This window comes from Grampus griseus (assembly GCF_964374135.1).
Source record: "Grampus griseus genome assembly, chromosome: 6".
Classification (NCBI taxonomy): Eukaryota; Metazoa; Chordata; class Mammalia; order Artiodactyla; family Delphinidae; genus Grampus; species Grampus griseus.
The window spans coordinates 26,439,421-26,511,509 of record NC_139000.1 but is presented as its reverse complement, the minus strand read 5'-3'; positions in this window follow the sequence as shown (position 1 = coordinate 26,511,509).

Genomic DNA, 72,089 nt, shown 5'->3' with positions numbered 1-72,089 from the left:
CTGGCAGCTTAGGCAATTATGGTGGAGAGGCACCCTCTTCGAAATATGTACAAGGGCCTTATTTTCAGGAAGCTGCCGGGGTCATCGCCTGAGGGGATATTTTTGGCCAGCCATCTCCCTGAGGTCACTGTTTGTAGATACATCCATTGAAATTGTAAGAGCAAGGCCATGACTTAGGAGGGGGGAGCTGAGGGGACTTTGGTATTTAAATGGGCTCTTTGTAATCTCTCTCTCTCTCTCTCTCTCTCTCTCTCTCTCTCTCTCTCTCTCTCTCTCTCTCTCTCTCTCTCTCTCTCTCTGTGGTTCACTGAGCAAACTAGGCTTGTCACACTGCCTTGAACATTCTCCTCACAGCCCCGTGGAGAAGAATGAGCGAGCTCTGAGAGATTTATCTCCAGGCTGGACTCTCCTCCAGCTGTGAGTGACACAGTCAAAGAAAGGCTGTCAGTGCAGCCCCTGAGGTGGGGCAAGGGAGATGTACCCTCTATCAGGCAGTGCTAGAGGGGAGAGATCCCTCTTGGTTGCCAAAACCTCTCCCCACAAAGAAAAAGAAGGTGGCCTGGAATAGAAGGGGACCTTGAGAGGGGCAGAGCAGAGAGAAAGCATCATCTAAATAATTTACTGTGGGTCTTCCCATTCCGGGAGGCAGGCTGCAGCCACATCTGTGAGCTTTCAGCTCAGCTCAACATGTCTCTGGTGAGAAGACTTCTCAGATTTCAGGAGCCCTGCAAGGCTTTGGAATGCTTGCCCGTGAGGAATTTGAACATCAAAAGGTTCAAAGGTGGTTGGAAAATCCAATCCTCAAATTGTCGGAAGCAAAACATGTCTTCTCTGTCCTATTTTTATGACTTTAATAGTGACGACCTGTGGTTCTAAGAATCCGGGGGAGTCTCAGCATTTACCTAGCAAGTCTTTTCTTCTAAGGATGTCAGTCCTCTGCAGCATTATATTAATTTTTACGAGCTGGGGAAGAAGGGCAAGTGGTTATTTTATTTGGAGACACAGAGCAGTTTTAAGTGATATTCATAATGGAACATTGTAAATCTGGGGAGTCAAGGTTCAAATATGGGTCTCTTTGCATTTGACATATTTTTATTTTGGGTCCAGATGAAGTATATTTTTAATAGACAGGACAACACTTCCTGCCTTCAATCAGAGATAATACCAGAGACAGCAAGTTACATTTCAACTTCAGATAAATATGCCCTCAGTAAAATTTCACCCATTCTGGTTTTAAATCATGTTATGTCCAAGGTCAATTAATTTTCCTTGCAACTTAAAGCCAATCAGGAGGATAAGCTAACATCAAGGATTTTTTCAAAATGAAAATTTATCCTTAATCAGTGTTTTTTTCTATGCTGTTTCTCAAAACATAGTACATGCATTATTCAAAAATTAGAAAGAAAAGAAAGAATGGATTAGCAGTGGGACATGCCAACGCACGAAGACATTTAAAATAAGTTATTCCTAAACGGATATGTACCAACCGAAGATGCTTTCCACAGCATCTGTGACCTTGAAATTGAATCTGAGATTCTGCTTCTGAGGAATATGTCTGAATGAGCAGGTCTTAAACGAATGTATTTCACTCAATAGTTATTTTCTGAGGACACTTTGGGAAGGCATATAAGAAAAATAAGATACAGATCCTGGCCTCAAGAAGATTATAGCCCAGGGGGGCTTTGAGCCTAAAGTGGATGACTGTGTATAGTTTTCTAAGCTCTGTCAGAGACTCAGTTTGATTATTTATAAAATTAAAATGAAAACGTCTTTCTTGTCTTCCTCACTGACTACTTTGAGAACTGGGAGAGAGAGGAAGGGGGGGCGTTGGTTAGGAAGAATTTTGAATAATGGTGAATCATCAAAAGTCTCTCTACAGTCACTCATAGTTGTATCCTACTTTTAAAACCTGACGAGTCTTCCTGTGAAGTAGCCAGTGTAGCACCCTTATGAGAAATGCCTTTATATTATTCTTTTTCTGTGGTTGCTTAGAAACGATAATAATCTTATTTTCCTTGCCCTCACTCTTTTCTCTTCTCCTCTGTCGAGGGTCTGATTCAGAACTGCTGTATCTCATGATGTGTCTGTGGTCCGCTCATGTGGCACATTGGGTGTGACCCATTCCCTGTGCAGACTTTGAGCTAGATATTATCATATTCATCATCTCATTTAGTTCTCACAGATACCCTATGAGGTTCACTGCTATTCTTTCATGTACAAGGAAACTGAGTCTCAGAGAAGTTAAGGCATGGTCCCGAGATTACAAGGCTAGTAAAAAGCAGAACTGGGTCTCAGATGATCCACTTTGGCTTTGATTTTCTTGGGGGTAAGTAGACATAAAAGCATGTTCCAGTCGTGGGTTCTCCCTGTGACTCTCTGAGCTTCTCACCTGTTTTTATCCCTTGACTATTTTAGCAATCCATGTCTGATGCCCAGACTCTGACCAAGCTCTGTTCACAAATCTGGGATACCTTGGGATGGTGCAAAGTCAGGTGACCTGAGTTTGAGTCACGACTCCATTGCTTACTAAGCTGGGCTCTAATTTCCTTATTTGCAAAATGGTGATAATAACACAGATCTCTTGTGAGAATTCAATAAGACTGTGTATGTTAGAATGCAGTCAGGGCACCTGGCCTATGGTAGTAGGTGCCCAGAAATCTGAATTTGAATTCTGATTCTAGTGTCTTTTGTCACCTGCCCAGAACCACTGTGTCCTGTGAACTGAAGGTACTCTAGGGGTGTTTTATGATATATTTGGCAGCACATAATCCCAGTTTAATCCCAGTTTCCCCAGGACTTCTTATGTAGACAAGCTCCCAGAAGATAACATAGGTTCAAACCAAAGACTTCACTGGAAAATACCTTAGAGTCCATCTAGTTCAGTGGGTTCAGTGGGTTTCTAAATTGTTTTTATTAGCGGATGCCAGTTTTTAAAACACATTTGAGGAAGAACCATGTTATGCAAAGCTGACATAAAAAAGCTTTTCTGCATGAAGAGATACTGGGGGGCCCAAAGCAGGACAGCTCAGACTTGCATCACAAACCTTCCCCTCCAAAACCCTGAGGTTTTTCAGAGCAGGGTTTGAAAACCACTGATACTTCTAACAATCTTATTTTGTAAATGAAGAAACGGAGGTCCAGGAAGAGTTACTAGAAAGAATCCATCCATTTTAACATATGAAAGCATCATCTGCAACAACTTGCCTTGGTCTTTCTTGTATTCAACTGTATAGCAAGAAAAAAATGGGTGTGTTCTATTTCTCTTTTAAGAGGGATTTAAAAATTTTTTTCTCTCTTCCTCTATCTTTCTTGGAGATTATATAACAGTGACTCTGTTCACCTTGGCTACAGAGGAGGAAAGAGTGGAATATCTGGAAAAACTTCCGTAATTCTTTTTCAAGACAAAAACTTACTCAATATGCATCACGAACCTGAAACTTTTTCATGCCCTTTGACTTAGTAACTTCTCCTCTGGAAGTGTATGTAAACTAATTTTAAATACAAAAAATGCGTGCACAAATCACCAATCACCATATTAATTGTAATACAATAAACACTGTAAACAACCTATTCAGTAAAAAAATAGGTAGAATGGCTGAGCTCAGTGGACTATCATATAGCAATTAAAATGGATTTTATACATGAAATACTGACAAAATATGTCCAAGATCTACATACTGAGACCTACAAAACATTTCTGAGATAAGACAAATAAAGGAGTGTTACACTATAGTATATATACACTTCTCAGTATCAGAAGATTAAATATTATTATTATGTAAATTCCTCCAAGTTATCAGTAGATTCAATGAAATCCCAATCAAAATCCTAGGAGACTTTTTTAAAAAGTAGATTAGTAAGATGATTTTAAATTTACATGGACATGCATAAAACAGAATAGCCAAAGCAATTCTGAACCTTGATTCCTACATTATATCACATACAAAATTAACTGCAAGTGGATCTAAAATCTGTACCTTAAAATGAAAACTATATAACTTCCAGAAGAAAACATAGGAGAAACATCTGTACAGTTTTGAAGCAAAGATGACATAGGATGCAAAATGTACTAACTATAAAAGACAAAAATGATAAATAGGACTTTATCAAGATGGAAAAGTTCTGCTCTTTGAAACTCATTATTAAGATTATGAAAAGGCAAGACACAGATTCAACGAAAACATTCACAATGCATATATGTGACAAAGAACTTATGATATATGAAAAGCTCTTACAAATCATAGGAAGATAAACAACCCAATTTTTTTCGTGTGTGTGTGTGTGGTACGCGGGCCTCTCACTGTTGTGGCCTCTCCCGTTGCGGAGCACAGGCTCCGGACGCGCAGGCTCAGCAGCCATGACTCACGGGCCCAGCCGCTCCGCGGCATGTGGGATCTTCCCGGACTGGGGCATGAACCCGTGTCCCCTGCATCGGCAGGCGGACTCTCAACAACTGCGCCACCAGGGAAGCCCCCAATTTTTTATTTAAAAAAAAGTAAAATATTTGATCACACACAAGATATGTAAATGTCCACAAAGCATGCAAAAATATGCTTAACATCACGAGTCATCAAGGAATGTAAATAAAACCACAATAGCATATCACTACACATCCCCCAGAAAGACTAAAATTAAAGGACTGACAATACCAAATGTTGGCTAGAATATGAAGCAGTTAAACTGTCATATGTTGCTGAAGGGAATGCAAAATAGTACTGTCACTTTATAAAACAATTTGAGAGTTTCGAAAAAGTTAAATATTCACTTATCTTACCACCCAGCAATTCCACTCCTAGTTATTTACCCAAGAAAAATGAAAACGTATGTCCACAAAATAATGTGTACAAGAAGGTTCATAACAGCTTTATTAATGATAGCTACAGACTGGATACAACCCAAATTATCAATAGGTGAATGAATAAATAAATGGTTGAATAATTATACAATGGAATACTACCTACCAATAAAAAGTAGCAAACCTGTGATACACACAATGATAAGGATAAATCTTAAAACCCATATGCTGAGTGAAAGAGGCCAAACACCAAAGTCAGCCATGTGCATACTGTATGATTCCATTCATGTGAAACTCTAGAAAAGGCAAAAATATATACTTATAAAGAAAGCATAGTAGTGGCTATTTGAGGCTGGGAACAGAAAAGATTGCCTATAAAGAAACAAAGGATAATTTTGAGGGTCAATGAAATGTTGACTATCTTGACTTGAATGATGGTTGTGTGAGTGTATAAATAGTGATGAGTCATTGAGTATAAGTTATACTTAGTATAAAGACTTAGTAAAATATTTTCTTATGATTTTAATGTGAAAGATTTTAATCACTTTAAGCAATAGAATCAAGATACAAAAGTTGTGGGCACAGTCTGATTACAGTTTTTAAAATATGCATAGAATAATGAAAATACAACAAAAATCTATTGAGTGTGGTGATTATATGACTTTTTTTATACCCAAATATTTTTCACTGAGCTTTCATTTGAAATTTTCACCATTTCACTGATGTCACACAAGGAAAAAAGTATCTGCTGAATACACATCAAAGACATGAATCTGCAAATATTCAGAACCATTTTTGGTGAAAATAATACCACAATAGTAGCTGCAAAATGAAAGGAAAGAGGAAATAGATTTTTATTCAGCAAAATTGGATTCTGAAAGGCAGTTTTTCAAAAAGTATTACTGAGGAAAAGGTGTTGGAGTCCTGTATATAAACCAGACGCTAATGAATTGTCATTATAAATGTGTGCTCTCCACTCAGTTTGGGAGCTTATGAATTCCAGTCTTGTCTTTGGAAACCCAAATAGCCTAGGGACATCCAAAAGTTAAGAAAAAGAGCTACCAGTTATAAAATAAGTCACAGGGATGTCATGTACAGCACAGGAAATATAGTCAATAATACTGTAATAACTTTGTATGGTGCATAATCTATGAAAATATCAAATCACTATGTTGTACACCCCAAACTATTATAATAGTGTAAGTCAATATACTTAAATTTTTAAAAAATGAAAAAGAAAAAACAATATCCCTCTGTATTGCACAGGCAGGATTAAATGAGGAAATTTGTTTTCCCATGAACTTTATATTTCATATTATATCTCATCTCAGGGCAATTTATTCAAATCCTCCCAATCCAAGGACTGTTACTTAATGTCTCCTAGGAAGAAGCACTTCAAAGCTTTACAGAAGAGCAATATGAAAACGTTATTATAAAGGGATATGTGTGTGTGTGTATATATATATATATATATATATATATTTCCAGTAAAGAATGTAATTTTAAGTAGCCCATTTTAAGTTTTAAAGTTTTTGGTATGTAAAAATCTCAGCTGCATAGCAAGTGTAATCTTTGGACTATGTGACTTCCTTCAATTCACTCTATTTATATAACTGCCTAGGGTTAACATCAAGCATATTTTTTGAAAACGTCTTCTAATTCCAGGTTTGCAATTCAACTGAAAAAAAAAAATCAAAGACAACTAAGACCATTTCATGACTTAGAAAGTTTTCTTTTCTTGAACTAAAAACTACTGCTGAAGATCTCTCCTCCCCTATCTTATCAGCTCAGCTAACTAGTGTGATTTGAATCACCCAAACCTCAGTTTTTAAAAAAACTGGGGGCTAGAGAGAGAGAGAAGAAAAACCTTTGGTAAAGGGGGTTCCTTTGATCCTTTTCTGCTACTTATGAAAACTCACACTATATGTTTAACACATTCCCAACAAAGCAGGATAATGAAGCTCATGGGACATCAAGACTTAATTCCATGTCTGTTTCTTTCTTTAAAAAAAAAAACACGTGTGCTATGGGCCGAGGGAAGGATAGAGTAAACCAGCTAGGAGTGAGCAGTAAGAAGCAGCTGTGATTGCCGAGTTGGGAGATATCATTAAAAAGCAAACTGGGGAGCACCCGTTTAGGATCTGAGGAGATTATTGATTCAGATCCGTTAAGGCATTCTTCAAAGGACTTCCTAAAAAGTTGTATTGTCTGAGGAGTTTGGGGCGAGTGTGTGTGTGTGTGTATGTGTGTGTGTTGCACAAGGTTGGGAGGACTGTGTCTATGTGAGGTACAGGGTGATGAGTTGTGTGCATGGATTGTGGTTGCTCTGAGAGTCGGCCTGAGTAAATATAGGTAATGGCATCACAGGTTTTCTGGCTACTGACTGAGGTTTCTGGCTCCCTGGTAATTCAGCCTCATGGCTATAACCAAGGTCCTCCATGAGTTGGCCTTTCCTCTCCTTCTTTACCAACTCCTTCCACTCCCGGGCCTGCAGTGATGAGCATTTGCTGTCAAATCAGACTGCCTGGGCTCAAATACATGCTCACTTACCAGCCAAGTGACACTGGGTACCTTAGTTAACCTCATCAAGCCTCAGTTTCCTCATCAATAAAACAGGAATAATAATATCTACATCAGAGAGTTGTGGATTAAATTAGATCAGTGCTCAGTATAGGTCAGCTGCGTTAACTCTCAGACATTTTAATTCAGTAAATATTTTTTGAAAGCTTTCTGCACACTAGGTATATACTGTTCTCCTTCCAAACTGAACAGGAGGCATATGTATTAGTTTAGTAGGGCTGCTGTAACAAAATACCATAGACTGGGTAGTTTAAACAACAGAAATTTATTTTCTCACAGTTCTAGAGGCTGGAAGTCCAAGATCAAGGTGCCAGCAGGTTGGCTGGTTGCTTTCTCCTGAGGCCTCTCTCCTTGACTTTCAGACGGCCGCCTTGTCACCATGCCTTCACATGGCCTTTTCCCTGTGCCAAGTTTCCCTGGCATCTCTTTCTCTTCTATAAGGACACAAGTCACATATAACTAGGCCCCTACCTATGGTCTAATTTTAACTTAATTACTTCTTTAAAGATCTTATTTCCAGATACAGTTACATTCTGAGGTACTGGGAGGTTAGGACTTTCACACAGGGATTTGAGGAGACAAAATTCAGCTTAGGTACTAAGTCAAACTCTGCTTTTTCAAACAAAGAGTAGTAGAACCTGGGATGCCTTCTTCTTCTAGTTTTCCACTTGGTGATCTCTCTCATATTCAGCCCAGTTTAAATATCTTTTCCTCTGCAGAACTGTTGAATGCATCGACACAGCTAGTCACAATTCCTTAGATATAATCTGTTATAACAAGTAGTATACTATATCCACCCCCTCTAATACATACACATATATACAAACACATACAATATGTGTATATATATATATGTGTGTGTGTCCATATATACATGTATATTTGGATTCATGTATACATATATACATGAGAAAGCAAGAGAGCGAGAAATGGGTTTTTAATGGTCCATGTCCCATGTCACAGTGGAAGCTCCATGGGGAAAAGAGCTATTTTGATCACCACTGCATCCCCAGAGCCTAGAATGGTGCCTTGACGTGATAAGTGCTGACTATCTTATTCTTATCAGATCAAAGGTCTGAAAATTCCCTCCTAATACCAGCTCCTAAGAGCAGGGAGTATGTCTGCTTTCTCTTCCTACTCTCCATAACTTTCTCAGTAAATTTGTTGAACAAAATAATGAAGGATTTCACAGGCTGACATTCAGTTTTTTGAAATTATTTGTGTGGACTCTAATCGGAGAAGTAAACCTGCTTGTTTTGATCCAGAGGAGGGACATACATATATCCTTTTGATTATAAAGACATAATTAAAGGGAAGAAAGGCTTCTAAGTAAAAACAGTGAACAGAGTTTGGGACCAATTGCTAACAGTGTATTCTCTCTTTGAGATTTTCTTTCTGCACACAACTTGGTTTGATGGTTTTGACTGACTTGACCATGCCTTGAGGCAAAGAAATATGATAACTATGTACCTAGGGGTGGATTAAGACAAAATAAAGGGCCATCACAGGGCTCTATCCAATTCTGGCTCTCCAAACTCCCTCTGGGTAAATCCTATAGCTTACACCTGTCCGAGGCAGCAGAAACCTAGACTGTCACATCTGTCAATGGCTGCCCTAATAATTAAAGCCATCTGTGCCCAGCGTCCCAACACTTCTCTGATTCAATACACAGCTCCACAATTTTGCCAATGAGAAATAACTCCATAATCATTACACTTAAATAATTTTTTTCAATGAAAGAAAGAGAAACTAAAAATGTAAATTCTCTTTGATCCCACTTGACCCCATCAACAAAAGGTCCCATTAAATACAGTAGCTGAGATGTTAGGGAAGTCTTCAAGATGGAGATGGTAAATCTTCAAATCAAGTGAGAGGTCAGTGCCTGTATTGGCCTGAATTGTTGTGTTCAGCACAGGGAATCCAACCTACCTGCTCTCTTTGTGCATCTAGTGATGAATGTGTTGACTGACTGGAATGCAGCCAAATGCTATTTCATGTTGAGTCTTCTCCTCGGGGTATTATGAGGCCTCGAAGGGCAGCGCGAGACAGAACAATGCACGGTTAAGAGCTCAGGCTCCCAAGTCAAACACAACCAAGTGGGAGTCCAAGTCTTGTCACTCGCTTGACCTTGGGCAAATTACTTGGCCTCGCTACATCTGTTTCTTCATCTGAAAGGAAGAAATGATAACAATAGTATCGACTTTGTTAGTTATGGGAAAGATTGCCTGAGAAAATGTATGTTAAGCACGTAGCAGACTACTTGGTACGTGGTCGGCCTGCAATAAATGTTAGTTACTGCAGTTTTTGTTATTGTGGTTGTTCTGACTCCTGGGTCACACAGTCCCCTGGCTTTCCGTAGACTTACAAAGGACAACTTGAAATGGGCTTGCAATCCTATTTCATATTTGATAGGAATGCTATGTTCTTCAGTTGGACTTGCTGACTGATAAAGTCTCTGGGATGAGGTGCTTGATACAAGTAGTTCAGAACTACCTCTGCCTTTGATTAATCAATTACGAAACCAACTTTGTAAGATACTTTGTATCTGCCAGATGCTGTGGTAGGCATTTTCTCTCTAGCTATTGTTTACGCTTCAAGAGAACCCTATGAGGTCTCCCCTCTTCCATAGGTTAGCCCACTGGCTTTCCAGTGGTCACATAAACGTAATACCGTCAAAGCTGCGACTGAATTGTGGTCATATGTTCTTTGTCTGACCAGAATCCCTTTGGTTAACCTTTCTTGACCTATCTTGTAATAATCCAGTTCAATCCCTTTGGTGTGAGTGGGGTTGAATCCATTTTTCTGGGCCTAAAGAGATGGTAATAAAGACCCAGGGTTGACCAATCCTACTAGCTTCAGAGATTATTATGGTATGAAAGATTTATTCCTTGGGGACCCACACTGAGGGAAAGAGAATCTCTTTTCTTCTTGAGGTTGCAAGAAAGTATATCCATGGAAACTTGGAGAACTTGAAAGTTATATATATGACCACTTGCCTAGAGTATACTGAAAAATAAAGACAACACAGGGAAGAGGAGAGAGAGGGAGAGAGCAAGAGAGGAGGATGAGCAAGAGGTGGGGGAAGGGAGAGAGAGAGAGATCGAGATCTAATAACATCTTTTGAACCCCTGGATGCAAATATGCCTGCAGCTAGTTCTGTAAGGCAGTAAATTCTCATCGTCTTAGGCTTGTTTGAGTTGGGATCCTGTTAATACGGTTCTAGCTAACAATTGATTCTGTGGAACTCCATGCTGCTGTATCGCACTGAGTAAGAATATTACGTCTGAACAAAGGATTTTTCCTTTCTGTGCAAATGGCTTTTCTACACACCAGCCTTATTTGGGACCAGTAATATTGTTCTCTTAAATAGGTTGTTTTAACTCCTATATTTAAATGCATATATGTCCATAAAATGTCTGTATATTTTTAAAGCTTTTTTAATTTATCACTTTCTTAGATTTCAAATTTATTTAGCAGTGAAGCAGCTTTATCATGTGTTAAAAAAAAATGGTAGCTTTATAGTTTGTTTTAAAAAAAAAAGTAGCATATAACATTGGCATTGAGATAGCTCTCATATGGTGGGAAAAGTATTAACTTTGGTATCCAAAGACATATATTGAGCTATCAGCTCTGTGACTCTGTAGTTGTGTGAACTTGGACAAATTGCCTAGTTTCTTGGAAACTCCATTTCCTTATCTATCAACAGAGATAATAATATCTATTTCATAGGGTTAATTTAAGAATTAAATGAGATAATGCTTGCAAAACTGGGCAAGAACATTTTTTCTGAACATGTTTAGCTTGGTATCTTGTGCCATAACCTGAGGTTTTATGAGTATCACTGAATAACGATGATCATTTTTCTCTTTGGAAAACTTTTTTTTTTTAATTATAGGGATGTATAAAGGAGAAAAAATAATCAACCATACTCCTTCCTCATTCCCCCCAAAATAAATCACTGTCAACATTTTCAGAATATTTGCACCATATCTTTCTTCAATATTTGTATCTTGTATACAAACATTGTATACAATATTTGTATCTTTCTTCATATTTATTTTTAAATTTACACAAGCAATAAATATACCAATTATAACTTAAATTACAGATTAAACCGTAGTCTCTTGATAACTCACATCTCCATACTGATGTCCTTCCATCAATACTAAGAGCATAGTGTATGATGAATTTGTCTGATGAAATAATTTCTCTTTGTATTTCTCATACATATCTATATATTGGGAGAAATATGAAATATTGGGTTCTGGGTTGTGTTTGTGAGTGTTCCTTGTTGATATGTGTAATCTACTTTATTCTTTGAACATTTTATAGGAATTCTTTGTGTTTATGGAATTGTATTCATCCTTTCCTCTGTGGTTAAATATTTAAACATTTTTTTCATATTATATACAATACTGCATCAGGTATTTTATGTATGTATGTATGTCTTAATCCAGGACAGATATGTAGAAAGAAATTGCTGGGGCCTAGGGTGAGTAATTTAATATATACATCATTTTGCCCTTCAGATTGATTGTACTAATTTCAAGGTCCTGAGCAGCTGTGTTTAATTTAACTCTCCATTCCCCCACATCCATCCCTTGCTTGTCTATACCTGATACTATCAAACTTTTAAATCTTTGTCAAACTGGTAGCAGAATAGTAGTTCATTGTTACTTTAATTTACATTTTCTGATTAATAATGAGCCAGAGCCACTTTTTCATAGGGCAGTTCTGATTTCGTCTTCTGTGATTGCCTGTTCACATCCTTTAAGTCATATTTTCATTGACTTCTGACTTTTTTAATAGATATCTAAGAATTATTTGAAAGCTTCAGGTACTTATCTCTGGTCTGTTCTGTATCTCAGTATTTTACAACTGTGACTATTTTCTCTCAGATTATCTCTTCTCTTCTTCCTTAGTTAGTGTTCAGATTTCTATATTTTCCCCCCTTTCTATTTTTGCTACATAACTAATTTTAAGAAAGTCTTTCCGACTCTAGGGTCTTATTATTGTCCTTTATTAACTTGGCACAAAATTAGTTTTATTTTCCCAGATCTGGGTCTTTAACTCAACTTGAATTTATTTCTGCCTATGAATAAGACAATTTTGGGGAATTCTCAATCTGTACCATTGATCTATATGCCTATTCTTGAAAAAATACCACACTGTTTTAAGTACTGTGGCTCTGTTGTATGCCTCGATTTCTAGAATGACAGAATGATAAAAATGCCTCATATCATATTTGTAATTTTTTTATGAGGCATAAAGAAAAGAGACTTCTAATTAATGAGCTCAGCTCTGTGCTAAGCAGGGGGGCTTTTCATATTTGATCTCATTTTATCCTCATGTCAGCCATGTGAAGGAAGTGGTACTGGCTGACTCTTACTGATGGGAAAACAAGCTCAGTGGAGATACCTCACTCTCGGGGTCACATAGCTTGTAAGCAGTGGAGCGAATATTTGAGTTCATGTCTGTTTGACTCTAAAGTTCAGTTCTTTCCCTGACATCTCCCACATTCCCAGGTCCAGACCATCCTTGAAGAAAACAGTAATATCTGCTGATTCCTTTCATTTTTTAAAGTTGTATTATTCTGCAGATAAGATCCTTAATATTGCAGGAAGCTGAAAGCTGAGGCTGTACTTTAATCAGCTATGTTTAAGTTATGTGGAGGACAAGAAAGATAAGGAGAAGCAGAGCCCTTGGTGAAGTTGATCAGCTATTTCTTATTTTAAGGAATAATGCAACCCCGATCCCACTCCCACCTCTTAGCCTCAAGTTGCCTTATTCCTGCTAATTAGTTCCAAATGTTCTTCAGTTTTCTTCTATCTTCTCCTCCTCTAGACAGAAACCTAATGCCAGCAATGGGCACCAAGCCTTCCCTTTGGCCTTTGCTCTTTATGGCGAGGTCACTGCCTTCAGCAATTTGTAAATCATGGACAATTTCAGCTGTCACACACTCTTGGATTTGACTGTGACCCCTCTCCGGAATCTGAAGTCTCTTGCACCAATCTGCCATTTTCCCACGTGGGCCCCCTTCCTGGTGTTGCAGTGGAGAGGAATTCAAAAAAGACTCTGGACTGGTGCTACAGAGGCTCCTGGCTACAGATTGCCCACTTGGGCTTTGAAATAGTTCATTTTTACCTGAGAAGCAGGTAGTTAAATGTATCTGGTTGTTCACTTTGCCATGGAATAGGAGAAGTCTAGACTTCCCCCCGTCTCTTTGAAAGAAGAATGAAGACCTGTCTCTGTTGATTTATGATCTTGGAAAGAGGAGAAGGGCACAAGATAAAAAGAGAGATGAGGAATGCTATGATAAAGTGGGTAACACCTGAGGAATCTCTCCCACCCTGGGGACAAGAGAGATCTTACAGACTACTGAAGACAGGCAGGGGGTGTGTGTGTGTGTGTGTGTGTGTGTGTGTGTGTGTGTGTGTGTGTGTGTGTGTGTGTGTGTGTGTGTGTGTGTGTGTGTGTGTGTGTGTGTGTGTGTGTGTGTGTGTGTGTGTTTTCCCCAACTCTTCTAATGTGAAGCTACATCTACTCTTACTTTTCCACGCTGAGGACTTCGATGTCCCACCAGATTTGCCTGAGCTGGTACCTAGGTCTTAAGGAGGGATTTCTGAACATGGAGAAGCTTTTTCTTCAAACTGAATGGCTCGTTTCCGTGTTCCTGTAGCATAAGTGAGGAAGGCTGATGAGTAAGAACATGTTCTTGTGTTGTTAGGTAACGAGTGAATAATTGAAATTATTACATATGAAGAACCAAACACTTCACAGGAAAAGAAGTTTATCATTCAGACTTGACCTAACTTTGGCCTGGCCAGTTCTTTTTGCTATTTGACTTATATCTTGAGTCGTCCTTTTGCAACTGAATTCTATGGAACATGCATGGAGGGAGAGCACGGGGCCACAGAGCTGATAACGGGAAGGAGGGAGGTGGGGAAGTGAGAAGAGCAGAATTACAAGAGAGACGACATGCCCTTACTTGTCTACCTGATTTTCGAGAACAACCAACCATTAAATGCAGTGGTCACACTGTCATATTGCTGAATTCAAGAGATTGTAATCACATCACTGAGCAGACTATTTTCTTCCTCTCAGAACACTTTTGAGTCTAACCTTAAGAAAGGTGAGGGACACGCCATATAGCAGTGTCTCTGAAACACTGATTGTGTAGCTGAGAGTTGCAAGAATGAGAGTTGGCTCAACTGCATTCTAATTGCAGCTCTGCCCCTTCCTATGTGATCTTGGGTGGGTCTTTCCTATTTTGGACAGTGCGTTTCTGATAATTAAAATGACGGGTTAAAATAGGTAAATTCTAACGTCCTTTTAAGATGAAAAGGAACATAGGGATCTTAACAAATACCTTGTAGCTGCAAAGTGTCGTATTTCCTTGTGCCAGGGAGTCATAGATGAGCGATTGTTGCTAAGCATGAGGTAATGCAAACACAAAAGCCATCCAGGGCTCATATTAGATTAGTCCTCCTAGTCATTGATCCTTGTTCAAATTCAAGAAGAGAGTGTGGGACCAGCATCAAATTCACTGTGGTCAGAGCCTCTGTTTATGGTCTCCATTAGCCAGTTGAAGAAAATCCCTTCCTTACCCCTGCCTTAATTGGTTTCTGGGCACTATAGTCCCCCAGTGCCATTGTTATCTTGTTCAGTATGAGCTCAGGTGCAGTTTTCTGTGTATGCTTGGAGCTAACTAGACAGCTCTAGTTACCAGGAGCAACTTTTGTAGGAAACATTCCCCAAATATGTTCAAAGAAAAGGACTGGAATTCTGAGAAACTTATCTTCCTTGAGGTGTGCTTGGGAATTACATCTTTAAAAAAAAAAAAAAAAAACTTTGTGGAAGTGAAAATTAATTATCTATAATCCCAGGGGTTTTCTTCCCAGTAGTAATCAAATAAGCTCACATCAAACTAACTCTTCTGCAGATAACAACTGTAAACTTCAAAATAAAATATAAAAAATAAAAATATAAAGGCTGAAGAGTGAGCAGGCACAGGCACATTTTGAAGGAAAGTCCTTATTTGGAAAAAGGGAATAGCACTTGGTGATTTTTCTCCCATGTGTTTGTGTGTGTGTGTGTGTCTATTTGTATGTGTGATTTTTTAGAATACATTTTTATTTTTATTTTTTGCATTTTATTTAATTTATTTTTTTAAACAGCACGTCCTTATTAGTTATCCATTTTATACATATTAGTGTATATATGTGAATCCCAGTCTCCCAATTCATCACACCACCACCTGTGTGTGTGATTTTTAGCCAGAAGGCAGGCCCTAGTTTGTACCATTCAGGTTTGCTAAAACACAGATACAAAATCTGGAACTGATCTTTCCTAGAGAAGCAGTAAACAGGGTTCAGGGCAACCATGGGTGCTAGAAAGTGAGGGATAGGGTGGGTATTGGAAAGGAGAGAACCAGAGAGGGAAGCCCTATATTATGTGCATAACTCTATCCAGATATCTGGTTGACCCTCGAACCATGCATACACAAAACAGGTTAGAAGCAGAATAGTTAAAGCTTAATAACTGAATTGAGATTTGAGTTACTATCCAAGAGACAGAGTTTGCATTTTGAGGCCGAGTTAATTGCCTACTTAAGGAAGTCAATAGTCTTTAAAGGAATATAAAAGAATCCAAAGTCTTTACAGTATAACATCAGATTATCCATGATATAATGCAAAATTCCTTAGCATGAGAAGAAACAGTAGAGAAAATAGAGATGACAGCAAAAATATAAAAAGTTCATCTCCACTGGCATTAAAAATAAGACTAAGTGAATAATTAATTAATTTTAACTCATCAAATTAGCAAACGTTTTAAAAATATTCTATGTTAGCAAGGGATAGAATATTTGGACCCTCATCTGAGGCTGTTTGAAGTATTAATAAATTTCTTAAAAATCAATCAGGCTTGATATATATGCCTAAAACAGTTTATATACCCTTTGACCCAATAATGTCACTTGAAAAAATGTATTCCAAAGAATTACCAGCTGTGCAAAGAATTTTATACAAGGATATTCCTAAAATATTTATAATAGAATGAAAAAAATAATCTAAATATCTAAGAATAAAGGGATGGTTATAACAAATATAATGGAATAATTTACAAGTATTAAATCATGGGTGTTTTCTTTGGTTTTTTTTTTTTTTTTTTTACATCTTTATTGGAGTATAATTGCTTTACAATGGTGTGTTAGTTTCTGCTTTATAACAAAGTGAATCAGTTATACATATACATATGTTCCCATATCTTTTCCCCCTTGTGTCTCCCTCCCTCCCACCCTCCCTATCCCACTCATCTAGGTGGTCGCAAAGCACCGAGCTGATCTCCCTGTGCTATACAGCTACTTCCAACTAACTATCTATTTTACGTTTGGTAGTGTATATATGTCCATGCCACTCTCTCACTTTGTCACAGCTTACCCTTCCCCCTCCCCATATCCTCAAGTCTGTTCTCTAGTAGGTCTGTGTCTTTATTCCTGTCTTATCCCTAGGTTCTTCATGACTTTTTTTTTTTAAATTCCATATATATTGTTAGCATATGGTATTTGTCTTTCTCTTTCTGACTTACTTCACTCTATATGACAGACTCTAGGTCCATCCACCTCACTACAAATAACTCAATTTCGTTTCTTTTTATGGCTAAGTAATATTCCATTGTATAAATGTGCCACATCTTCTTTATCCATTCATCCGATGATGGACATTTATGTTGTTTCCATCTCCTGGCTATTGTAAATAGAGCTGCAATGAACATTTTGGTGCATGATTCTTTTTGAATTATGGTTTTCTCAGGGTATATGCCCAGTAGTAGAATTGCTGGGTCATATGGTAGTTCTATTTGTAGTTTTTAAAGGAACCTCCATACTGTTCTCCATAGTGGCTGTACCAATTCACATTCCCACCAGCAGTGCAAGAGGGTTCCCTTTTCTCCACACCCTCTCCAGCATTTAATGTTTCTAGATTTTTTGATGATGGCCATTCTGACTGGTGTGAGATGATATCTCATTGTAGTTTTGATTAGCATTTCTCTAATGATTAATGATGTTGAGCATTCTTTCATGTGTTTGTTGGCAATCTGTATATCTTCTTTGCAGAAATGTCTATTTAGGTCTTCTGCCCATTTTTGGATTGGGTTGTTTTTTTTGTTGTTGTTATTGAGCTGCATGAGCTGCTTATAAATTTTGGAGATTAATCCTTTGTCAGTTGGTTCATTTGCAAATATTTTCTCCCATTCTGAGAGTTGTCTTTTGGTCTTGTTTATGGTTTCCTTTGCTGTGCAAAAGCTTTTAAGTTTCATTAGGTCTGATTTGTTTATTTTCGTTTTTATTTCCATTTCTCTAGGAGGTGGGTCAAAAAGGATCTTGCTGTGATTTATGTCATAGAGTGTTCTGCCTATGTTTTCCTCTAAGAGTTTGATAGTGTCCAGTCTTACATTTAGGTCTTTAATCCATTTTGAGCTTATTTTTGTGTATGGTGTTAGGGAGTGTTCTAATCTCATACTTTTACATGTACCTGCCCAGTTTTCCCAGCACCACTTATTGAAGAGGCTGTCCTTTCTCCACTGTACATTCCTGCCTCCTTTATCAAACACAAGGTGACCATATGTGCGTGGGTTTATCTCTGGGCTTTCTATCCTGTTCCATTGATCTATATTTCTGTTTTTGTTCCAGCACCATACTGTCTTGATTACTGTAGTTTGTAGTATAGTCTGAAGTTAGAGAGCCTGACTCCTCCAGCTCCGTTTTTCGTTCTCAAGATTGCTTTGGCTATTCGGGGTCTTTTGTGTTTCCATACAAATTGTGAAATTTTTTGTTCTAGTTCTGTGAAAAATGCCAGTGGTAGTTTGATAGGGATTGCATTGAATCTGTAGATTGCTTTGGGTAGTAGAGTCATTATCACAATGTTGATTCTTCCAATCCAAAAACATAGTATATCTCTCCATCTATTTGTATCATCTTTAATTTCTTTCATCAGTGTCTTATAGTTTTCTGCATACAGGTGTTTTGTCTCCTTAGGTAGGTATATTCCTAGATATTTTATTCTTTTTGTTGCAATGGTAAATAGGAGTGTTTTCTTGATTTCACTTTCAGATTTTTCATCATTAGTCTATGGGAATGCAAGAGATTTCTGTGCATTAATTTTGTATCCTGGTACTTTACCAAATTCATTGATTAGCTCTAGTAGTTTTCTGGTACCATCTTTAGGATTCTCTATGTATAGTATCATGTCATCTGCAAACAGTGACAGCTTTACTTCTTCTTTTCCGATTTGGATTCCTTTTATTTCCTTTTCTTCTCTGATTGCTGTGGCTAAAACTTCCAAAACTATGTTGAATAAGACTGGTGAGAGTGGGCATCTTGTGTTTTTCCTGATCTTAGTGGAAAAGCTTTCAGTTTTTCACCACTGAGGATGATGTAGGCTGTAGGTTTGTCATATATGGCCTTTATTCTGTTGAAGAAAGTTCCCTCTGTGCCTACTTTCTGCAGGGTTTTTATCATAAATGGGTGTTGAATTTTGGCGAAAGCTTTCTCTCCATCTATAGAGATGACCATATGGTTTTTCTCCTTCCATTTGTTAATATGGTGTATCACATTGATTGATTTGCATATATTGAAGAATCCTTGCATTCCTGGAATAAACCCCACTTGATCATGGTGTATGATCCTTTTAATGTGCTGTTGGATTCTGTTTGCTAGTATTTGGTTGAAGATTTTTACATCTATGTTCATCAGTGATATTGGCCTTTAGTTTTCTTTCTTTGTGACATCCTTGTCTGGTTTTGGTATCAGGGTAATGGGGGCCTTGTAGAATGAGTTTGGGTGTGTTCTTCCCTCTGCTATATTTTGGAAGAATTTGAGAAGGATAGGTGTTAGCTCTTCTCTAAATGTTTGATAGAATTCACCTGTGCAGCCTTCTGGTCCTGGGCTTTTGTTTGTTGGAAGATTTTAAATCACAGTTTCAATTTCAGTGCTTCTGATTGGTCTGTTCATATTTTCTATTTCTTCCTGATTCAGTCTTGGCACGTTGTGCATTTCTAACAATTTGTCCATTTCTTCCAGGTTGTCCATTTTATTGGCATAGAGTTGCTTGTAGTAATCTCTCATTATCTTTTGTATTTCTGCAGTGTCAGTTATTAATTCTCCTTTTTCATTTCTAATTTTATTGATTTGAGTCTTCTCCCTTTTTTTCTTGATGAGTCAGGCTAATGGTTTATCAATTTTGTTTATCTTCTCAAAGAGAATCAGCTTTTAGTTTTATTGTTCTTTGCTATTGTTTCCTTCATTTCTTTTTCATTTATTTCTGATCTGATCTTTATGATTTCTTTCCTTCTGCTAACTTTGGGATTTTTTTGTTCTTCTTTCTCTAATTGCTTTAGGTGCAAGATTAGGTTGTTTATTCGAGATGTTTCCTGTTTCTTAAAGTAGGATTGTATTGCTATAAACTTCCCTCTTAGAACTGCTTTTGCTGCATCCCATAGCTTTTGGGTCATCGTGTCTCCATTGTCATTTGTTTCTAGGTATTTTTTGATTTCGTCTTTCATTATGTCACTGATCACTTCGTTATTAAGTAGTGTATTCTTTAGCCTCCATGTGTTTGTATTTTTTACAGATCTTTTCCTGTAATTGATATCTAGTCTCATGGCATTGTGGTCAGAAAAGATACTTGATACAATTTCAATTTTCTTAAATTTACCAAGGCTTGATTTGTGACCCAAGATATGATCTATCCTGGAGAGTGTTCCATGAGCACTTGAGAAAAATATGTATTCTGTGGTTTTTGGATGGAATGTCCTATAAATATCAATTAAGTCCATCTTGTTTAATGTATCATTTAAAGCTTGTGTTTCCTTTTTTATTTTCATTTATGATGATCTGTCTATTGGTGAAAGTGAGGTGTTAAAGTCCCCTACTATGAATGTGTGACTGTTGATTTCCCCTTTTATGGCTGTTAGTATTTGCCTTATGTATTGAGGTGCTCCTATGTTGGGTGCATAAATATTTACAATTGTTATATCATCTTCTTGAATCCATCCCTTGATCATTATGTAGTGTCCTTCTTTGTCTCTTCTAATAGTCCTTATTTTAAAGTCTATTTTGTCTGATATGAGAATTGCTACTCCAGCTTTCTTTTGGTTTCCATTTGCATGGAATATCTTTTTCCATCCCCTTACTTTCAGTCTGTATGTGTCTCTAGGTCTGAAGTGGGTCTCTTGTAGACAGCATATATATGGGTCTTGTTTTTGTATCCATTCAGCCAGTCTATGTCTTTTGGTGGGCGCATTTAATCCATTTACATTTAAGGTAATTATCAATATGTATGTTCCTATTCCCATTTTCTTAATTGTCTTGGGTTTGTTATTGTAGGTCTTTTCCTTCTCTTGTGTTTCTTGCCTAGAGAAGATCCTTTAGCATTCACTGTAAAGCTGGTTTGGTGGTGCTGAACTCTCTCAGCTTTCGCTTGTTTGCAAAGGTTTTAATTTCTCCATCAAATCTGAATGAGATCCTTGCTGGGTAGGGTAATCTTGATTGTAGGTTTTTTTCCTTCATCGCTTTAAATATGTCCTGCCAGTCCCTTCTGGCTTGCAGAGTTTCTGCTGAAAGATCAGCTGTTAACCTTATAGGGATTCCCTTGTGTGTTATTTGTTGTTTTTCCCTTGCTGCTTTTAATATGTTTTCTTTGTATTTAATTTTTGACAGTTTGAATATGTGTCTTGGCATGTTTCTCCTTGGATTTATCCTGTATGGGACTCTCTGTGCTTCCTGGACTTGATTAACTATTTCCTTTCCCATAAAAGGGAAGTTTTCGACTATAATCTCTTCAAATATTTTCTCAGTCCCTTTCATTTTCTCTTCTTCTTCTGGGACCCCTATACTTTGAATGTTGGTGCGTTTAATGTTGTCCCAGAAATCTCTGACACTGTCCTCAGTTCTTTTCATTCTTTTTTCTGCTCTGCCTTAGTTATTTCCACTATTTTATCTTCCAGGTCACTTATCCGTTTTTCTGCCTCAGTTATTCTGCTATTGATCCCTTCTAGAGTATTTTTAATTTCATTTATTGTGTTGTTCATCGTTGCTTGTTTCATCTTTAGTTCTTCTAGGTCCTTGTTAAATGTTTCTTGCATTTTCTCTATTCTATTTCCAAGATTTTGGATCATCTTTACTATCATTATTCTGAATTCTTTTTGAGGTAGACTGCCTATTTCCTCTTCATTTGTTAGGTCTGGTGGGTTTTTATCTTGCTCCTTCCTCTGCTGTGTGTTTTTCCGTCTTCTCATTTTGCTTATCTTACTGTGTTTGGGGTTCTCCTTTTGCAGGCTGCAGGTTCGTAGTTCCCGTTGTTTTTTGGTGTCTGTCCCCAGTAGCTAAAGTTGGTTCAGTAGGTTTTGTAGGCTTCCTGGTGGAGGGGACTAGTGCCTGTGTTCTGCTGGATGAGGCTGTATCTTGTCTTTCTGGTGGGCAGGTCCACACCTGGTGGTGTGTTTTGGGGTGTCTGTGGACTTATTATGATTTTAGGCAGCCTCTCTGCTAATGGGTGTGGTTGTGTTCCTGTCTTGCTAGTTGTTTGGCATAGGGTGTCCAGCACTGTAGCTTGTTGGTCGTTGAGTGTAGCTGAGTGTTGGTGTTGAGATGGAGATATCTGGGAGGTTTTCGCCGTTTGATATTACATGGAGCTGGGAGTTCTCTTGTGGACCAGTGTCCTGAAGTTGGCTCTCCCACCTCAGAGGCTCAGCAGTGACTTCTGGCTGCAGCACCAAGAGCCTTTCATCCACACAGCTCAGAATAAAAGGGAGAAAAAGTTGAAAGAAAGAAAGAAGGAATGATGGAACGATGGAAGGAAGGGAGGGAGGAAGGGAGGGAGGGAGGGAGGAAAGAAAGAAAGAAAGAAAGAGAAAGAAAGGAGGGAAGAAAGAAAATAAAATAAGATAAAATAAAATAAAGTTATTAAAATAAAAAATAATTATTAAGAAAAAATTTTTTTAAAAAAGAAAAGACAAACAAAAGAAACAGAAGGATAGAACCTTAGGACACATGGTGAAAGCAAAGCTATACAGACAAAATCTCACACAGAAGCATACACATACACACTCACAAGAAGAGGAAAAGAGGAAAAAATAATAAATCTTGCTCTCAAAGTCCACCTCCTCAATTTGGGATGATTCGTTGTCTATTTAGGTATTCTACAGATGCAGGTACATCAAGTTGATTGTGGAAATTTAATACGCTGCTCCTGAGGCTGCTGGGAGGGCTTTGTTCGCACAGCTCTTGGGATTCAGCTTTGGATATGGCCCCGCCTCTGCGTGTAGGTCGCCGGAGGACGTCTGTTCTTCGCTCAGACAGGAGGGGGTTATAGGAACCACTGATTCAGGGGCTCTGACTCACTCAGGCCGGGGGGAGGGAGGGGCATGATGCGGGGCAATCCTGTGGTGGCAGATGCCGGTGGGACGTTGCACCAGCCTGAGGCGCGCCATGCGTTCTCCCGGTGAAGTTGTCCATGGATCCCGGGACCCTGGCCGTGGCAGGCTGCACAGGCTACCCGGAAGGGAGGTGTGGAGAGTGACCTGTGCTCGCACACAGGCTTCTTGGTGGCAGCAGCAGCAGCCTTAGCACCCATGCCCATCTCTGGTGTCCGCTCTGTTAGCCGCGGCTCGCAACCGTCTCTGGAGCTTCTTTAAGCAGGGCTCTTAATCCCCTCTCCTCGCGCACCAGGAAAGAAAGAGGGAAGAAAAAGTCTCCTGTCTCTTCGGCAGCTCCAGACATTTTCCCGGACTCCCTCCCGGCTAGCTGTGGTGCACTAGCCCCCTTCAGGCTGTGTTCACGCCGCTAACCCCAGTCCTCTCCCTGCGATCCGACCGAAGCCCGAGCCTCAGCTCCCAGCCCCGCCCGCCTCGGCGGGTGAGCAGACAAGCCTCTCGGGCTGGTGAGTGCTGGTCAGCCCCAATCCTCTGTGCGGGAATCTCCCCGCTTTGCCCTCCGCACCCCTGTTGCTGTGCTCTCCTCCGAAGCTTCCCCTCTCCGCCACCCGCAGTCTCTGCCCGCGAAGGGGCTTTCTAGTGTGTGGAAACCTTTCCTCCTTCACAGCTCCCTCCCACTGGTGCAGGTCCCGTCCCTATTCTTTTGTCTCTGTTTATTCTTTTTTCTTTTGCCCCACCCAGGTACGTGGGGAGTTTCTTGCCTTTTGGGAAGTCTGAGGTCTTCTGCCAGCATTCAGTAGGTGTTGTAGGAGTTGTTCCACGTGTAGATGTATTTCTGATGTATCTGTGGGGAGGAAGGTGATCTCCACATCTTACTCTTCCACCATCTTCCCCGTCTCCTCCTAAATCATGTTTTAAGTGACTATTAAAGACATAGGGAAATTATCAGGGTATAATATTGAGAGAAAATGGGAGAGTATAAAGGGCCCATACAGGTAATTTTAATTTTCTTTTTTATATTTTCTTATATTTCCCAAATTATCTACACAGAATATGAATGCCTTTTATATTATTAAAGAAATAAGATTTTTTAAAAAACCATGTATATCTGCTATAGGTATAACAAAGCGAATTTTCAAAGTTGCTCATCTGGCTGACCTGTTGGTACTTTGCTTTAGCTTCCTCTCCTGCTCCTCTCCCAACCCCACACTCTTTAATTTATGTTCACTTACTGTCACCCTTTTCCCTCACAGAGGATATCTGTTCCTGTTCAAGACCAGCCATTCTTTCTGGGCTTCAGCTCCTTCCTGGCTTGCATTCATGGGGACTTCAGTTCCTTAGTTATCTGTTTTGTTTGTTTGTTTTATGGCCATGCCACTCGGCATGCGGGATCTTAGTTCCCCAACCAAGGATCTAACCCTAACCCTAACCCTAACCCTAACCCACAACCCCTGCAGTAGAAGAAATGGAGTCTTAACCACTGAACCAGCAGGGAAGTCCCAGTTCCTTGGTTATCTGGATCTCTTCTGCTATCTTCAGCCTCTCCCTCTGTTCATTGCAAAATTGTCAATGGAATCAAGATGGTCTGAGTCACTGGTCTTGCGAAAACAGTTTTAAAAATACCCATTGTGTTTTTTTTATTTTGTAAAGTGGAAATAATTTTTTGAGAGGATTCCAAACATGATATTTTTTTCACTGTAAAAAGAAAAATTAAGACAATGCAGAAGTTAGAAAACAGAAAGCAAATATCTCTACTCAGACATCATCCCACACTCTTTATCTACTTTTAGAATGGGGATAGGTTGGTACAACCTATCTATATTAGCATGGATGGATGGATGGATTGCTGGATAAATGGACAGCTAGTTTGGGGTTGGATGGGCTCGCACATTACAGCTTGGAACCATGACAAAAATAATTCTAACGTTATTCTTTTGAATAAACAGAATAGTTAGGAAAAACTCTTAAAAGAACATATAATGGAGGAGGAAGGTGCCTTCCAGAAACTAAAATGAACTATAATAAATTTTAATATTGAGGTATTGCTTACCCACATTTTTCATATAATTTCTTATATTACCAACATCTTTCCATGATAATGTGAATCTACATCATTTTAATTGTGCATGGTTTCTTTTTTATTGATATTCTACTTAGTTTTAAAAATGTTCTATAAAATGAATATTAGCTTGTTTCAGGTATTTTAATAAATATGCTTTAATAAATGTCTTTCTGTACATATTTGTGAGAAGTTTTCTCATGATTTCCTTAGAAGTAGATTTGTTGGATCAGAGCCATGTTTCAAATTTTGATGTGAATTGCCGTTTTTCTCTTCAGGAGAAGTGGGCTAATTTATATATTTCAACTAGCATTTTGTGAGAGTCATCATTTTTCTGCCTCTTTATGAACTCTTGATATTATAAATTTTGTAAATTGTTGCCAATTTAATAGGGGAAAAATAGCTTTTTGTTTAAATTTGAATCCTTGATTCTTTATTGAAGTTTTGCATCTTTTCAGATGCTTATTATTAATCTTTCAAATTTATTTTGATTTTTCCAGTTCATATCTTTTGACTCTTTTTATCAATATTTTTTTATTGAAGTATAGTTGATTTATCATGTGTTAATTTCTGCTATACAGCAAAGTGATTCAGTTATAAATATATATACATTCTTTTTAAATATTCTTTTCTATTATGGATTATAACAGGATAATGAATATAATTCCCTGTGCTGTACAGTAGGACCTTGTTGTTTATCCATTCTCTATATAATAGCTTACATCTGCTCACCCCAACCTCCCACTCCATCCCTCCCCCAATCCCCTGTACCTTGACAACCACCAGTCTGTTCTCTATGTCCATGATTCTGTTTCTGTTTCATAGATAGGTTCAGTAGTGTCATATTTTAGATTCCACATATAAGTGATATCATATGGTATTGGTCTTTCTATTTCTGACTTACTTCACTTAGTATGATAATCTCTAGTTGCATTCATGTTGCTTGCAAATGGCATTATTTCATTTTTTCTTTTTAACATCTTTATTGGAGTATAATTGCTTTACAATGGTGTGTTAGTTTCTGCTTTATAACAGAGTGAATCAGTTATACATATACATATGTCCCTATATCTCTTCCCTCTTGCATCTCCCTCCCTCTCACCCTCCCAATCCCAGCCCTCTACGTGGTCACAAAGCACCAAGCTGATCTCCCTGTGCTATGTGGCTGCTTCCCACTAGCTATCTATTTTACGTTTGGTAGTGTATATATGTCCATGTCAATCTCTCACTTTGTCCCAGCTTACCCTTCCCACTCCCTGTATCCTCAAGTCCGTTCTCTAGTAGGTCTGCATCTTTATTCCTGTTTTGCCCCTAGGTTCTTCATGACCTTTTTTTTTTTTTTTAGATTCCATATATATGTGTTAGCATATGGTATTTGTTTTTCTCTTTCTGACTTACTTCACTCTGAATGACAGTCTCTAGGTCCATCCACCTTACTACAACTAACTAAGTTTTGTTCCTTTTTATAGCTGAGTAATATTCCATTGTATATATGTGCCACATCTTCTTTACCCATTCATCTGTTGATGGACATTTAGGTAGTTTTCATGTCTTAGCTATTGTGAATAGTGCTGCTGTGAACATAGGGGTACATGTATCTTTTTGGATTATAGTTTTGTCTGGATATCTGCCCAGGAGTGGGACTGCTGGATCATTTGGTAATTCTATTTTTAGTTTTCTGAGGAACCTCCATACTGTTTTCCACAGTGGCTGCACTAACTTATATTCCTAGCAACAGTGTAGGAGGGTACCCTTTTCTCCATGCATTCTCCAGCATTTGTTATTTGTAGACTTTTAATGATGGCCATTCTGACCAGTGTGAGGTGGTACCTCACTGTAATTTTGATTTGCATTTTTCTAATATTTAGCAATGGTGAGCATCTTTTCATGTGCCTATTGGCCATCTGTATTTCTTCATCATATCTTTTGACTCTTTATTTTACTTTTTAGCAAAATAATACATATGCATAGTTTAAAAGTTCCACTAGAACAGAAGGATTACTAGCAAAAATTAGCATTTGTCTGTCCCATATTTCTTACCCTCCCAATTCTGCTACCCAAAGGTAACCATGCTCAACTCTTGTAATGGTTTCTTCTGGTATTTAATTTCATGTTTCTAAATTATTTGCTTCTGTGTTCCTTTTTTATTTTTAAATTTCAGATATTAATTGTTGATTTCCTACTAGGTAAAAGGAAGATTTAGCTTTCTTTCAATGTTCTCCCCATCCCACCCTGTCCATACAGACATATTCAGTTCTCTCTGACCATCCTTTCAATGCAGATACATCATAATTTGGGGCTAAATTTATAATTCACTATTTACATCATTATTACATGAATGTAATTCATAGCTCAGTAAGTATAGTACATAGTTTAGGTTTTCTTTCTGGTTCAGCTTTTTGGTTTGCCTGGAGTTAATAATTATCTCGTTTGGGGGCTTGCACTTTATCTTCCATGTACACAAATCTCTATCACCAAAATTTCTGTGAGAGTGCTAAAACTCTTAATAAGTTAAACATTATAGGTGATCTATAATTTCCTTTTAAAAAATGTGTCCATCATTGTGTTCCAATCTCAGCTAGGTGATATTTGGGCCCATTGCAAAAATATGCTCCTAGGACCTGCTCTCCCCATTATTGAAATCCCCTTACAGCAGCCTTGTGTTTCAGCTTCTGTTCTCCTGGACCTCATTTCCTCCTTTTCCCTAATTTTGTTATAGGATGTAACTGCAGTATAATACTGAGAAAGGGTACATGGAACCATTTTATTTTTGAAAACTTATATGTCTAAAAGTATGTTTTTCTACCCTCACACTTGATTTGATAATTTGCTTGTATATGTAACTCTAGGTTGGACACTACTTTTTCCCTCAGAATTTTAAAGGCATTTTTCTCCACTGTTTGCAGCATCCATGGTGTTGTTGTTAACAAGCCCAACGCTGTTTTGATTCTTGATCTCTTGTGTTTTTGTCTTTCTTTCTGGACGTTTTCAGAATCTTTTCTCTATTCTTTTTTTTTTTTTTTTTTTTTTTTTGGCTGCTTGGGTCTTGGTTGCTGCGTGCGGACTTTTCTCTAGTTGTGATGAGCAGGGGCTACTCTTCATTGCAGTGCATGGGCTTCTCATTGTGGTGGCTTCTCTTATTGTAGAGCACGGGCTCCAGGCACTCAGGCTTCAGAAGTTGTGGCTTACAGGCTCTAGAGAACAGGCTCAGTAGTTGTGGCACACAGGCTTAGTTGCTCTGTGGCATGTGAGATCTTCCTGGACCAGGGGTCGAACCCATGTCCCCTGCATTGGCAGGCATATTCTTAGCCACTGTGCCACCAGGGAAGCCCTCTTTTCTCTATTCTTAAAGCACTAAAATTTCATGATGTACTTGCAGGTTCTTTTTTACTACTTGGGCTGATTGGTAGAAGACTTTAGGTAAATTTGTGTCTGTTTGTTTTAGGAAATTTTTATATTATTTCTTTGATAATTTCTCCATGTTTTCTGTCTTTCAGACATACACATGTACTCATTCTTTCTGGAACTCCTATTGGTTAGACCTCTTGAATTAATTCTCTAATTTCTCATATTTTAGCTCCCATTTTCTCTCATTGGCTGATTGTTCTGTTTTCTAGAAAAATTTCTAGACTCTAAGACCTTCCAGTTTCTACTGGATATTTTATGTTAGCAATCATATTGTCATGTTGTGGTAGGTTTTTTTATTCTCTGCATGCTCTCTTTTTATAATGTCTTGTTCTTTTTTCTTCATGAATTCCATGTCTTCTCTTATTGTTATGAAGGTATTATATTTTTAACCTTTCTTCTCCTTGTATTATAGCTTTACTTCTCTGTTAATTTTGGTTTCTGTCTTTCATACTGGAGTCTTTCCACATAAATCTTGTGACCCTTGTCAATCTATATTTTGGAATCAGACATTGGAATGCTAATTAAAAGCTATGAGTAGAGGCACAGGGTTGGTATGCTTATGGAGCAGAATGCCATTACCAAAGCATCAGAGTCACTCACCTTTCTGTTCTCTGTACTAAGATTTTTTAAAATGTTATTGACATCTCCCATTTGTGTTGTCTCTTCTGTTGTATTTTTTGTCTTCAGGTCCATACTTTGTCATTCCTTTATTGTCATTATACTGGATTTCTTGGAGGGAACCAAAATAAATGTATGTGTTCAAGCTGTGATGCTTAACTGGAAATCTATACCCACTTTTTTTCCATTGAGATGTTTGTCTGTGTCCTGTCATTTTAATAATTCTATATATAGTAACAATATTTATTTAAATATGTTTTATTTCATTTTTCATTTGCTCCTAATTATTTGACATTCTGTACAAAATATTTAATCCTTATATAGTCAAATTTCTCAAGTGTATCATCATGTCTAGAAAAAATTCCTCATACTAAAATTTTCTGCCATATGTTTTTCTATTTTTTTTAAAAACTGGGCTTTTAATTTTTAAAAAATTTTTATTTATTTATTTTTGGCTGTGTTGGGTCTTCATTGTTGCGCATGGGCTTTCTCTAGTTCTGGTGAGTGGAGGCTACTCTTCGTTTTGGTGTGTGGGCTTCTCATTGTGATGGCTTGTCTTTGTTGCAGAGCACGGGCTCTAGGTGCACGGGATTTAGTAGCTAAGGCATGCGGGCTCAGTAGTTGTGGATCACGGGCTTAGTTGCTCTGCGGCATGTGGGATCTTCCCAGACCAGGGCTCTAACCCGTGTCCCCAGCATTGGCAGGCAGATTCTTAACCACTGCGCCACCAGGGAAGTCCCTCTATTTATTTTATAATTTTCCTAATTAAATTTTTTACTTTGAATGTAATTTTGTTTATGTTGTGTATGGATATCAGTTTATTTTGTAATAACTGGAAATTAAAGCAACATCTGACAATTTGTTCTCACCATTCTTATAATATATCTATATTATATTTTATATTCTCATAAATCTTGGATCCATTTCTAGGTTCTCTATTTTATGTCTCTAATAGCCACACCCATTGCCGGATCTGTATTACAGTTTAAAGATACTCGTTTTGTAGTGCATGTTGATATCTTCAATGACAGATGTCCCCACTCCTTGTTCTTCTCTATTATGTATTCTTCTTATGGCTCCCAACTATATTTTTTGAAATGAAATTTGGGTCAGTTTACCACTTTGAAAAAACTTCATTGTAATTTTTAATAGTCTGTATAAAATTTTAGATTAATTTAAGAGAGAATTCACACTCTTACTTGTTTGAGTCTTATCTAGAAACATGAGTGTCTCAGGAATATTCAAGTCTTCTTTCAGTTTTCTTTATAGAGGTTCTGTACATATTTTCCGTAAGATGTAATTTTATTCCAGCTATCATTTCTATACATCAATACCATAGATTTTGAAATTTGCTTACCTTTTCAAATTCTGTCATTCTATTATCTTTGAACAATTTTAGTTAAATTTTCAATATTTTAATTTATTATTCAATAAATATTCCAACTCCTACTAAGTTCCAGAAAGTATTAGCCATTCAGGACATAGTGTTAAATAAGAAGGGACGTGGTGGAGGGAACTTCAAGATGGCAGAGGATTAAGACGTGGAGATCACCGTCCTCCCCACAAATACATGAGAAATAAATCTACATGTGGAACAACTCCTACAGAACACCTACTGAACACGGGCAGAAGACCTCAGACTTGCCAGAAGGCAAGAAACTCCACACATACCTGGGTAGGGAAAAGGAAAAAGAAAAAACACAGACAAAAGAATAGGGGCGGGACCTGCACCTCCGGGAGGGAGCTGTGATGGAGGAAAAGTTCCACACACTAGGAAGACCCTTCACTGGTGGAGACGGGGGGTGGGCTGGGAGGAAGCTTTGGAGCCACGGAGGAGAGTGCAGCAACAGGGGTACAGAGGGCAAAGCGGAGAGATTCCCGCACAGAGGATTGGTGCTGACCGGCACTCACCAGCCCGAGAGGCTTGTCTGCTCACCTGCTGGGGTGGGTGGGGGATGGGACCTGAGGCTCCAGCTTCAGAGGTCAGATCCCAAGGAGAGGCCTGGGGTTGGCTGCATGAACACAGCCTGAAGGGGGCTAGTGTGCCACAGCTAGCTGTGAGGGAGTCCAGGGAAAAATCTGGAACTGCCTAAGAAGCAAGAGACCATTGTTTCACGGTGCACGAGGAGAGGGGATTCAGAACACCACCTAAAGGGTCTCCAGAGACAGGTGTGAGCCACGGATATCAGTGCAGACACCAGAGACAGGCATGAAACACACAGGTTGCTGCTGCAGCCACCAAGAATCCTGTGTGCAAGCACAGGTCACTATACAAACCTCCCCTCCCAGGAGCCTGTGCAGCCCACCACGGCCAGGGTTCCGAGATCCAGGGACAAGTTTCTGGAAGATCACATGGCACACCTCAGGATGTTACAGCATCATGCTGGCCTATGTGGCCGCAGGCTCACCCCACATTCTGTACCCCTCCCTCCCCTCGGCCTGAGTGAGCCAGAGGCCCCTAATCAGCTGCTAATTTAACCCCATCCTGTCTGGGCAGGGAACGGATGCCCTAAGACAACCTACACTCAGAGGTGGGTCCAAATCCAAAGCTGAACCCCGGGAGCTGTGCAAACAAAGAAGAGAAAGGGAAATTTCTCCCAGCAGCCTCAGGAGCAGCGGATTAAATCTCCACAATCAACTTGATGTACCCTGCATCTGTGGAATACCTGAATAGACAATGAATCATCCCACAATTGAGGCGGTGGACTTTCGAAGCAATTGTAGACTTGGGATTTGCTTTCTGCATCTAATTTGTTTCTGCTTTTATGTTTATCTTAGTTTAGTATTTAGAGCTTATTATCATTGGTAGATTTGTTTATTGATTTGGTTACTCTCTTCCTTTTTTTAAATATATACATTTTTTTTTCCTTTTCTCTTTTTGTGAGAGTGTATGTGTATGCTTCTTTGTGTGATTTTGTCTGTATAGCTTTGTTTTACCATTTCTCCTAGGGTTCTGTCTGGGTTTTTCTGTTTTTTTTTTATTACTATAGTTTTTAGTGCTTGTTATCATTGGTGGATTTGTTATTTGATTTGGTTGCTCACTTCTTTCTTTCTTTCTTTTTCTTTTACTTCTTAATTTTTTTATTTTTAATAATATTTTCTTATTTTTTAGTTTAATAACTTTATTTTATTTTATTTATTTATTTTTCTTTCTCACTTTTCTTCTGAGCCGTGTGGCTGACAGGGTCTTGGTGCTCCGGCCGGGTGTCAGGCCTGAGCCTCTGAGGTGGGAGAGCTGAGTTCAGGACAATGGTCCACCAGAGACCTCCCAGCCCCATGTAATATCAAACGGTGAAAGGTCTCCCAGAGATCGCCATCTCAATGCTAAGACCCAGCTCCACTCAGTGACCAGCAAGCTACAGTGCTGGACACCCCATGCCAAACAACATGGCATAAAATCATAATAAGTTCACAGACACCCCAAAACACACCACCAGGCGCAGTCCTGCCCATCAGAAAGACGATATCTAGCCTCATCCACCAGAGCACAAGCACCAGTCCCCTCCACCAGGAAGCCTCCACAACCCACTGAACCAAAGTTAGCCACTGGGCGCAGACACCATAAACAATGGTAACTATGAAATTGCAGCCTGTGAAAAGGAGACCCCAAACACAGCAAGTTAAGCAAAATGAGAAGACAGAAAAACACACAGCAGATGAAGTAGCAAAATAAAAACCCACCACATGAAACAAATGAAGAGGAAATAGGCAGTCTCCCTGGAAAAGAATTCAGAGTAATGATAGTAAGGATGATCCAAAATCTTGGAAATAGAATGGAGAAAATACAAGACACGTTTAACAGGGACCTAGAAGAACTAAAGAGCAAACAAACAGTGATGAACAACACAATAAATGAAATTAAAAATACTCTAGAAGGAATCAATAACAGAATAACTGAGGCAGAAGAACGGATAAGTGAGCTGGAAGATAAAATGGTGGAAATAACTTCCAGGGAGCAGAATAAAGAAAAAGGAATGAAAAGAATTGAGGACAGTCTCAGAGACTTTTGGAACAACATTAAACACACCAACATTTGAATTATAGGGATCCTAGAGAAGAAGAGCAAAAGAAAGGGTCTGAGAAAATATTTGAAGAGATTATAGTCGTAAACTTCCCTAACATGGGAAAGGAAATAGTCAATCAAGTCCAGGAAGCACAGAGAGTACTATACAGGATAAACCCAAAGAGAAACATGCCAAGACACATATTAATCAAACTATCAAAATATAATACAAAGAAAAAATATTAAAAGCAGAAAGAGAAAAGCAACAAATAACATACAATGTAATCCCCATAAGGTTAACAGCTGATTTTTGAGCAGAAGCTCTGGAAGCCAGAAGGGAGTGGCAGGACATATTTAAAGTGATGAAAGGGAAAAACTTACAACCAAGATTACACTAGCCAGCAAGGATCTCATTCAGATTCAATGGAGAAATTAAACACTTTACAGATAAGCAAAAGCTAAGAGAATTCAGCACCACCATACCAGCTTTACAACAAATGCTAAAGGAACTTCTCTAGGCAGGAAACACAAGGGAAGGAAAAGACCTACAATAACAAACACAAAACAATTAAGAAAATGGGAATAAGAACATACATATTGATAATTGACCTTAAATGTAAATGGATTAAATGCTCCAACCAGAAGACATAGACTGGCTGAATGGATACAAAAACAAGACCCATATATATGCTGTCTACAAGGGACCCACTTCAGACCTAGGGACACATACAGACTGAAAGTGAGGGGATGGAAAAAGGTATTCCATGCAAATGGAAATCAAAAGAAAGCTAGAGTAGCAGTTCTCATATCAGACAAAATAGACTTTAAAATAGACTATTACAAGAGACAGAGAAGGACAAAACATAATGATCAAGGGATCAATTCAAGAAGAAGATATAACAATTTCAAATATTTATGCACCCAACATAAGAGCACCTCAATACATAAGGCAAACGCTAACAGCCATTAAAGGGGAAATTGACCATAACACTATAATAGTAGGGGACTATAAAACCCCACTGTGGCCAACGGACAGATCATCCAAAATGAAAATAAATAAGTGTGGGATTTCCGTATGTATGAAATTAAATTCGATTTTCTCCTTTAAAAGAAAAAAGGAAAATAAAAAAAGAAACAACGGTTTAAATGATACATTAAACAAGATGGACTTAACTGATATTTATAGGACATTCCATCCAAAAACAACAGAATACACTTTCTTCTAAAGTGCTCATGGAACATTCTCCAGCATAGATCATATCTTGGGTCACAAATCAAGCCTTGGTAAATTTAAGAAAATTGAAATTGTATCAGGTATCTTTTCTGACCACAATGCTATGAGACTAGATATCAATTAAAGGAAAAAAATCTGTAATAAATACTAACACATGGAGGCTATTCAATACACTACTAAATAACCAAGAGGTCACTGAAGAAATCAAAGAGGAAATCAAAAAATACCTGGCAACAAATGACAATGAAAACATGACAACCCAAAACCTATGGGATGCAGCAATAGCAGTTCTAAGAGGGAAGTTTATAGCAATACAATCCTACCTCCAGAAACAAGAAACATCTCAAATAAACAACCTAACCTTACACCTAAAGCAATTAGAGAAAGCACAAAAAAACCCCGAAGATAGCAGAAGGAAAGATGTCATAAAGATCAGATGAGAAATAAATGAAAAAGAAATGAAGGAAATGATAGCAAAGATCAATAAAACTAAAAGCTGGTTCTTTACGGAGATAAATAAAATTGCCAAACCATTAGCCAGACTCATCAAGAAGAAAAGGGAGAAGACTCAAATCAATAGAATTAGAAATGAAAAAGGAGACGTAGCAACTGACACTGCAGAAATACAAAGGATTATGAGAGATTACTACAAGCAACTCTATGCCAATAAAATGGACAACCTGGAAGAAATGGACAAATTCTTAGAAAAGCACAATCTTCCAGGACTGAACCAGGAAGAAATAGAAAATATAAATAGACCAATCACAAGCACTGAAATTGAAACTGTGATTAAAATCTTCCAACTAACAAAAGCCTAGGACCAGATTGCTTCACAGGCAATTTCTTTCAAACATTTAGAGAAGAGCTAACACCTATCCTTCTCAAACTCTTCCAAAATATAGCAGAGGGAGGAACACTCCCAAACTAATTCTACAACACCCCCATCACCCTGATACCAAAACCAGACAAAGATGTCACAAAGAAAGAAAACTACAGGCCAATATCACTGATGAATATAGGTGCAAAAATCCTCAACAAAATACTAGCAAACAGAATCCAGCAGCACATTAGAAGGATCATACACCATGATCAAGTGGGGTTATCCCAGGAATGCAAGGATTCTCCATATACACAAATCAATCAATGTGACACACTATATTGACAAACTGAAGGAGAAAAACCATATGATCTTCTCAATGGATGCATAAAAAACTTTTGACAAAATTCAACACCTATTTATGATAAAAACCCTCCAGAAAGTAGGCATAGAGAGAACTTACATCAACATAATAAAGGCCGTATATGACAGACCCACAGGCAGCATCTTTCTCAATGGTGAAAAACTGAAACCATTTACACTAAGATCAGCAACAAGACAAGGTTGCCCATTCTCACCATTGTTATTCAACATAATTTTGGAAGTTTTATCCACAGCCGTCAGAGAAGAAAAAGAAATAAAAGGAGTCCAAATCGGAAAAGAAGTAAAACTGTCACTGTTTGCAGATGACATGATACTATACATAAAGAATTCTAAAGATGCTACCAGAAAACAACTAGAGCTAATCAATGAATTTGGTAAAGTAGCAGGATACAAAATGAATGCACAGAAATCTCTTCCATTCCCATAGACTAATGATGAAAAATATGACAGAGAAATTCAGGAAACACTCCCATTTACTATTGCAACAAAAAAAAATAAAATCTCTAGGACTAAACCTACCTAAGGAGACAACAGACCTGTATGCAGAAAACTATAAGACACTGATGAAAGAAATTAAAGATGATACAAACTGATGGAGAGATATACCATGTTCTTGGATCGGAAGAATCAACATTGTGAAAATGAGTATACTATCCAAAGCAATCTACAGATTCAGATCTTTCCCTATCAAACTACCAATGGCATTTTTCACAGAAGTAGAACAAAACATTGTACAATTTTTATGGAAACACAAAAGACCCCAAATAGCCAAAGCAATCTTGCAAAAGAAAACAGAGCTGGAGGAATCAGGCTCTGTGACTTCAGACTATACTACAAAGGTACAGTAATCAAAACAGTATGGTACTGGCACAAAAACAGAAATATGGATCAATGGAACAGCTAGAAGTCCCAGAGATGAACCCATACACATATGGTCACCTTATCTTTGACAAAGGAGGCAAGAATATGCAATCGAGAAAAGACATCCTCTTCAATAAGTGAGAGAGTGGCATGGACAGATATACACTACCAAATGTAAAATAGATAGGTAGTGGGAAGCAGCCTCATAGCACAGGGAGATCACCTCAGTGTTTAGTGTCCACCTAGAGGGGTGGGATAGGGAGGGTGGGAGGGAGGTGCAGGAGGGAGAGCATATGGGGATATATGTATATATATAGTTGATTCACTTTGTTATACAGCAGAAAGTAACACAACATTGTAATGCAGTTATACTACAATAGAGATGTTAAAAAAAAAAAAAGAAGAGACATGGTTCTTGCCCTTGGATAGATAATTATATCATTTTGAAATGATGATTACATTTTCCTTTCCAATTATTTTTCTTACTTATTTTTATTATTCTATCGATTGACTTAGATCTCCAATCCAATATAGAAAAACAATAAGGATAAGCTTCATCTTTCTTTTATTTATAACATTTGAACAAATATGTCTAATATTTCTCATTAGGTGTGATGTTTGCTGCTAGAGTCTGATTTTTGAAAACTCTATTATGTTAAGGAATTTTTCTTCTGCATTCTGTTTATAAAAGGTTTATAATGACGAATGTTGAATTTCATTAAAGCCCATTTAATTGTTAATGTAATTAACATGTTAAACCATCCTTGAATTCCTGGAATAAACCCCACTTGGTAATTTCAGAGTGTTCTATTTTTATCCTGCTTGACAGAATCTAATAATGTTTTATTTAGGATTCTTGTATCTTTAGGAATAAAAAGATTGATCTATAGTTTTCTTTTACTGTGATCTTTTTTAGGTTTGATATTAAAATATGCTAACCTCAAAGTGAATGGGAAAGTTTCCCAGAGCTCTGTTTTTAAAGACATATTTATTTAATAAATATTTTCAAAAGCAGAGTAATTTTCTTGCCCTTGAAAATTTGAAAGAGTTCACAGACATAATTAGCCATATTTATTCTTTAATGATGTCCCTTTGATACCTATTCAATTTTATCTTTGGTTATTGATCTGCTCATTACTTGTTTTCTTAAGAACCAACTTGGGAACATACTTTTCCCTTGAAAATCATCCATCTATTTTATTAAATGTATTGGAATAAAGCAGCATTTATTATTCATTTGTGAGTTTTAAAATGTCTTCCAGACCTGTGATTTTCATCACCCTCTCAATCCTCGTTTATTTGTGTTTTCACTCCTTGAACCTTTGTTAAATTTCTCAGAGGGCTATTTATTGGGGTTATGCTTTTCAGTGGTATAAATACATTTTTCACTGTCTGTAATTCTTGGATCGTTGATATTTATTGTAGAGAAGAAGAAGACACCTGGGTTTAATTTTTTACCTTAAAAGTAAAAGCTAAGATGTAACTATTTGAACAGATAACAGAGTAAACAGGAATGGAATAGGGAGCTGTAAAGGTGTATCTGAGGGAGTTGATCAGAAATAACTAATTTGGGGGCCAAATGTAGACCCATTGTATCTGTGCAGAGAGGATAGGATTTACCAGAGCCCATGTCTGGTAAATTATGTGGATAGTTTCTATGTAAGATCATAGACACTCATAGCATGCAGGAATTGGCTAGAAAATTACTCCCATTTCCTCATTATCTAGATGCAGAAACTAAGCTACAAAGAGTTGGAGTGACTTACTCAAAGTTACACAGCATGCTAATTAGATGATTGATACAATAGAGTTATTTGCACTACACAACACTTTTTTTGTTTTAAAAGAAAATATATATTTCGGTTAATAGGAAGAAATGCAGGGACACTTCTGTAAATGTTTTATAAATATTGTTTTGATACGATGCCAGACTTCGTCTTCATTTCCTAGGTGAAGAACTAGAGACATAGAGGATTGAAGAAGAGCAAGTCATGACCCAAATCAAGTCTGAAACCTCTTTCTGTTGATTGCCTTACCTGTCAGTAACTCAATAAGCAACATTGCCTCTTTCAACAATCAATGAACAGAAATGCTATGAGGAAACAAATTGAGAGAAATCTTCATTCTTGTAAGTATTCACAGAAAAGGCTTTAATTGTTGCCATTCTTTTACTTATTAAAATAGGGAAAATTAAAAGAATGATAATACTCAGTGCTCGCAAGAATCCAGGGAAATTGAGGCCCATATATTATTGTAAAATAACAATCTTTGGAAGGACAAACTAGCCAACTAAGGAGAAATGCTATATGAATGAAGATACTTGTTGTGGCAGTGTCTAATGACAAAAGACTTGAAGCAACATAATTAGTCAGAGGGGAAGGTCTAAGTAAATTGTGGTACACATGAGAATATTGTATAGCTAATGAAAATAGCCTTGTCATCAGGAATACAAGCAGGAAACAATGCCCATACCTCTGTGTACTCACTTCTCTACACTTGGCTCAGTCAGCTCCACGCACACTGAAATTAAGGTAAAGGCCAGCTGGACTCCTTTTTTATTTTTATTTTTTTAATTGAGGTATCATTGATGTACAATATTGTATACGTTTCAAGTGTAAAACATAGTTGTTCATGATTTTTAAAGGGTTTATTTCATTTGTATTTATTATGAAATATTGGCTATATTCCCTGTGTTGTATAACCAGCTAGACTCTTATCCCGGGACTTTGGGAAGAATCTGCTTCCAGGCTCATTCATGTTGTTGGTAGAATTCAGTATTTTGCATTTGCAGGACTGAGATTTTCATCTTCTTTCTGGCTGTTTGCTGGGGGGTTCACTGTCATCTCTAGAGGCTTCTCTGAGGTCCTCCCATGTGGCCCCCTCCATCTGAGCATTAGAGAACCTCCCTTATGTTGTTCCTCACTTTCTCTGTTGCTACCAACTGGAGAAAACTCTGCTTTTATTGGGCTCATGTGATTAGGTTAGGCCCATATGCGTAATCTTTCTGTCTTAGGGTCAATGTCTGCAAAATCCCTTCTGCCACATAACATAACATAATCATGGAAATCAAACCAAGGAGCAAAGGGTACCATGGGGTCATATTAAAATTCTACCTGCCATGCCACAGATTGGGCTCGCTCTCTCACTTCCTTTAGGTCTTTTCTCAGTTGTTAACTTTTCAGCAAATTGTCTCCTGGAATCTATCTAAAATGTCAACTGCTCCTCTTATCCCCACCCAAACTTCTACCCCCTTTGCCTGTTTGTCTTTTTTTTAAAACTTCTTCTTTAGCACTTATCATCTAATGTACAATATGTCTTACTTATTTATATTGTTTGTTATCTGTCTTCTCCAGCACATGTAATCTCAAAGAGATCAGGAACTTTGCTGTTCTCTGCCATATGTAGTTCTCACTGGTAGAATGGTGCCTGGAACATAACAAATACTCAGTAAATATGCGTTTAATGAGTGAATAAATGATACAAAATTATATAGAGTATGATTACAATTATTTAAAAATATGAATGCATGTAAACACAATTAAAATAGTACTGTTAAGATGGTAAGATTTTAATAGCTTAAAATCTATTTCCCAAGCTTTGCACTATTTTTATATTGACATAACAAAGAAAAGACCCCATAGAAGGGGCTGTTCTCTGGATAGTGGGAATTAGCCAAGTATGACATACCTTGTGAGCAGGTACTTTTGAGGTAATGCTAAGGACTCAGCAGGTCACCATAGGCAGAAAAACATGTCAGAGGTGATGTGGAAGAGGAGAAAGAGCATGGGAGATGGAATTGCAAAGACCTGGATTTGAGTCTCTCTTCAAGTATTTACAAGTTGGGTGACTTGAAGAGTCACGTAACCCCTCTGAGCCTGTTTTCTCACTACATAAATGAGAACACGTAACTACTTTCATCATTGGGTTGCCATAAGGACCATGTAAGATGCTCAGTATTACTTTGATTCATGTCATCCAGCCTGTTCACCCTTGTGATGGCCAAGGGAAAGGCTTCTCATGCTTTACCAACTTCTCTTCTTCATCTAACTTGTGTGCAGTTGCAGAAAAGGACTTTCTTATTAGGGTAGGTTGATTTTCCCATGAAAGGAATATCACCGATTTGTTTTTAAAGCAGTATTGGTTTCCAGTAATTGTAACTAGCTTAAAATAACAGAAACAGAAATTCCTATGTGGGTAACAAAATTTCCCTTTGAGTTCCAAAGGATCTCCTGGCACTCTCAAATTATTGTACCTTGAAATTGTTTCAATAACTGCATTCTTTATGACAGGAGTTTGAATATCAAATATTGGTCACTACAAGAATATTAAATTTTTAATTAGAAATAGGGAAAAATGACTTTAAGTTCTGATACTATCAGTTTCTCATTATTTGACCTTGAACCATTCTCCTTACTTCTCTTTGCCTTCTGGTACATTTTGAGAATCCTTGCATGCATAAACAAATGACTCTTTGTGGAAAGATAATTCCTATAGCAATAAAAGTGATTACATTTTAAGCATCTAGGATATTCCAGGCGCAGTGCTGTATTCTTTACATGCATCATCTTAAAAGCTCAAAACAAGTCAACCAGCTGATATCATTGTCTCCATTTTATCCACAAGAAAGCTGAGGCTTAGAGAGATCAAGTAAATTCTTGAGAGTAGCACAAAAAAATGCTAGAATTGATCTCCTGCTATAATCTCTTAACATCATTTTGCATTTGGATTATTCTTTTCAATGCATTTACTCTCTGGCCCAATTTTGTGTCAAAGAGGATTTGGTTCAACATTCTATGCCTTTATCTAAGTCTTCAATTAAAAAAGAAATTAACACAAGTTTGTTTATTCCTTGCTACACCCCAGGTACCTAGCACACCTATTAGGTAGTAGGTGTTCAATAAATGACTTTTGAATGAATGAATGAATAATGTGGTGCAAAGACAAAGCTCTGTGCCATGTCTCCCTTGACATACAGTAGTATTGGCCCTTTCAGTTACAAATCTATTAGATTTTGTTGTTAAGATATCCTCATTTTTGTACTTTTATCTGTAATTACTAAAGGGAGACATTGTGAAATGTTTTGGTGTGGTCGGGTACACTATGTCTATAGTTTCCCCCAAATTATACTATATCTATAGTTTCCCCAAAATCTACCATTCCAATAATCTTATTTTACAAAAAGGAAAGCTTAGGATGTATCTCGTTTTTCATGAACATATTATTTTTCTCATCTTTCTTCTCTTAGAGTTCACAAATATTCAACTTTATCATTTGACCCAGAAAACTACTTGGGATAGACATTAAGCACAATATATATTTTTGCAGCATGTTCCTTTTGGTGAGGCAAGATAGTATTTTCTATCTTAATTCTTATAAGATTTCTGGCAGAATTTTGAGGCTACATTTGGGAAGTTCTCTTAACAATAAAAACAGCAATAACCGTATATTCCAAAAGTTGTGTGTATAAACGCTGCATAGACACCTGACCTACATTATCTAATTTAATTTCCCCCAAATCTATGAAGTAGGCATGAATATCTGAAATTTACAGATCAGGAATCCAAGACCCAAAGAGCTAACTATTTGCCCAAAGTCACCCATATGGTAAGTAGTAATCAGGATTCAAAGCCAGGTCTCAAACTCCAAAGATTGTGTTTTAAATGAGTATATATGTTGCCCTTTATAACTTTTCAAGGCCAGGAAACACATTAAAAACATACTAATTTTTTTCTTATGATCACTTCACCTGTGTTTGGCTTCAATTTTCTTGTTTTATTTGGATTAGGCTAGGTTATGCTGCAGTGACAAATAGCATCAATTATATTTTACTGTTGCATTTATGTATCAAAATGGGTTTACACCACTGCAATGACTGGAAGATCATGCTGGAAAGTCATGCACAGGCAATTAACTATTTTAAACTCAAAATGATACGTATCACTTCTAGTGACATATCATGGCCAAAGCAAATCACATAGCCAAGCCAAACTTCAAGCGGTAGGGAATCGCAACCCTCCATTGTATCAGGAAGGAGAGAACAAGCTATCAGTGAACACTGGTAGTGTCTCCACATATCCACGTATTTTCTGCCCTTTTCAGAGTTGAAAATATTCTCTCTTCTTTTAACATTTTTCTTGGGGTATAGTCGGTTTACAATGTTGTGTTAGTTTCAGGTGTAGAGCAAAGTGAATCTGCTATAAATATACGTATACCCACTCTTTTTTAGATTCTTTTCCCATATAGGCCATTACAGAGTATTGAGTAGAATTCCCTGTGCTATACAGTAAGTCATTATTAGTTATCTATTTTATATATAGTAGTGTGTATTTGTCAATCCCAATCTTCCAGTTTATCCCTCCCCCACCTTACCCCCTGGTAACCATAAGCTTGTTTTCTACATCTGTAACTCTATTTCTGTTTTGTAGATAAGTTCATTTGTAGTCTTGTTTTTTTTTTTTGACTCCACATATAAGTGATATCATATGATATTTGTCTTTCTCTGTCTGACTGACTTCACTCAGTATGACAATCTCTAGGTCCATCCATGTTGCTGCAAATGGCATTATTTCATCCTTTTTTATGGCTGAGTAATAGACATTTCTCCAAAGAAGACATACAGATGGTTAAAAAGCACATCAAAAGATGCTCAACATCACTAACTACCAGAGAAATGCAAATCAAAACTTCAATGAGATATCACCTCACACCAATCAGAATGGCCATTGTCAAAAAATCTACAAAAAGTAAATGCTGGAGAGGGCATGGAGAAAAGGGAACCCTCCAACACTGTTGGTGGGAATGTAAACTGGCAGAGCCACTAGGCAGAACAGTATGGAGGTTCCTTAAAAAACTAAAAATAGAGCTACCATATGATCCAGTAATCCCACTCTTGGGCATATATCCGGAGAAAACCATAATTTGAAAAGATACATTCACCCCCAATGTTCACTGCAACACAATTTACAATAGCCAGGACATGGAAGCAACCTAAATGTCCATCAACAGAGGAATGGATAAAGAAGATGTGGTACATACATAGAAAATATTCTCTTTTTTAAGAGAATCGGTAATGAAGTTCAGTTTTCATTAAAAATTACACATTATCTATTTTCTTATAATTATACCATTATATATTTTCACATAAAAATTATGCCATTAGTTCCAATACTTCCTTCTTGAATCTTACAAAACTAAGTAAGCCCTTTTGGTTGTCCCTCACACTTATTGTAAGAATCATGTAAATCTAATTATTATTTTCTGACCAGTTGGGCACCTTCATTATTTCCCCACTCTGTACATATCCTTTAAAACTCTGCACTCACTAGAGCTCCCTGTACAGTTATACTGACCTCACGAAACCATCCCCACTCTTCTTCAGCATTATGAAAACTTGATGTTGCAAAGTCATAATTTCAATTTTGTGTGCCTGATGTCCCCAGAGATCTTTTGGAGATTCAAGATGCTTTGAAAAGAAGGACTTAGAATGTTTATTCCTCCCCCACCTTTATTAACAAGCTATTAGAGATGTGCAAAATAAAGGAGTTTTTTTTGTCGTTTTTTTAAGAAAAAAGCATTCAGGAAAGAGAAACCCAACAAAGGGTGAAAGTGGTGAAGTGAAGTCATAAGATGACAGCTTTTTTCTAGAGAAAAGCCAGTTCAGACTGCAGGAGGAGGATGGAAGATAGAAACTTCTGGGAGAGGAGCCCTCCTGGCAGTCTGTTAACATTTGAAAAGTGAACACACAGTTGATCTGATGGAAGAAAAACTAAGGATAGGTACACTGAAGACCACTCACGTCAAAAGCAAACATAAAAACAAAATAATCATTAACTCTAGGAAAAGTAAATAGGTTGTGCAAAATGGAACTATACCTGTAGAATCTGTCTCTGCCTTATTCAATATTTAACCAATAACTTAAATACTGCTCTTAATTAGAGTTAGATATAGCTGTGGTAACTTACTTCCAAATATCTCCTATCCTGTATGCCTTATGCAATGAGACTTTGTCACTCTTCCCATCAAGTTGTGGAGTTGATTTCTCCTCCCTCAGAGTTTAGGCTTGCCCTGTCCCTTACATGGACCCATACACTGCGGTAGAAGCGAATGCGGAAGGCTTGTGAAGCTGGACTTTAAGAGATCTTGTAGTTTCTGTTTTCAAGCTTTAGGAATGCTTCCTCTTGGAATGCTGCCTTGAGACTGCCATGTTCTGAGGAAGCCCAAGTGGGGCATGTGGAAGGAGGACTAAGGAGCCCTGAATGAAAGCTCAGCTGAGTCCAGCTCCTGGCCAGTCCACCAGCTGAATGCAGTTACATAAGTGAAGCCACATAAGTTACATAAGAACACCCAACTGATGCAGAGCATCACAAGAAATAATAAATTGTTATTTCCTTAAGCCACTTATTTTGGGGTGATTTGTTATCCCCAAATAGACAACTGAAACAATATCTATACTGGATGGAAAGGAGAGGTGAGGTGATATAAGAGAGCTAAATCATCAACTAAAATGCCAGGAAATTAACAAATAATATCTTCAAAAGACAAAGAGCACTAGGAATGTATTATGAGAGATGCGGCGATAGATGCCAGAGGAAACAATTCAAGTGTTTTAAGTTGTTGCCTGGGGCCAGACCATGGCGTGGGCCAGGAGAATGCAGTTTTTCATTATAGACCTCTTAGTTGTATTTGATTTTTAAAATGTGAACATGAATTGCTTTGATAAAAGTAAAATTTATATCTTTTTTAATTATCCCTGGGATATGCAGTCATGTGAAGCTAGGGCATGCGGAGGCCTCAGGGCCTGGCAAATGAATGAGGAGACAGCTCTAATTTGGTAAGTTGCTTTCTGTGGACATCCTGCCCCTAAAGACTTGTCTTCCCTCTTAGGCCTCCCTTTTCAGTTTCAGTTCTTAGCAACCAGTTAAAAATGAGGATGTATTTTAATATACAGGCAAAGGCTTACAAGTAACTTAGAAGAAGAGAAGAAAAGCAAAAACAAACAAACAAAACAAAAGGCAGCAACGAACTGTCCCTTTGTCTTCAGCTAATTTCTATCCTGGCCCCCTTTCTTCTTAGAAGAAAAGGTAGAGGAAAAAAGCCCAGAAGCCCTTGAATTACTAACACCTAAAGTAAAAGAATAATATCTTTAAATCACTGGCTCTGAGAACCTCTCAATAGCCCCAACTCTGTGCAATCTGATTTCTGGAAAAATACTCGTAATTGTGTTATCTATGGGGTCCCTCCTTGTTTGTGACTATGCGTGTCATCTTTACGTAAATCTTAAAGAATTTGGTGTTCCTCCACTGATACACTATAGGCAGAAATAGCTTTGGAAAATCTGCTCATTTGTATTTCCTCCATCTTTCCCTTTAGAATTCTTAATGCCATTCTTTGGCCTATTAAACATGCCTGCTCAAGCCATCCTTTATTTCTTAGAGCAACATAGTCTGTGGCTTTGGCTACACAATTCTGACAGGTGGACAACTTGGTTGGTTCATGCTTTAAAAAAAAAAAAAAATCAAAGCAGCTGTTTGGCAAAGTATTTGAATGATTTTCTCATTTTTCAGCAAGCTGTTGGGGAATTACACCACTTCAACTCAATGGTCTCTCATTCTCCCAAACATCTCTACTCTTTAACTGGCTTTCCTTTTGCTGTCCTATCCTTGCCTCAGCCCCCAGCTTACCTTACCTTCAAAGGAAGTACCACAGGATTGTGTTTTCTGGTTGGGTGATGCCAGTAATGAAGGTGGAGCTATTCTTGGAGAATGGATCACAGAATATGTGTGTGGTCAGTTTGTATGCAAACAAATGTTAAGATGGGAGGGCTGAGCAGAGCCCCTGCCTCTGCCTTCTCCATCCTTGCCAGCGTTAGTTAGTGGGTCCAACCTTGGCCAGTCCAGCATCATCCCAGGTTGTGCCAGGCCCACCATCCCTAGGACTTGGAATTGAATCTTATGCTCACAGGCTGCTCTCTAACCTGCCAAGTATAAGAATAACAAGAACAAGAATAAATGCCCATTGCTGAGCATCTGCTATGGGTCCAAATTAGACTGGCTACTTACTGCTAATCCTTCCACCAGTCCCAAATGTTAGGTATGCTCATTCCCATTTTACAGAAAAGTTTACCTCCCGGCCCAGGGTCACATAACTAGCCACATGTGGAGGCAGGATTTTGATATGTATTTTTCTGACCACGAAACCTCAGTCTACTCTGGACATTACTGGCCTCCTGGGCCCTGCAACCACATACTATTGTGTTGACTTGAAATAAATAGGTCCAAAATAGCTTAGTTCTATCTTACATTGAGTCTCCCTTTCTGAAGAAGCAAGTCTCTCACCACCACTCTCTTTCTAATGAATTAAGCCCCCTGGAGAGTGACATTTGTCTGAATTTGGCCAGTGCATTTAACTCTGTCCCTTGAACCCCTGGCAGCTTTGGCAGAGGCTGATATAGAGAATGGCCAGTTCCTTCATCCCTGGTCTTGCCTGCCTCCCCTCCTTGCTGCCCAAGAGCTCTACCCTTAAAATACCAACACCTAAAAAAGCTAATGAACGTTATATTCATTACTTATGCATGTCATTGTGTCCTAAGCACTGTGCTATAGTTTGTGGGGGACAAAACAAATCCAGCACAGATCCTGGCCACCAGGAGCTACTATCTGTTAGAGGTGGTTGAGTAGTATAGATTTAAACCACTTGTAATAGGAATTGTAATGGTAAGCACCTATATAGCTCTTCCCAGGGGAAGGGCACTTTAAGAAAGTTATTGCACTTCGTCCTCACAATAGCCCGGTGAAGTAGATTCTGTTATCCTATTTTACAAATAATGAAACGGCAACAGATAGGTTAAGATTATGAACCCAGGCAGTCTGGCTCCAGATCTGAGCTCTTAAACACTACTCGGTTTAAAGATGCCACATGGGTTGCAGGAGAAACACAGGTCACGGGAACTGAGAGGAGAGAGAAATGTCACTTGACTGCATAAAGCCAGGAAGGCTTCCTGCAGGAGGTAGCACTTGAGCTAAACCATGAAGGATGGGTAATATCGGGCCATAAGGGATGAGTACGCAGGAAGGGAATTTCAGAGGGAGAGAACAGCAAGCAGCTGGTTGTTCGAAGGCTCTTGTTGCTGAGGCCTCAACTGCCTCCTGTCTGAGCTGTGACATGAGTCATCAGCCCAGCCCTGCATGCCTGCAGTGTGCAAGACTGGGTGATCCTTTTGTCCATCAGTCTAAATATGTCTTTGGAAAGATACCTTTATCCCCCTTTTGCACGACTCCTGGTTTCTCTCCTGGTTTATGTCTATCTCTGGGATGTACAGTCCTTCCTTTAAGAATGTCAGTGCAAAAGAACCTTGAGTGAGGATTTGACTCAGGCAGGAGAGCAGCTATTCACCACGTCAGATGAGTGGATTCACTGCCCAGCCTAGGGAAATACTTTTGGTGTTTCTCCACCCCAAGGGGGACAGATGGCAGCAGGCTATTTAACCTCTATGCATTTCCTGAATGTGACATGTCTGCTCATCTTGTTGTTGGCCGAACTGAGAGGGACACCACACTGAGAAGGTTGGGAAGAAACCTGAGCATGGAATTCTCATTCCCGACACCCTTCACCATGCCCCGTCTGCGCCAAGAAAATGGTCATGGTAATGATGAATTTGTACCCTGTGCCCCCCACTGAGGGTGCAGCTCGGAGAGAAACTTGGGGGCGAGCCTACTCCCCACCACGCTGAGCAATGCCTCTGACCACAGCCCAAACTGCTATGGAGGTTCCTAGGTTTTCTTAATCCTCTAACTTTAAATCCTTCCTTTTCAAATACAAACTCATTGACCATTCAGCATCATCCTGAGTGAACTTTTTATTCACATCATCTGACTTCTCCTCTCCAGCTGTGTCATCATGGGTAGCCTCTGCTAATTGTAGCCATTATGGTTTCTCGTTGTTTTTGGTTTTTGCTGAGTTACTTGCCTGCTCCTGACATTAGACATGTACCGATCGCCTCTATTTCCTAAGTCTGAACTCCAGCTTTACTGTTTATATTCATTGTGTTCCAAAATAATTAGTCACTTGCCTTGGCGGATGAGTTTTGAAGGTGACTTTTCTAAAGAGATACTTCCAGAATCCTCAAAACAGGAAGACTCAAAGTCCTTTAATGTCATCAGTGGATTTTTACTCCTGTTGGGGGGTGGGGCAGGGCGTGCACGTGTTTCACCTTCTGTATGCCATTTCTTTTGTATCTCCCAGTGGTTAAGGAAAGACCTGGTACATGAGTAGCCTCCCCCTGAAAGCTCTGGGCATCCATCGCAGGCACACAGACAGAAGATGTTCTCAGGGTTCTGAGGTGAACAGTGCCCTTGCTTCTGTGGAGGCGTGATGAATGGAGCAGATGTTCTCAATAACTCCTGATGTGAACAGAAAGAGAAAACTGACTGGATGAAAAAAGAGGGGGTGAGAGATATCCTGTAACACATTATTCCCCTAGGAGAATACCACATGCAAAACTTCTCCAATAGTTTTGAAGAGTCAACTTACTGAAGAGCTCCATAAGGTGGTATGAAATCATCATTCCTTACCCTGGACGATTTATGTTCCCATAACTTGTGTTAGTTCAGGTGTGTTTTTCCCTCCGGTAAGATCTTCACCTTTCACTTGCCTTGTTATATGTATAAGGTTGCTCTTATGTATCTTGTTCCTAAAGCCTCCTAAGCCATTTTCCCCCAATGCACCGGACTCTAGGCAAAGAGCATCTTTGAACTCCTGGTAGTGTCACCGGATATTTGTCTGTGCGCTCGTTGAATTCCTGTGCAGCTTTGAATTCTCTTTCCAGAGAAGTAAGGCTTTATGGCTCTTGCAGATTCGCTTAATCTTTTGCAGCGCATGAATGATCCCTTCATTCTAAAGGCCCCATGGTTGATTTGGTAATTTCTATAGATCTGTCTCTCATGGGTTTGCTTTTGTCTGCTCCTTCCTTTTCTGTTACTTCATTATTTCCTGAGATTTTACTCCACCCTATTTACCATCCCCAATTCAGGCCACTCCTTATTCTTCTCCTTAACTTTAGAGCTTTTTCACAGCTCAGCCTCCAAGAGCCCAGGGTTTCATCTCTACATTCTGCCCATCATTCCCCCTCCTGTTAACTGAAGCGTAGACTAGGAATTACGTGCTTCCATACTCCATTGGTCATTTGTACCTTTGGCTTTATGGAAGACCTCATTCCATGAGATCTGTGGTGTCCTAAAAGATGGAGAGCAGAGTTGCCGGTCCCTGGCTGGAGTGAGAACTTGTCTGCTTTAAGTTCTTCATGTTCATTAGTTTGGTTGGAAAAATGTGTCTTTCAGAATTCTGTGCAGGAAGACCTTTTGTGTATGTGTGTGTTTTTTTAAATTATATGAACAACTCTGTATTTTGATAATAGCGTACTGGTTTTTTTTTTTAATATTTCAGGGTGGTTTTCTCTTAAAGGCTGTGAGTTTTAATCATATTTAGAATTTGATATTTGTATTTAACCTATATTTTTTGTTTAAAAACTGCAGCTTTAGGGAGGAGATATGGGGATATATGTTTACGTATAGCTGATTCACTTTGTTATACAGCAGAAACTAACACACCATTGTAAAGCAATTATACTCCAATAAAGATGTTAAAAAATAAAAAAATAGCAAAGTAAAGGACCAGATGGTAAAGAAAAAAAACCGTACTGCAGCTTTTAAATCCACAATTTTGATTCAGATTTAAATATAATCAGTTAAGCTAATACATTTTGCCAGCTCCGGGCTTATAAAACACTCAGGAAAAAGAACAATTCAAGATATCTTTTGAGCCCCTGTGTTCAAAACAGTTTGCTGATTGAGTGTTGGAAACTTTAACCAGAGTATCAAAATTAAAGAGAAAAGAAACAACTGTATGAGAAGTTCTAAACATCTCAAACCTCCATATTTCCAGTCTTTTCACCTCCCAGTTCATCTTTTTTTTATTGCTGCTATAATGGTCTTTCTGAAATATAATCCGAATCAAGTAGCTTCCCTGATCAGAAGTCATATCAGTACGTTCATTTAATTTCATAAATGAAGTCCAAATTCCAAGAATTGACAATGCAAAATCTCTACAGTGTGGTTTCAACTTCCCTTATCCTCATATTTTTACCGTTTCCTTCCTCCCTCTCTTCCTCTCCCCATCTCTGCCTTCCCATCTCTCACCCTTTCTCCCTTCCTTCCAGGATATTAAACATCCCCAATATACCAAAGTCTTGAGACACAAAGGGGAATGAGTCATCCCTCAAAGACCCCCAGTCTCCATTCTTCTGCAGAGGTTCACAGTACCTCCTACATACTCTGTACCTATTGTCTTTGCTCCACTATGTTCCCACCACTCACTCCATCCCACCTTTCCGTCACCTCAAATGCCATCTCCACTACCATCTCTCCCCATCTAGACTCTCTCAATCCAAACTCCTCTCCTTCCTTAATGCCTCACAACCTAGGGTGTCCACCTTCTATGTGCTTCCTGTGGTATATTTTTCCTTCATTAAATTTTTGTCTGATCATGAAAGCAATACATGCTCATTCTATAAGACTCTGAGAATAGAGGTAAGTTTAAAAGGAAAACATGATACATGGTCTAGTGTACAAGGCATTCACTGAGAATCTGGATGTCCAGATTCTAGTCCTATCTCTGCCCTTTAGGAGGTGAGGGACATTGAGCATGGCGTTTATCCACTTTAGGCCTTATATTTTTCTCCTCTAAAAGATGGGAACTGAGCTCCTGATCTGTAAGGACTATTCTGGTCGCAGAACTCAATGCCTAATTTACTTGTCTATAAGTGTATACTGTGCATCTTGGCTCCTCTGTGGGGAAGTGATGTGCTCTTCATTGCCACACCTTGTACTTGGCCCAGAGTGCATCTTCCCGCCATCTTGGAAGAACAAAGGCATGCTTTGAGAGTCTCATAATTTTATCCACAAAAGACTCAACTTTTCATAATTTTCAGCCATTATATCAGATGTACCTAGCTTACTTAATGGTGAAACATGCTGGACTTGAATTTTATTATTAGGTTCAGGGTTTATTATCCTGTGTCTTTCTGTACTTTCTTGCTTTCCTTTTATCCCCTTCTAACTTCAAATGATAGCACCAAGCAAAACATTAAAATTCTATCCGCTCAAACAACACCATAAACATTATTTAAAATGATTTTGTTCAAAATCATTGCAAACCCATGTGACGCATGAGTCTATATTTAATGCTCTCCTCTCTTCTGAAATTTGAGAAGTTTTTTTTTTTCAGTCTAGAACTCTGTGATTTGGAGAATTGGAAAAAAACTCTGAGAGTAGCAACTTTATCATAAGATTCATGCCAACGTAACTGGATAAGGGTGTAGGTTTATAAATCCCTATAGTTCTTGAGAGTTTCTACATATTTTGAGGGGGAAGTTTTTCCATAACATTATCTCTTCTTTCCTAAATGTGATATCCAGGAAGCCCTTCATTTATGTTTGCTACATAATTACCCTTCAAAGTAGTTCCTGAGTCTTATATAAGCAACCAATAGATACTTTGTTTCCTCTGTGCTTTCCTGTGTAGGGGGTGGGGTGGGATGAAGGCTTGTCCTGGGACTGCCACTTGTCTGGGTGAAGGTGGGCAAATGGCAACCTCCCTGTGCCTCAGTTTCCATCTCTTTAAATTGAATTGCCTTTCTTTCCAAATTGTGGTGAAGATCAAATAAGATGGTATGATAAAACCTTTTGAAAACTACAAAGCCCCATGGGAGGTGGCAGGGGTAATTCTCCTTTAGACCTGTCCCCAGGGTTCATGGGACACCTGTCTCATGCCCCATCTCCTGTAAAACCTTTGTTCTTTGCTAGGGATGAAGAGAGCTGAGGGATCGGTTTACTTTATATTTTGCTTTAACACTATGGTAATATTAATGTGTAAACAGAACTTTTGCATTGATATATTAATTGCTTTCATCTATTATTTCCTATTATTGGAAGTATTTCTCTATACTCCCTAGAAATGTATTAAAACCATTTGATTATAATTCTATACTAATGGTAATTAGCACTCTTAAGAGTGTAAACATGTAGGCACCCTATATCATGAAGTCCCTCTTTAACCTGCCAGGATAATATCCTGTTATTCCAGAGGGATGAAACAAAAAAAGAAGTTTGTTATCGTCAAAATGTGAGAGAGCACAAAACAAGATACCACAGGAAATCAATTGCATAAATTGTGAAAAATAACCCACCCTCTTATTTGCTCTCTTATAGTATAAAAATACATCACACATAATTCCGCCCCCCAACCCCGAATCAAAATAGAGTCAAGCTAGTCAAAAGGAGAAACTCTGAGCGTTATATTTTTTTTCTCCCCAGTTTTATTGAGATATAATTGACATGTAACATTGTATCAGCTTAAGGTATACAACATAATGACTTGATATATGTACCCATTACAAAATGATCGCCACAATAAGTTTAGTTAACACCCATCACCTCACATAGTTACAGATTTTATTTTTCTTGTGATGGAAACGTTTAAAATCTATTCTCTTCGCAATTTTCAAATATACAATACAGTATTGTTAACCAGGGCTGAGGGCTATCTTCTGAACCGGTCTACCAATATCTTGTTAGATTATGCCACCTGCTCCCTTCTAACTATTTTTTAACCAGAACCTTCTGAGACAGAACAACTGTTTTCTGCTAATGTAGCAGATCCTTGCCATAAATTCTGTGTTTTGAAATAGCAGTTTACTTAGGTCAAATAGGCTGATATGTTTGAGTTGCTGAATTTTTATTAGATTTTTAAATATATGTATAAGAGCTCACATAAATGTTTTTCCATAGGTATTATCCTATTCATTTTTACAGAACGGGATTCCAAAACCAAGCTCCAGGGAGGTCAAGCAATTTGCTCAAGGTTATGTAACTGTTGGAGAATTGAGTTGTAACTTGTCTCAAGCCCCAAATCCCACACTTTTTCTTCACGGCATTCCCGATCATTTTTCCTCATCTCTTAGCAGTAGCAACTTTTCTCTCATCAATTCTCCTATAATTCTTCTTCCTGGACCATGTTGCTTCTCACTTTGAAGGATGCAATTCTATCGGTGATTTGGCGGAATCAGTCCATGTCATGCTACCTGGGCATACAGGGTGCTCTTTCACAGAAATAACAGGAGAAACAGTCTTAAAATGAGGCACAGTGGCTGTTTATTTAAACGGTCCCACTGAGGCCATTTTCACCAACTAGGTTTCAAGGTTCCCTGCTTATTTCCTTGTACAAGGAACACGTCTTTAGGAATGACGCTGTCCTTCATGACGCTTAACGGGAAACAGACAGACATTTCAAATCTCATTACCTGATCGATCCAGGCCTCCTAAGAGAGAGAGAACAAAGGCAATTTATGCGGGAGGAAAATGTGAGTCAGTTAGCTCTATGACTAAAAGATGAGAGGACGCCGAACCATAAATCCCAAGTAGACCTGTTTCTTCTCAGTTCAGAGGCTGCCTCCTGACTCACTCTGTAGTAGGAGCAAATACTTTATGGAGGGCAATTGTAACAGACCGTTCCTACTGGACACGGCAGGCGTTTTCCTTCAGCTCTTTCTTGAAGATGTGATCCCAAAGTGGGTTAGAGCAGAAGACACACATAACTTTCCGGACCCTCTCATGACTCTACCATGGATGCAGGCTTCCTGGTTTTTACCTTTCCAGACAATCAAATAGCTGTGATTTTATGGGAATCAATGTGGTATCAACATGCATCTAAAAGATAGAACAGGGCAAATATATGCAGTTCTGTGTGAGCGACTGTATCTGAATGTCAGTGAGATGAAAGGACTATGTAGTAAGCTTCAGCCGTGGGTCAGGCACTGAGCTGTGTACTTTTTTACCCATGGTCTTTCTTTTAATTGTCACAGTCACTCTCCTAAGAGGGTGGTAGAATAAAGACTAACCTAGATCTGGCTTAACTCAAACCAGAACTGAACTGCTTTACTGCCATCTGTAACTTAGCCTCCTAATCAGCCTGAACCAGTTCCTATGTGAACCAGTTTTAAAAACAACGGATCCTCATGGAACATTTTTCACTGGCAGGTCCACTAATCTCTATTGTCTTCACATTGGCTGTCAGCAAAGGGATGGGGGGTTATTTGCTCATTTCTTCTATAGACTGGAATCGTCTAGGTACCTGAAATATAACGAGCCACCTGATACAACGTGGTGAGCTAGATAAAAAGAGCAGATCATTTGGAGTCAGACAGACCAGGGTTGGAATCCCAACCATACCTCATCATTGCTGTGTTGCGTTGAGCAAGTTGCTTTACTTCTCTGGGGCTCAGTTTACTTATCTGTAACATGAAGATGAGAAAACCTATCTCACTGGCTGGTTGTGGGAGTTAAATCAGACAATGTCTGGTTTGTTTGTGTGTGTGATGTGCCCTTTGTCTTTATTCCAAGTGTATGCAAATAATAATGATATTGATGAGTCTAAAAGATATCAGCCAGAATTTCAGGAATATTGGTTTTCATATTTGGGAAATGAATATCATTTTTTAAATTTCTTTTTTATTGCAGTATAGTTGAACCACAGTGTTGTGTTAATTACAGCTGTACAGCAAAGTGACTCAGTTATACATATATATACCTTTTTTTTCATATTCTTTTCCATTATGGTTTATCACAGGATACTGAATATAGTTCCCTGTGCTATACAGGACCTTGCTGTTTATCCATTCTATATATAGCAGTTTGCCTCTGCTAGTTCCAAACTCCCAATCCAACCCTCTCCCCTCCCCTCCCCCTTGGCAACCACCAGTCTGTTCTCTATGTCCCTGATTCTGTTTCTGTTTTGTAGATAGGTTCATTTGTGCCATATTTTAGATTCCATATATAAGTGATATCATATGGTATTTTTCTTTCTCTTTCTGACTTCACTTAGTATGATAATCTCTAGTCGCAAGGATAGTGTCTGGTAAGGGCACTGGAGATATTGGATGGTCAGCAAGAGGGAGAAAGAGAGAGTTGGGGAGGAGAGCTCTGTGAGCCATGGCCCATTAAGACGAGGGAAAGGGTGAGTGGTCAAGATGTTTTCAGGCATTATGACCCCTAAATAAAGACTCTGATGAGGGGAAAACACTAACTACAACTGGAGACAACAGCTTTTCCAAGATGGCCTCATTAAATGTTTAATTGGGTGAGAATATTTTGTGGGTTTCCACACACAGCCAGGAACCTCATGCAGTATTTTATTCTTTCTCTAAATGCCTTTCTCACTGTGCAGAGACACAGACTCAAGGCTTGCTGGAAAATCTACCTGCTTGCTCTGACAGAGAACACAAACTGATGATTGTGGTTAAAGTATTTTCATACTTTGAGGTGCCTCTTTTAGGACACCTCTCCTGCCCTCCCTGAAAGGGTGGTGGGGACAGTGAGTGAAATGATTTACTGGGAAGTAAGTGAAAGAGACTTCAGGTGATCAACAAGCTCTGCGAAGTCGGAGGTCACTAAAAGGTCAGACTGGAAGGCTGCATTCTAGAAAGCTAATATGGGGTGACTTGGGTTGTTCTTGTTTCACCCCAGAGGTAATTGTTCCCCCAAATGCATTGCCTGCAATATTTCAGGTTGTCTTGATTATATACAAACTCACATATATTGCACTCTCTCCTCTGAGTGGCCCTGGCCTAGTTAAGTCCTGTGCAGAATGCAGAGAAATCACAAGATGTGGTCTCTGTTCTCGAGAACCTTATTTAGCGAAAACAAGAGGATGGAAGACTAAGAAATAATATCAGATGTGTTCAGTCTGCTCTTCATCCTGAATATCAGTGGAATAGAGACCAAATTCTTCTGTTCTGGGTGGTGCTTATCACTGATGAAATATTCATCAAACCGTCTCAAAATGGAGAGAAAATAAGAATGATATTTTAACATCAGTATAGAGATGTGTGTTATAGAACATATATAATCTGATCATTATACTATAATTTCCATGTTATATATATCTGTTACATAGTATGTATCTATCTTTCCTTTTTTTTTTTTTTTTAGATTCCATATATATGTGTTAGCATATGGTATTCGTTTTTCTCTTTCTGACTTACTTCACGCTATATGACAGACTCTAGGTCCATCCACCTCACTACAAATAACTCAATTTCATTTCTTTTTATGGCTGAGTAATATTCCATTGTATATATGTGCCACATCTTCTTTATCCATTCATCTGTTGATGGACACTTAGGTTGCTTCCACGTCCTGGCTATTGTAAATAGAACTGCAATGAACATTGTGGTGCATGACACTTTTTGAATTATGGTTTTCTCAGGGCATATGCCCAGTAGTGGGATTGCTGGGTCAAATGGTAGTTCTATTTGTAGTTTTTTAAGGAACCTCCATACTGTGCTCCATAGTGGCTGTATCAATTTACATTCCTACCAACAGTGCAAGAGGGTTCCCTTTTCTCCACACCCTCTCCAGCATTTATTGTTTGTAGATTTTTTGATGATGGCCATTCTGACCAGTGTGAGATGATATCTCATTGTAGTTTGGATTTGCATTTCTCTAATGATTAATGATGTTGAGCAATCTTTCATGTGTTTGTTGGCAATCTGTATATCTTCTTTGCAGAAATGTCTGTTTAGGTCTTCTGCCCATTTTTGGATTGGGTTGTTTGTTTTTTGATATTGAGCTGAATGACCTGCTTGTAAATTTTGGAGATTAATCCTTTGTCAGTTGCTTCATTTGCAAACATTTTCTCCCATTCTGAGGGTTGTCTTTTCGTCTTGTTTATGGTTTCCCTTGCCGTGCAAAAGCTTTTAAGTTTCATTAGGTCCCATTTGTTTATTTTTGTTTTTATTTCCATTTCTCTAGGAGGTGGGTCAAAAAGGATCTTCCTGTGATTTGTGTCATAGAGTGTTCTGCCTATGTTTTCCTCTAAGAGTTTGATAGTGTCTGGCCTTACATTTAGGTCTTTAATCCACTTTGAGTTCATTTTGTGTATGGAGTTAGGGAGTGTTCTAATTTCATTCTTTTACATGTAGCTGTCCAGTTTTTCCAGCACCACTTATTGAAGAGGCTGTCTTTTCTCCACTGTATATTCCTGCCTCCTTTATCAAAGATAAGGTGACCATATGTGTGTGGGTTTCTCCCTGGGCTTTCTATCCTGTTCCATTGATCTATCTTTCTGTTTTTGTGCCAGTACCATACTGTCTTGATTACTGTAGCTTTGTAGTATAGTCTGAGGTCTAGGAGCCTGATTCCTCCAGCTCCATTTTTCTTTGTCAAGATTCCTTTGGCTATTCAGGGTCTTTTGTGTTTCCATACAAATTGTGAAATTTTTTGTTCTAGTTCTGTGAAAAATGCCAGTGGTAGTTTGATAGGGATTGCATTGAATCTGTAGATTGCTTTGGGAAGTAGAGTCATTTTCACAATGTTGATTTTTCCAATCCAAGAACATGATATATCTCTCCATCTATTTGTATCATCTTTAATTTCTTTCATCAGTGTCTTATAATTTTCTGCATACGGGTCTTTGTCTCCTTAGGTAGGTTTATTCCTAGGTATTTTATTCTTTTTGTTGCAATGGTAAATGGGAGTGTTTTCTTAATTTAACTTTTAGATTCTTCATCATTAGTGTATAGGAATGCAAGAGATTTCTGTGCATTAATTTTGTATCCTGCTACTTTACCAAATTCATTGATTAGCTCTAGTAGTTTTCTTGGAGCATCTTTAGGATACTCTATGTATAGTTTCATGTCATCTGCAAGCAGTGACAGCTTTACTTCTTCTTTTCCGATTTGTATGCCTTTTTTTTCTTTTTCTTCTCTGATTACTGTGGCTAAAACTTCCAAAACTATGTTGAATAATAGTGTTGAGAGTGGGCAACCTTGTCTTGTTCCTGATCTTATTGGAAATGGTTTCAGTTTTTCACCACTGAGGACGATGTTGGCTGTGGATTTGTCATATGTGGCCTTGATTATGTTAAGTTCCCTCTATGCCTACATTCCACAGGATTATTATCATAAATGGGTGTTGAATTTTGTCAAAAGCTTTCTCTGCATCTATTGAGATGATCTTATGGTTTTTCTCTTTCAATTTGTTAATATAGTGTATCACATTGATTGATTTGCATATATTGAAGGATCCTTGCATTTCTGGGGTAACTCCACTTGATCATGGTGTATGAACCTTTAAATGTGCTGTTGGATTCTGTTTGCTAGTATTCTGTTGAGGATATTTGCATCTATGTTCATCAGTGCTATTGGCCTGTAGTTTTCTTTCTTTGTGACATCTTTGTCTGGTTTTGGTATCAGGGTGAGGGTGGCCTCATAGAATGAGTTTGAGAGTGTTCCTCCCTCTGCTATATTTTGGAAGAGTTTGAGAAGCATAGGTGTTAGCTCTTCTCTAAATTTTTGTTAGAATTCACCTGTGAAGCTATCTGGTCCTGGGCTTTTGTTTGTTGGAAGATTTTTAATCACATTTTCAATTTCAGTGCTTGTGATTGGTCTGTTCATATTTTCTGTTTCTTCCTGGATTAGTCTCGGAAGGTTGTGCATTTCTAACAATTAATCCATTTCTTCAAGGTTGTCCATTTTATTGGCCTATACTTGCTTGTAGTAAAATCTCATGATCCTTTGTATTTCTGCAGTGTCAGTTGTTACTTCCCCTTTTTCATTTCTAATTCTATTGATTTGAGTCTTCTCCCTTTTTTTACTTGATGAGTCTGGCTAATGGTTTATCAATTTATCTTTGCTGTCGTTTCCTTCATTTCTTTTTCATTTATTTCTGATCTGACCTTTACGATTTCTTTCCTTCTGCTAACTTTGGGGGTTTTTTGTTCTTCTTTCTCTAATTGCTGTAGGTGTGAGTTTAGGTTGTTTATTTGAGATGTTTCTTATTCTTAAGGTTTCTTAGCATTGTATTGCTATAAACTTCCCTCTTAGAACTGCTTTTGCTGCATTCCATATGTTTCGGGTCGTTGTGTTTTCATTGTCATTTGTTTCTAGATATTTTTTGATTTCCTCTTTGATTTCTTCAGTGATCTCTTGGTTATTAAGTAGTGTAGTGTTTAGCTTCCATATGTTTGTATTTTTTACAGATTTTTTTTTCTGTAATTGATAGCTAGTCTCATAGCGTTGTGGTCGGAAACGATACTTGATATGATTTCAATTTTCTTAAATTTACCAAGGCTTGATTTGTGACCCAAGATAAGATGTATCCTGGAGAATGTTCCACAAACACTTGAGAAGAATGTGTATTCTGTTGTTTTGGGATGGAATGTCCTATAAATATCACTTAAGTCCATCTTCTTTCGTGTATCATTTAAAGCTTGTGTTTCCTTATTTATTTTCATTTTGGATGATCTGTCCATTGGCAAAGGTGGGGTGTTAAAGTCCCCTACTATGAATGTGTTTCTGTCGATTTCCCCTTTTATGGCTGTTACTATTTGCCTTATATATTGAGCTGCTCCTATGTTGGGTGCATAAATATTTACAATTGTTATATCTTCTTCTTGGATTGATCCCTTGATCATTATGTAGTGTCTTTCTTTGTCTCTTGTAATAGTCTTTGTTTTAAAGGCTATTTTGTCTGATATGAGAATTGCTACTCCAGCTTTCTTTTGATTTCCATTTGCATGGAATATCTTTTTCCATCCCCTCACTTTCAGTTTGTATGTGTCCCTAGGTCTGAAGTGGGTCTCCTGTAGACATCATATATACAGGTCTTGTTTTTGTATCCATTAAGCCAGTCTATGTCTTTTGGTTGGAGCATTTAATCCATTTACGTTTAAGGTAATTATCGATATGTATGTTCCTATTACTATTTTCTTAATTGTTTTGAGCTTGTTATTGTAGATCTTTTCCTTCCCTTGTGTTTCCTGCCTAGAGAAGTTCCTTTAGCATTTGTTGTAAAGCTGGTTTGGTGGTGCTGAATTCTCTTGGCTTTTGCTTGTCTGTAAAGGTTTTAATTTCGCCATAAAATCTGAATGAGATCCTTGCTGAGTAGAGTGATCTTGGTTGTAAGATTTTCCCCTACATCACTTTAAATATATCCTGCCACTCCCTCTGGCTTGCAGAATTTCTGCTGAAAGATCAGCTGTTAACCTTATAGGGATTCCCTTGTGTGTTATTTGTTGTTTTTCCCCTTGCTGCTTTTAATATGTTTTCTTTGTATTTAATTTTTGATAGTTTGATCGATATGTGTCTTGGCAAGTTTCTCCTTGGATTTTTCCTGTATGGGACTCTCTGTGCTTCCTGGACTTGATTAACTATTTCCTTTCCCATAATAGGGAAGTTTTCAACTATAATCTCTTCAAATATTTTCTCAGTCCCTTTCTTTTACTCTTCCTTTTCTGGGACCCCTATAATTCGAATTTTGGGGTGTTTAATGTTGTCCCAGAGGTCTGTGACACTGTCCTCAATTCTTTTCATTTTTTTTAAATTTTGCTCTGCAGTAGTTATTTCCACTATTTTATCTTCCAGGTCACTTATCTGTTTTTCTGCCTCAGTTATTCTGCTATTGATCCCTTCTAGAGAATTTTTAATTTCATTTATTGTGTTGTTCATCACTGTTTGTTTGCTCTTTAGTTCTTCTAGGCCCCTGTTAAACGTGTCTTGTATTTTCTACATTCTATTTCCAAGATTTTGGATTATCTTTACTATCATTATTCTGAATTCTTTTTCAGGGAGACTGCCTATTTCCTCTTCATTTGTTACATCTGGTGGGTTTTTACCTTGCTCCTTCATCTGCTGTGTGTTTCTCTGTCATCTCATTTTGCTTAACTTGCTGTGTTTGGGGTCTCCTTTTCGTAGGCTGCAGGTTTGTAGTTCCCGTTGTTTTTGGTGTCTGTCCCCAGTGGCTAAGGTTTGTTCAGTGGGTTGTGTAGGCTTCCTGGTGGAGGGGACTAGTGCCTGTGTTCTGGTGGATGGGGCTGTATCTTGTCTTTCTCGTGGGGAGGTCCATGTCTGGTGGTGTGTTTTAGGGTGTTTGTGGCCTTATTATGATTTTTGGCAGCCTCTCTGCTAATGGGTGGTGTTGTGTTCCTGTCATGCTAGTTGTTTGGCATAGGGTGTCCAGCACTGTAGCTTACTGGTTGTTGAGTGGAGCTGTGTCTTGGCGTTGAGATGGAGATCTCTGGGAGATTTTCATCATTTGATATGACGTGGAGCTGGGAGGTCTCTTGTGGACCAGTGTCCTGAGCTTGGCTCTCCCACCTCAGAGGCACAGCCCTGATGCCTGGCTGGACCACCAAGAGCCTGTCATCCACACGGCTCAGAATAAAAGGGAGAAAGAAAGAAGAAGATAAAATAAAGTAAAATAAAATAAAGTTATTAAAATAAAAAATAATTTTTAAAAAGAATTTTTAAGTAATAAAAAAAAGGAAAGTAGAGAGCAACCAAACCAAAAAAACAAAAATCCACCAATGATAACAAGTGCTAAAAACTATACTGAAAACAAAAAACAAAAAAACGGACAGACAGAACCCTAGGACAAATGGTAAAAGCAAAGCTATACAGACAAAATCACACACAGAAGCATACACATACACACTCACAAAAAGAGAAAAAGGGAAAAAAAAAAAATATATATATATATATATATATATATCGTTGCTCCCAAAGTTCACCTCCTCAATGTGGGATGATTTGTTGTCTATTCAGGTATTCCACAGATGCAGGTACATCAAGTTGATTGTGGAGCTTTAATCCGCTGCTCCTGAGGCTGCTGGGAGAGATTTCCCTTTCTCTTCTTTGTTCGCACAGCTCCCGGGGTTCAGCTTTGGATTTGGCACCGCCTCTGCGTGTAGGTTGCCTGAGGGCATCTATTCTTCGCTCAAACAAGACAGGGTTAAAGGAGCAGCTGATTCGGGGGCTCTGGCTCTCTCAGGCCGGAGGGAGGGAGGGGTACCGATGCGGGGCGAGCCTGCGGCGGCGGAGGCCAGCAGGACGTTGCAGCAGTCTTAGGCGCGCCGTGTGTTCTCCCGGGGAAGTTGTCCCTGGATCACGGGACCCTGGCCGTGGCGGGCTGCACAGGCTCCCCGGAAGGGGGGTGTGGATAGTGACCTGTGCTCACACACGGGCTCCTTGTTGGCGGCAGCAGCAGCAGCCTTAGCGTCTCATGCCCGTCTCTGGGGTGCGCGCTTTTAGCCGCGACTCGCGCCAGTCTCTGGAGCTCCTTTAAGCAGCGCTCTGAATCCCCTCTCCTCGCGCACCAGGAAACGAAGAGGGAAGAAAAAGTCTCTTGCCTCTTCGGCAGTTCCAAACTTTTTCCCCGGACTCCCTCTCGGCTGGCCGTGGAGCACTAGCCCCCTTCAGGCTGTGTTCACGCCACCGACCCCAGTCCTCTCCCTGCGATCCGACCGAAGCCCGAGCCTCAGCTCCCAGCCCCACCCGCCCCAGCGGGTGAGCAGACAAGCCTCTCGGACTGGTGAGTGCCGGTCGGCCCCAATCCTCTGTGCGGGAATCTCTCCGCTTTGCCCTCGGCACCCCTGTTGCTGCGCTCTCCTCCGCGGCTCCGAAGCTCCCCCCCTCCGCCACCCGCAGTCTCCGCCTGCGAAGGGGCTCCTAAGTGTGTGGAAATCTTTCCTTCTTCCCAGCTCCCTCCCACTGGTGCAGGTCCCGTCCCTATTCTTTTGTCTCTGTTTATTCTTTTTTCTTTTGCCCTACTCAGGTACGTGGGGAGTTTCTTGCCTTTTGGGAGGTCTGAGGTCTTCTGCCAGCGTTCAGTAGGTGTTCTGTAGGAGTTGTTCCACGTGTAGATGTATTTCTGATGTATCTGTGGGGAGGAAGGTGATCTCCACGTCTTACTCTTCTGCCATCTTGGAGCTCCTCCTCTCTTTCCTTTTGGCAGTTCTTTATTTTGATCCTATTACTTGTCCTTTAGTGTTTTTCTTTAATTTTTTCTTTATTTTGTGAAATGATCGTGAGACCATAAAGCTACTGTTTCTTCCAGTTCCATACTTCGAAAAAATAAGTGTGTGGTTTGCCAAAACTTTTGTGTTTTTTTTTTAATGCTGATGATCCCTGAGAGTCACTGGTTTAAGGCAGGAAGAGACTTCTTAGGGGAAGGAGGAGCTCGCTGGTGAAGAGGGGGTGTGATGGGAACAGGTGGATGATACATTGAGACGGTTAGGTAAAGCCAGGTAAGGATCTTGGATTTCACATAGGAAGGAATACGGAGCCATTCATTGTCTTGAACTAGAAAGTGACATAGTGAAAACTGTATTTAGGAAGGTGAGTTTGTCATCATAAGATGTATTAGAGGAGTGTGAAGTTAGCCATTTATTTTTAAGAAAAATCACTTAGAGCAATTCCACCCAGAGTTACCAAAGAAAGTTTCAAATGCAAGATTCAAGTAAGAGGAGAAAAATCAAGGAGTGTAGTACCTAAGCTAAATCCACAGATTTCCAGACTTCTCCTGCTTGTAGAGTCTGGACGTGAGAGTTGGAATCTTTCTTTTCTTAGGCTACTACTGCACCGTACTGGGCAGCAGAGCAAAGTGGGCAAAAGGGCAGGCTCTTGTCTGAGTGTTCATCTTGGCCTCATCTCTTAGCAATTGTGCAAACTTGAGAAATTTAAGCTTCATTTTTCTCCTAGGAAATATGTTAAACATGCTGTTACCTACGTCACAAGGCCACTGCGAAGATTAAAAGGGATAATGTAAGTGATGTGCTTCTCAGAGCGTATGGCCTAGAGCAGGCTCTGAATAAGCAAAGTTACTATTTTCATCTGTGTCTTCTTTGGCAAGATACTTTGTCTCTCTGAGACTCAGTCCACTCAGATGTGAAAGGGGGTGAATCAGAACTACTTTGAACAGTTATTGCAAGAATTAGAAGCGATGGATGTGAAAGCACTTTGAAAACTATAATTTGCTCTATGGAAGCTCAATTTTATGATGATGGTTGTTCATAATAGCTGGTATCATGTAAAAGCCATGTGTCTAGAACCTGAGCTGAAATAGTTTTTGTACCTTTAAATGGTCTATTGGATTTACCAAGGATGGGATCACCTGTGCAATGTTCTCAGGTTGAGGGCCTGGCCCTGGGCAGTAAGTGCTGAGTTGGCCAAGGGGAGGTGACAAGTTGATGTTCGTTGGACCCCCAGACCATGTCATGAAGGCTTTTCAGGTTAGCTGGGTGTCCAGATTCCCAGGCTGCTCTTGTGTAACCTGAAGAGGCCTGTCCTGAGCCCAATGTAGGGGTTCAATAATCCTTGTCTTCTGATGAATAATTCAGGTCATGTTCATTCCGTCAATCTGCAAACAATTCCCAAGCATTTACCACGTGCCATACCCAGTGCGAGGTGCTGTGAGTACAGAGAGGAATCATTCAGAGATGCTACTTGGAGGTGCTTATACTCTGGGAAATAAACCAAACCACAAGCAGAGCAGCCTTGTGAGGCTTCTGGATGGTTCTGGCTCCTACACTGACCACTCTGTAGTGTAGTGGACACAGCTCAGGGCACAGTATAGGGAGCCTAGGCTCAGCCAGTTACTGTCTGTGTGTGATATTGGTTGAGGGACTTAATCACTCCGGCCCTTGGTTTCTGCATCTAGACAGTGGTAACTATATACACCTCCTACACTTGTTAAAGATATCAGAAGAGAGAATCAGCATCTGGTCGAGAGTAAGCGCTCAGCTGTTTTTACTGTAGAGGGAGGGTATAACAGGCACACACAGGGCAAGCCCTCTTCCAGGTGACCATACTTCCCTTCAGTTGTTGTCTATAGATGAAGAAAAGATAGGATCAGGACAAGACTTTTGGTTAGTGAAAATTAACTTCTGTTGTTTTCCATCAGTAAACTCTGGGATACATCCTTTCACATGTGTTATTTCTGTAATCCCTGAAACACCCCAAGAAGGGGAATATCATACTCCCATCCTCTAAATGAAAAAGCTGAGGCTCTGAGAATCGAAAATTTCCTGCCCAAGGAACACAGCCAATCAGAGAGGTAGGCTGGGGGTTGAACCCACGTATTTTCCTTCTTACCGTGTAATAAGAAAATTACCCATAAGTTTTTTCCTCTCATTCTCAGTAAAGTCTAGATATTTGAACTTTTTATTTATTATTTGTCACTGCTAGCACTTATGCAGGCTGGATTACATATAAATTGATCAAATGTCTTATTATTTTGATCAAAGAATATATCTGGACGGCCTTTGATTCTATAAATAATGCCATGTAAATCACTCATCTATGATTAAGACAAATTCCCTTGGGAATTTTTTTATGTTTCCATAGTGATATGCCATTGTAAACAATCACTGTGGCAGATACTGTAGTCAGTATGAGAGGGGATGAGGATAGAAATTAATATTTTTTGAACACTTACCATTTGCCATGTATGCTACATACATTCTTCCATTCAGTCCTCAGAGGGTTCATTTATTCATTAAGGGGCTATTGGGTGCCTCGTCTGTTTCAAGTGTTCTGGGTGTTGAGCGGACAGAATCAAACAAAACACACATAACCCATGCCTTTGTGGAAAATAACATTCTCTTGGGAGTTATAAACAATAAATAGAATATATATGCCAGATGGAGAGAAGTTCTATGAAAAAAAAAAGCATAGAAAGGGGAGTGTTTGTAGGATAATGGGCATTTGTCCCCATCCAATAGGAAGGGTCTCACCAAGGCAGAGGCTTTGAGTAAAGACATAACAGAGATGAGGGAGTGAGCCTTGCTGACCTCTGGGGAAGAGTATTTCTGGAAGAAATAAATAGTAAGTGCAAAGGCCCTGAGGTAGGAGTATGGCTGGTGTGTTTGAAGAACAACAAGGGGCAGAGTGTCTGGAGTGGAGTGAATGAGCAAGAGACAAGGAGGAGATGAGATCAAAGAGATTATAGGGGTCTGAATATATAGGGCCATGTTGACCATTGTAAAGATGTTGGCTTTTATTCTGAGTGGGATAGAAGCCACTGGAGGGTTTTAAGAAGAGTGACATGATCTGACTTGTGCTTGAAAAAGATCACTGTGTCTGCTAAGAGCATGGAGACTGTGTACAAGCCTTTTGCAATAATCCAGGTAAGACAGGATGGTTGCTTAGACTTAAGTGGCAGCTAAGAGAGAAAAAATGGTTGGATTTGTGACATATTTGACAGGTAGAGCTGATAGCATTTCCAGATGGATGGGATAAGGAGTATCAGAAAAAGAGAGGAACCAAGGATGACTCCAAGGCTTTTGGAACTGGAAGAATAGAGTTACCTTTAATGGGGACAGAGATGACACCCACACATCAAGGCTTTCCCCCACATGACCCTGCCTCCTTCCAACTGGGCAAAATCCACAAAATGATGAAATCTTCTCTCAAGTCCATAAGCAGGCATGGTGTGGATGAAAGACTCACCAAGGGCTGTGAAAAAGGACTGTCTTCCTCCCATTCAGATTAATTAGGAAGCAAATTCTTGTCGTGAAATTAGAGTGCTCTAGTAAACCCAAGGCAAACTCTTGGTCAACTTGTTGATTATGGAAAATGGGGTTTTCTTGGCAATTTTTCCATATGTTTCCGCTGCTTTTTCCCTATCCAAGGGATGGACCTAGGTGCCAAATTATTTCTTCTTCTCCAAGTTACGTCTCCTTGGATAACCTCTCCGATGGGTGTGGAACCACCACAGTGGTTCTTCATGGTTGCCCTTTAGATTAAAAAGCATCAACCAGGGGAAAACGAGTAACAAAAGAATGTAACCAGTTCATTGGACTCACAAATGGATAACTTCAGTGAAATGATAAGACATGGCACTGTGGCAGACATGGATTTCACTCAGCCTTCTATGAGGAAGATGTTTATGTGGTTAGCCGCCTCTGGGGCCCAGAGTAGCCAAGGCAAGGCGTAAACCTCCCAAACCAGATGTCTCTCTATCCCTCTGTCTGCAAACATTTTCTAATTCAGAGTTTTACAACAGACAACAAAGGGATTCAATGTGATTAAATCCTCATCCTGGATTGAGAACTATATGGCTAATCCACAGTTGACTTGGGCATACTTATATATAAGGTATACCGTAAGTAACACAGTGAGTTCTGGTGTCAACTCCCAATTTTCTTTCTCCGAGTAACAAGTGAAAATATGAAGCCAGTGTAGCTAGCGTAAGTTTACTCGTGTTTGTGTATTCATTCACTCATTCATTTAATTAACATTTTAGCAACCCTTGTGTGCCAGGCATTGTGCTAAAGTCACTAGGGTGGCTTCAAGAAACTCAGGATCTATCGTGGGAAGGGTCAGAGGGGAAAGCACTTATACCTACAATATTCCAGGCATTAGGCCCTGCGGATACAGCAGTGACAAGACAGATAAGGTCCTTGCTCACATAGATCTTAACGAAAATTAAATAGGGAAACATACAAATGTGATTAGAAATATGATTATTTCAGAGAATGGTGTTATATAGACAAAAATGATGATAGTTGAATAGAGGCTGAATGGAGTAGAGGGTTGAGGTATTTTAGAAAGAGTAGTTAGGACAGGGATACAATGATGAGAAGGAAAATTAAGCCAGAAAGAAGGAACACAAATGCGAAGGCAGTTGAGGTAGGAAGGTGTGGGAAGAGAGGGGAAAGGAACAGAGAGAAGGCTAGTGTGGTTAGAGCTTAGCAAATGTGGAAACTAGTGCAGGGAAATGAGGTCAAGGACAGAGGAAGGGTCCAGACCACTGGGGCTGTACAGGTCATGATTAAGGAGTTTGGTTTTTATTCTAAGTACAATTAGAAGCTATTGGAGGGTTTTATGCAAGGTTTTTTTTTTTTTTTTTTTTTTTGCGGTACATGGGCCTCTCACTGTTGTGGCCTCTCCCGTTGCGGAGCACAGGCTCCGGACGCGCAGGCTCAGCGGCCATGGCTCATGGGCGCAGCCGCTCCGCGGCATGTGGGATCTTCCCGGACCGGGGCACGAACCCGTGTCCCCTGCATCGGCAGGCGGACTCTCAACCACTGCGCCACCAGGGAAGCCCTATGCAAGGGTTTTATACAACCTAATGTATGATTTAATTTAACTTTATGCAAGGCAGAGAATGGACAGCAGGGGCCAAGACGGAAACAAGGAGACAGGTAGGAGGCCATTGCAGATAAGAGAAGATGGCGACCAGGACTGGTATGCAGCAGTGGAGATAATGCGTAGTGGTCAGATTTAAGATGTATTTGGAGAGAAGAGTAAGAGAAGTGGAGTGTCCAATGACAGCCGCTAGGTGTGGGGCTGAGCCATTAACTTAGAGAGGCAGACTGGAGAAGGAGGTTATGAATCAAGAGTGCTTTTAGGAACTTGTTAAGTTTGAGATGGCAATATCCAGGTGTGAAGCTCAGGGGAGAGGTCGACACAGGAGATGTAGATGTAAGAGGCAGTAAATGTACTTGGTATCTAAATGTCGTGAATGATATTGCTCAAAAATAGCTTTAGATATAGAAGAGAAGAGGGCTGAAGATTGAGCTCTGAGGCATTCCAACATGCATACTGGAGGCCATAAGGAGCGACTTACAAAAGAAACTGAGCAGCATAAGTCAAGGGAAGAACAAAACACTGATGTTGCAAAAGCCAAGAGAAGAATGTATCTCAAAAAAAGGAAAAATGGGGGCTTCCCTGGTGGCGCAGTGGTTGAGAGTCTGCCTGCCGATGCAGGGGACACGGGTTCGTGTCCCAGTCCGGGAAGATCCCACATGCCGCGGAGCGGCTGGGCCCGTGAGCCATGGCCGCTGAGCCTGCGCATCCGGAGCCTGTGCTCCGCAACGGGAGAGGCCACAACAGTGAGAGGCCCGTGTACCGCAAAAAAAAAAAAAAAAAAAAAGGAAAAATGGTCATTTTCTTTCAAAGGCTGCAGAGTTTAATGAACATGATAATGAGTAATTGATTGCTGGATTTGGCAAAATAGAGTTGTCTTGACCATGGCCATTTTAGTGGAGGTATGTGTAGGATATATGAAAACACAACAGATAAATCATTTTGGAAATTCATTCTGAGGGAAGTAATATAGAATTTGGAATTAAAAGTTTGAAAGTAAGTTAGGCAAAGACGAGTTCTGGGGAAGAGCATTTCAGCAGAGAGCTCAGTACAATTAAAGAATCAAAGTTAGAAATATAACACTCTGTAGGGGGAGCTATAAGCAATTTGGTGGTGTTGAATCAAAAGTACTAAGCTGGAAATGGGGGAAAATTCTCTTCGAGGGCTAGATCATGGAGGATACCTGTAGGAACCACTGAAGAGTTTAATCACGGAAATGGCATTATCACATCTGCATTTTCAGCAAGGTTACTCTGCAGTATGGACTGTAGCAGGCAAGATTGGAGACAAAGAAACCAAAGATGGGTTGTTGAAGTTGTATAGGTGAAAGACAATGAGGATACAAATTTGAATAGCTATTTGAGGTAGAAAAGAGAGCATATCATGGAAATATTGAGGATGGCAAATTGGCGTCTTGATTGTGGGTTAGTCAAAGTGCCCCCTAGGTTTTAGTCTTCAGTGACTGTGAATGGCAGTGCCGGCATCTGTGATGGGCAAAGCTGAAGGAGGATGTGGCTCAAACAGAGAACTGATAAGTTCACTTTTGCACCTGTTGACATTGAGGTGCTTGTGGGACATGCTGAAGGACTTTTCCAGTACTGAATATTAATTTGGAGTTTTGTGAAGAGGTGTGGATAGGAGATACACACACACATATTCTGGAATTATTGAGAAATATACAAGGTATTTAACAATTCAAAGATATTGATAACTAGCTCTTGCTAGTTTTAGTAGCATCGTGGCAGTGTCTTGAAGAGTGAGTGGAAAGTGAGGAAGTAGATGTTGGGTCTTTTTTTTTTTTTTTTTTTTTTTGAGGCGTTTCAGCGGTTTGGATTTAGAAGAGGAGGAGCCAGATTGGACAGTCATTAAAAGGATCTGTAAGATTGAAGAGGTAATCTCACTTTTTTTTGGATGGGGAAAACTTGAAAATGTTTATTGGCTGGGGAGAAGGAATGAAAGTAATTCAGGAGGGAAGTGGGACTATTGAAAAAGTCAAGTGCAAGTTGAACTAGAGGAGGATGTACTCAGGACTCAGATGAGTGGTTGGCTGTGATCAAGAGGAAGGACAACTCAATCTTCTACATGGCAGGAGAGCAGTTGGTGTGAGTGTAGATAAGGTAGGTAGAGGGATTGAGAAGACTCTGTTTTCTAGAACTCTTGAAAGGCACAAGACCATTGCTAAGAATGAAGAAGGTGGGTGTTGGGTGGGGCACTTGAGATGAGTGGAGGTTTAAAAGAGCATCAGTGAGAAACAGAAAGGCGAGATGACCAAGAGCTGATGAGACTGATGAACCACTCTTGGGTCAATTTGGAGAGCATGAATTTGTAGAGTTCTCAGTCTGCATCGTTGCCTGCTTTTTCTAGAAGCACTAAACAGTTAAAGTATAGAAGTGGAGAAAAAAATGAAAAAATACTAAATTTAAAAATACTAAATAGAAAAGAACTGAGAAAGTAGTTGATGGTCCATTATGGGACCTGGGTTGGGTAGAAAAAGATGAGAGATTAGAACACAATTGATAGAATGGGAAGATATGAATGATTTAAGGTACCAAATAGGTTGAAGGACATTTGAGATCAGAATAAGATATTGAGGGACCTGGAAGATGATTTATGTGAGAAATTGAAGCTTTACATTTCTTTATATTTCACGAGGAGGCGCATTCCACGTGATGGCAAGGTCTGAGGAATGGTCACAAAGGTGAATGACTAGGTTGAAGTGAGATGGAGTGGAGTTGAAGGCCACAGGGCTAATGGTATGAGATGCTTGATGGCTCATCCACATGGAAATTAAAGGCACTCTCATGACATAGAAATTTATGTGGGTCCAGAATCCACAATGAATGAAGGGGAGGGCCCATGAAGCCAAAAGAAGACAGTGATGGGTGAGGACAGAGGTTGTAGGGATAGGAGTTTTTACAATAGGTGAACAAAAATCTGGAAGTAGCATTGAGAAGCAAAGAAGACATCAGACCTACCTCCTGACACCAAACAAGGTGAAATGTGGAAGAATGAGCAGCTCTCATTTCCGAGGGCTAACAAGGAAAACCGTATTTTCAGCGGGGAAGGTGGAAGGATTAATAGATTATAAGCTGAATATGGGAGAATTTGTTTATAATGGAGGATTCCAGAGGTCTTACTGGGAACGTTTGAAAGACAGGAGCAGTAAGACTGAAACCAGGAGAAACTCAGAGCAGGAAGGGGATGCAAATATGAGGAAGCAGAGATAACTATGGGGCTTTATATTTTTGACAGTAAGCACTGAAGGGAAGCTGATAGAATGTGCTGGCTACAAAGATTTACAGAGAACATTGGCATAAGGGAGTAGTCTTTGAGATCCGGCAATGCTGGCATTTTGGCAGTCTGCTCTAGTGACTGATGCAGGAACCACCCTTCAAGGTCAGAGACTGGGCTATGGGCCAGATGAAGCCTCCCACTGACACAGAGACAGAGGCTTTATCTGTGGGCACTGAGTTCTCTTCCCCTGGTACGGTCAGCTTTCTTCTCCTTTTCTTCCATGTGTCCCTTCCTGTTCTTCTCCCTTGCCATTCAACCACGAATTCAATCATCTCTTTATCAATCTTTGCTTAAGCCCTTGTTCAGTGCTCACTTTGGGTATAGACTTTATCAGTTGATTTCTATGTATGCATGTTACCTACGATGTATGTATTCAGATGTCTCCTCTTCACTCTTTAGCAGGTTTACCTTGTGTCTCTCTTTGAGGGGTTTTGATGCTTTCAGTAGGAAGAATAATTCCTCATTGGCACTCAGAATGAAAAACTGACACCTTCTTCATTCCCCTCATTGGCAACAACTGAAATCTGGACACTTCCTGTGTAATTCCACTTAATTTCCTCCCATGCTGTCCCACGTCCAAAGTGTTCTTGTTTTACCACTTCACACTCTCATTTGGGCTGTGCAATAATT